The sequence below is a fragment of the Diabrotica undecimpunctata genome, chromosome 4 (genome assembly GCF_040954645.1).
Source record: "Diabrotica undecimpunctata isolate CICGRU chromosome 4, icDiaUnde3, whole genome shotgun sequence".
Taxonomy (NCBI): domain Eukaryota; kingdom Metazoa; phylum Arthropoda; class Insecta; order Coleoptera; family Chrysomelidae; genus Diabrotica; species Diabrotica undecimpunctata.
The window spans coordinates 130,934,742-130,993,291 of NC_092806.1; the positions used below are offsets into that span (position 1 = coordinate 130,934,742).

General features: G+C 32.4%; 3 protein-coding genes across 3 annotated transcripts in view; 1 reads left to right on the plus strand and 2 right to left on the minus strand.

The window, feature by feature from the left end:
- Window positions 1-1,428: 1,428 nt before the first annotated feature.
- Rep (Rab escort protein) lies at window positions 1,429-5,255 on the minus strand. The gene has a single exon (XM_072530266.1). It carries the CDS (start codon window positions 5,024-5,026, stop codon window positions 3,407-3,409), a length of 1,620 nt encoding a protein of 539 aa, XP_072386367.1. The 5' UTR covers window positions 5,027-5,255; the 3' UTR covers window positions 1,429-3,406.
- Window positions 5,256-5,398: 143 nt separating this feature from the next.
- Window positions 5,399-48,344, plus strand: LOC140440026 (ankyrin repeat domain-containing protein 13D). The gene is made up of 11 exons (XM_072530265.1): window positions 5,399-5,634; window positions 5,692-5,827; window positions 8,819-8,989; window positions 17,976-18,119; window positions 33,077-33,254; window positions 33,448-33,673; window positions 34,412-34,697; window positions 35,400-35,561; window positions 37,251-37,351; window positions 37,612-37,703; window positions 40,183-48,344. The coding sequence occupies exons 1-11, from the start codon at window positions 5,536-5,538 to the stop codon at window positions 40,397-40,399; spliced, it is 1,812 nt and encodes a 603-aa protein (XP_072386366.1). The 5' UTR covers window positions 5,399-5,535; the 3' UTR covers window positions 40,400-48,344.
- A 6,316-nt stretch (window positions 48,345-54,660) lies between these two features.
- The window catches only part of mip40 (Myb-interacting protein 40), an 11,571-nt gene continuing 7,681 nt past the window's right edge, over window positions 54,661-58,550 (minus strand). The window contains exons 3-4 of the mRNA XM_072530267.1: window positions 58,270-58,426; window positions 54,661-55,031 (exon numbers count right to left, since the gene is read on the minus strand). Coding sequence (XP_072386368.1) covers window positions 54,879-55,031; window positions 58,270-58,426 — 310 coding nt within the window. The 3' untranslated portion in view covers window positions 54,661-54,878. The remainder of the gene's footprint in view (window positions 55,032-58,269; window positions 58,427-58,550) is intronic.

A 58,550-nucleotide genomic window follows, 5' to 3' on the forward strand; every position in this document is an offset into this window, starting at 1 on the left:
GTCAAATCTCTGATTTACTATACTGGACTGGACTATATTTCGAAATACCTCTAATTTTCAATAAATTAATATATGAGAATATTAAATATTTCACAGCGAAATATTACGTAGGACTCAACATTATCGGTCGCTACACTACTAGGCGTAGGCAAATGATCAAAAAACCTTGCAAGGATAAAAAAACCTGCAAGGCTTTTTGCGCCGTTTTTCTTTACTTGTAAATTCTGGATTTATTCCATAATTGCTGACAACTAATTTAAATTCTTCAATAATAACAGACCATTTTCTGATTTGAATTTCTGATTTTTTGTAAATATTTTAGAAACCCTGATATATTTTTAATCTCTATATCCATAGTTATCTGACTGCACTATAGTATGTGACCCCTGTGATTTATTGCAGTTAAACTTTTAAACCAAATCGATGACATTAGTACACATTCAAATTTGTTAATGTATTTTTTATTTGGTTTGAATTTGTTTTAATTCCGCTGTTATATTTAAATTTAGAACTTATTCTACAGCTTTATTAATTACAGGTAATTTCTGTTAATTACTATTTAAATGGGAATAAGCCACAATTAAAGGTTAAAATACGTTTATTGACGTTTCAATTTCCACTTCAGAAATCTTTCTCAAAATACAAACATTAGTAAATTGTGTTTTAACTTTTAATTGTGGCTTATTCCCATTTAAATAGTAATTAATTTAAAATGTCACAAGAAAATAGCTTCAGAACAATAATAGGTAATTTCTGTGTTCAGTAAAAATTAGTTCTTTGGTCTGGTCGACAGCAGGCCCCGGTAAAATGTACCGTCTGTACCGCCCTCTCGGCGGGCCTGCATATGTTAAACATTATATTCATTAACTGAAACTTTTGTGCCCCTATACATGCCAGCATTCTAGATTCACAACTATTTCTATATTTCAGACATGCTCAAAGTCTTTACAAGTTTTATTTTTTAAAAATTGATCTAATCTAAAAGCATTAAGGAATCAAAGGGGATACATATTGACAGGATCTGACATAGTTTTTCATCGCAACCCCAAGATTACAATGATTTTATTTATTAAAGAAACTACGAAGACTCAACTTCTACATTATGAACGTAATTGTTGAAATAATTTGATGTTTATTAATGTGAGCAATTCACGTTTTGTTTTTATCTCCTTCAAGGTAACTAAAACATCAAAATTGGATAAAAATCAAAACATATGTGCCATATATTAGTTGCAAGTCACATCCGCTAACATGCCTTTGTATCTGCTTCCTGTAGGGACTGCAGTTGCTGATTGTTTTTCATGACGTTCCTAAAGGTGATTTGGTAATATTTCTATATTACGTTTCTATAAAAATATTTGTTTATACGACTTGGTCTTGGACTTCAGGTTAGACAGGTTTTAATTAAAAAATAAAAAAAAGTCAATATTAATAAATAATATGTATATTTCACGAAGAAAAAAACGGCTTTTAAGACAGTAAACATTGTTTAAAAATTTCTTTATAGTGACTTAGATAAGTTAAACACCCTTTTTAAACATGATTCTAAAAAGCACCAGAATTTAAATTGGCTTTTTACAAGAACTACAGACAACAATTTTAATATTATAAAAATTGGTATATTACGGATTAGACGTTATGACAATATAACAAAAAAGGTATAATAAAACATAAACATAACAGTATTTTTTAATTTCCACATAATATCATCAATCTGACATTTTTCGCAGTACAGCAGCTTTGGCAGAAGAGAAATTTTGAACTAAAGCTCGCGGCATATAATCTTGCACGTATAGTTTCCGGCACGTAGCGTTTCCACTCCAGCAATCGGACTGCGCGTTCACATTTTCATACATAGAACGTTTCAGTTTGGTTCAGTGAAGATATGATCTCGCTTTTCTCGACAAAAATTATGTGCAATTGCCCTTCTACTTAACGATGAAGAATGAAAAGCTGTGTTAAAAAGAAGGTTTGAAGTACATCCAATGCTAAGAGAAAGGAAGAAGGAAGGTGAATACTGGACTTAATACAGAGAATTAATTGATGATGATAAGAAATATTATGGATATTTTAGAATGAATAGGATTCAGTTTAAATGTTTTAAATTTAATTACACCTTCAGTTAAAAAACAAAATACTACATTTAACGAAGCCATACATATCAAACCAAAAAGTATTTTTAAAAAGAAGAGGTATCACTTCCGTACAAAAGTCCTAATTGTTTATCACTTCCGTGATTAATTGTCACAAAGCAATAAAAACACATGCATAAATGACAAAATAGCCTCGAAAATTATTTTTTTAAATACTCTGTATCAAAATCAAACAAATACCTAAATAAACAACGGGGGGAAAACGACGGACATCTAATTCACATTATCCTTACCAACCGGTTACAACTCGTTATGTAGCCGTCAGCATCAGTAAAATATTGTTTTCAAATATACTGAACGGAAACGTTAAGTGTCTGAAACGCTATGTTCCGGAAACTGTGCGTTGTTCATATTTAAAACCATTTAAATTATATTTTTCGGAAACTAAACGCTATGTGCTGGAAACGCAACATGCATGGTATTAAGCCACAATCTTAAGAGATACAATGGACATTTTAAAGAAGTTAGATAGTGAAGGAAACATGTGTGAATTGGCAAAATATTATGGAGTTGGGCATGCTACTTTACATGATCTACAGGAAAAAAAATAAAAGATAGTGGACCATGTGAAGACAGTGGAACCTAGACCACGAAAGCATAAAACATTAATAGTTGAATATTCAAAGATGGAAAACACTCTCTATATGTGGTGCATGCAGTTTATAATGAAACTGGTGTCTGTTGAAGTCATTTTAACAGGTTGTTTATGGAAGCCCCAAAGAACAACCTATTAAAATGTACACTTCAAATCTTAAGGCTAGAATAGTGAGTTTTTTATTTATGAAATAAATCTGAATTTAGATCTGATGGTATTTGTTACCAATGTCAAAAATGTTTGCTTAATATTAGAACATGAAGAATGGTTATATAAATTAAAATTTTACTATTACAATTTGTTTTACTTACTTATGTTTTACCTATACAACTACTGTTTGAATATTTAAACATAATTTTTTACCATTAAAACAGCATATTTTCATTGTTATCAAAAGGGAGATGTAAGTATATAACTATATCAATAAAAAGTTGCAGATGATATTACTCTTTTCCAATAACGAAACTTGTGTAATAAAGTTTCTTATCAAACGAATGAAACTTTACTACATAATTTGGCTGTCATATTTAAAATAATATATGTAATTAGTAAATTATACTTTAAATATGATAGCCATAAATTATTAGTATTTATTTGTTTAAATAAACATTCTGCTCCAATCATCCATTGAAAAAAATCTATAGTAGTATTAAGTTAACTATGGACTAGTATCACCTTCAGCAGTTTCTTGGTTTTCTTCTTCTTCACCTATCACTATTTCCTCTGGATCTGGAGCTCTAGGAAGAAAATCTAAATCTGGATATATTTGTCTAAACATCTCTTCTGCCTTTTTTACTGAATAATCGTAATCCAAGTCAGTATCAGGACCAGGACATACAAACACATTGTCTGGAAGACCTTCTGTTAAATCTGCGTTATTGGTATCTGGCAGTGAAAAGTACATAGACCAAAGAATTAAAGGCTTTCGCTCATTTTCCATGTTGGTTTCTTCATTTTGATCAAACAAACTATCTATAACACTGCTGAAATCTTCTTGTGGAGTAGTGCCTTGTTTGGCTAACAAATGCACTACATATAAAGGTTTTGGGCAAGTACCTGTAAGACATCCTAGCTCAATTATCTTCACAAATGGTTTTCCATTTTCTGGAGGATAAAATGCTAGAGTCAAGTGTTCTTTTTCACTATCTAATATGGATTTATCAGTTATTAATACACATCTGGAAATATACTGTTGATTGTTTGACTTAAGGAATTGTTTTGGTACTTTTTCCATACTCATGACAAGATGTTCTGCTTGAATATTTTGAGACCTAACCGTTATTGATTTAAATTTATTATTGGATACAGTAAAACCTTGTATGCTTTGTCCCAGAGCAAATACACCACCAAACACAGCACTCAGTCTACAAAAAGCTTGTGGTATTTCTCCACTACCATACATTGAATATAAAAATGGAGTGTGCCCAAAACGTCCTAAACTATCTAAAAATCTTTTTACATTTACAACACCTACATTACAAGGTGTTTCATCAGAGCTCATTGAAATACCATACAGTAGGTAATGAATCAAATTTGGAGTTAGTTTTTGATCTGCAAGATATTGTTTGAATGTTTTATTTTCATACTCATTCAGTTTATCTAAAGTATTTAAAGCTGTTAAAACCTTCATTAGCATTCTTTTTTCTACCACAGATACTTTATTGTTTGCAAAAACATCAGAACGTGAGCAAGGTAAGAAGTCCAATTTTTTATTAAACCACGTCAGTATTCTACTAACACTTCTATATTCTGAATACCTTGCTATATTTGATGATATTAATAATTCTACAAAATGACCTCTGGCATACTGAAGTTTTGGTGTAAGATCAATATTAAATCTTCTGGATAATTTTAATAAAGCTTCCTTGTCCCAAACGTCAGTATCAGGTTTTTCTTTTTCTATCACTTCTTTATTTTCGCCTTTATCTTTACTTTCAGTCACTTGTTCTTGATTTTCACTATCTTCTTGTTTCTCTACTTGGATTTTTTCTTTTGGTATCACATGAAATTTGTAATCAACATTCTTAAGATCGTATACCTGATTTCCAAACACATACAAGTCTAGATTTCCCACATTTGCAACTGGATTTTCTTTGGACTTCTTTAATTCCATTACAGCTTCCAAGCTGAAAGAAGCCCAATGCCCACCATAATATTCCTTTTCATCAACGTGTAAAACTCGTTTTCCTACACGACTTGCAGCCGCCGATATTATAGATTCTATTATACCTGTTCCCACTATTACTATATCAAATTCTGTAGGAAATTCGTAATCCATTGTAACAATATAATTTATCAAGTTTTACCCACTATAATAACATGACATAAATACATAAAACACAGTCTGTGATATAAAATAGAACAGCTGATTTTTGTCATTCTGACAATTGGTATTCAGTATGACCATCTTACCACATCTTACTACAAGCACAGAATTACAAGTGTGGCATATGTGAAATGTAAAAAACGGATTGGCTAATTATCACTTTTTCAAATTCTAGTAACAACGTTTTAAAAGTTTAAATTGTCTTAATTTGTTGTTTATTAACGTTATTTTATTATTATCCTAGATTTTCAAACAGATGTCATATGTCATTTTTCAGGATGGGCAATAAAACGTCAATCAATTTTGACGTTTAATTTGATAAAAGTAAACATGTCTGTAAATATGACTAATAAAAGTTTTAGTTAGTAGAGGCGGATTCATCAAAAGTAATGTTAATTATTGTAAAAAATCAAAGTTGACGAACTTGGAAGTTTAAAAGTCGCCGAATAATTAATACTAAAATGGTTACAGGAGCGTTTATAGAAGCCGAATTTCCTTTGCACTGGTGTGTCTGGAATAATGACTATAAAAGTTTGGGGAGTCTTCTCTCATCCAAAGAGGTAATTTGAATATTTTTCATATCATAAGTTTATCATATATATTAAGAATATTTTTAGCATGATAAAGAAAAGCAGGATGTTAGGGGTAGGACTCCTCTAATGCTGGCTGTAACATTAGGTCATTTGGAATCTACTAGAACCTTGCTAAATCATGAAGCCAATGTTAATTGCGAGAATTTGAATGGATGGACAGGTTAGTGTGTTAATTTGATTAATTGAATTAAGACTAAACTTTCTACTTATAACCTTAATGTTTATTGGATCAGTTATTTTTGGCTTCTTGTCTAACTTTGAGTTATCTTAATTATCTAAATTATCTCACACTTTTTATTGATTTTCAAATTTTATATTACATCTAATTAATTTATATAGTCTGCATATATGTCTATAGTCCGTTAATTAAATCCAGTTAATTTTAATTTTTATTCCTTATATGACTATGAGACAGTAAATTTTAATTAAAAAAGGATGAAAGGTTTGTTTAATATTTAAAATGATTTGATGATTAGTTCTTTTCCCATTATATCATTTTCATACTGATTGGTATGCAACATATTTGGAAAAATTAAATTTGTCAGAAAGTTTTTCTAATTTTTTTATTTTTGTTTAAGAATTGCATCATGTGGTTTTTATAATCATTCTTTTATATAATTTATTCGTTATGTGTTTATTTGTACAACGAGAATTTAAACCAGCAAACATTTGTGTCCTAGATCTTGTTTCTCTCTCTTATACACGCTGCAGCCCGAGCGCCAGTCCTTCATAAGCACTTCATTAATGATTAAAAAATAATGTTTTAAAATAAAATAGGCTCAAAATATTTATCAGGAAATAATACAACAATCTTTGAACTCGAATATAGGTTCTTGGTGAATTGGAAAATAATGTTATTTAATTACTATTTAAATGGGAACAAGCGACAATTAAAGGTTAAAGTAAGTTTATTGAAGTTTCAATTTCCACTTCGGAAATTGTTCTCGCTCTTCTTCGGAAAGTGTGGCTCCGCTGGCTTAAACAACAAGTGGACGAGCATAATTAACAATTAAAAAACAACCGTCTAAATTGAAATAAACTGCGATTGCTCTTCAGAATCTTGAAACTGAATGTTTAAACTTCAATCTAAGCACCTGGCCACCTCAAAAATAATAATTCACACATGAGTTTTAAGCCTCGAAAATGCACCGAAAACAAAAAAAATTTAAAAAATGTTTTGCGGAGTAAAAAAACTTGATTTTTGGAAGTAAAAAAATTGTTTAAACAATTTATCACTCAAACATTTCACCCGGCGCCCTTCAGATTTGTTTAAAGGATACATTTTTAACAAGAATCTGCAAAGAAACCGAATCAGAAACATTTTTTCTACGGGAGCAGCCTCACAACATAAACTAATTATTCACTTTTATTTCTCTTATCAACATTTTTGAAATTTCCACTTGCTTCTGTTTGAAATTCTCCCTGTTTTTTTTTAAATTTATTATTTATATATTTCTTCTCACTTGTCTAGTTTAGGATTGATAGAGGCCCTGGTTTTATTCTTATGGTTTATTTAATATAACATTAACTCAAGTCTAGTGAAGTCATATTGGCCATATAAGAGCAACGTAATAACTTTAATATATCCTTTTGCAGTTTAAGGTTGTATGACAAGAATTTTTACAGAGGATTTTGTTAGTGAAGTGTCCTGTGAAAAGACGATGCAGCTAATTAATTAATAATTTAAACAAAACAGCAACACAGCTGTAACTAATTCCTCTTTCGAAATCTTTTTCTTTTAGTGGTGTGACCTCCCACAACTCTTTTACTAAAATAGTGTGGCATCTAATGAAGTAATTTTTACATTTTATAGAGTGATTAATAAAGGATGGTTATTATTTTACATTTTAAAGATTCCATTATGAAAAATATTTATTTTTTATTTAATAACTCCATAGAATAAGTCCATAAAAATAATTCAGTTTCAGTTTTCAGTATTTGAGTTCTATTTTCCATATAAAATAAAACTAAATGGAGTTAATACTGATTTTGTTTGAAGTTACATGAAATTCTTTCAGTTCAGTCAAAATTAATAAATGTATAGAGTTGTGGAAAAGCATTCAGAGCAATCTGATAAATTGACTCTCACTCCTTTTACTTTCAAAAATATTGTTTTAGTACCCAAAGTTTGTATTGAAGTATATAATCATATTTGGACAATCAAAGTCATTTGAGTTGGTATAAAATTGTGCCATAATTAACAAATATTGAAATCAATCATTGCACATTGAAGGGATACTGTTGGATAAACTCTATATTCTAGGAATTCTGGGACTGAATTCTATACTCTAGAAATCTAGGTAGAATTAAATTGCTCATTGGTCTAATTGACCAAATGTTGCTTGAATTGATTAACAGGTATTTTTGTAAAAAAATATTTAATAGATATGGCAGCCAGTGTCATATGGTAGACATTGTCACAGGATAACTCAGATACTACTATACTCTTACAATCTAGTAATATTTGCCTATTTCCTAAGTTACTGATCTCATTTTGAATGAACATCAACCTTTCAAAATTTTTTAAAATACCTGTTATTATTTATTAATTTTGTTTTTGTCTTTAATGTTTAGGATTGGCTGTAGTAAGATTTTTGTAGAAATGTCTACTGAACCTTATATACAACTAGAATTTGAATATGAACCATCTAAAAAGTTGTAGGAAATTTTTTTTGTACAGGTGCCTCCTGGATTATAGCACCAAACTACATTCATTTTACATATTCCCAATTGCTAACAGAAGCACATGAAAGCCAAACAGGGTCGTACTGATGTGTATCATATGATTTTTAAAAATATTTACTTTTGAAACTATTAGTGTAAGAACTTCTTGAAATTTAATCATTAAATCACAATTAAACTAAACTCTAAAAAATAACATGACCAGTAAATAACCTAACAATAACTATAACATAAATATAACACAATATATTAACTTAAAAATCAACACGATACAATTTGAATTTAAACATGCTGGCAAGTTTTGATCTGTAACATGAGAATCTGTCTGGCTTAAGGCAATAAATTATGTTTAATAGCCTCTTGACGAATGAGACGGCAAATATCAACACATGCGTTTGTTGTCAGATGGGAATTTGCTAAACAAATGAACTTTAATACTGAAATTATACTCTTTTTTATATCTTTTCAGTCGTACAAGAAGCGGTAGCTACAGGAGATCCGGAACTGCTGCAGATAGTTTTGGAAAGCAGAGATTTCCAGAGGTATACCAGTAGAATGGCAGGTATTCCTCAGTTACTGCACCGATTGAAAGAAGCTCCAGATTTTTATGTAGAAATGAAGTGGGAGTTTACCAGTTGGGGTAAGTATGCAATACTCATATAAAAGTTTTGAAATTTGAACTAAATAGTAGAATCTAGAAGACAACAATTATGGGTTGAGTCAGCCTTATCTGAGGTTACTTGTGAAAACTATACTAAAATGACTAACATATAGCTTATGTGACATTTATTTTCCAAGTAATTATTTTCGACCTTGACAACATATTCACACACTTTCTTCCAGTTATCGACAGTTACTTTGGCAAATTTCTGTTCCATAACACGTTTATAGCTCCTAATGTATAATTAACATTTTGTTTTGCAATTCCAATTTTTATTTGCACCCAAATAATTTCTGTAGGGTTCAAGTCTGGATGATATGGTGGAAGTTTTATGAAAATATGTCCATGTCTGCAGTCACTTGTCAAATTTATATTGAATATGATCTTGCTTGTGTCGTTTGATGATTTCATATAGTTGTGATTTTAACATTGATATTACAAATGGTATATTTTTTTCTGTCAACCAACATAACATTTTTTATAATTAGTGGTAGGTGCTCTTTTAATTTGAATATTATGGTAGGGAGCATTGCAAGTGACAACAAGAGATCCTACTGGCAAATTAGGGATTAACTGTTGTTTCAACAATTTTTCGTAATTTTCTGCATTCATATCATCATGATAATCTCCTAACTTGACACCTGATGTAAAAATCGCAAGGGCATTCAACCTACTTCCTTTAAAGAGGAGTGTAAACATTGCTCCAGTATCAATGACCACTACATGTCGATAAACTTAAATTTAGGTAAACAAAACCTCATTCTTAATTGAATCGCTTATTGTATAAAGGGTATAAGTCCACATTACTTAGTTTTGACAAAAACGAAAAAAACTATCTAGTTTAGGAACTTGATGACCTATCATATTTTGTTCTACATATGAAATGTAGCAGGAAACTAGTAGAGTGGCATGTGATACAGCAAATTTGGCTTTGAAAACTATTAAGGCCAAAAGGACGTTTTTAAGGTCTGGGACTTGTTTCCTTTATAAAATCAATGAATAAAAGACGTAATAATGTGCTGCTCTACAGGTAAAAATTATTAATTTATTTATAAAAATATGTTTATTTTTACAAACAAGACCTAAAGTACATCCTAAGACTTAGAACTTAAAAAAACTAATCACTATCATATTCTTCATTGGTCATCCAAGATCACCCAGTTTTTTGGCCTTGATTGGCACTTTTCCTTCGTAAGCCTTTTTATTTGGACACCAAGTAGCAGCAACATTTTTTTTGACAAATTAAATTTGGATGAAACAAATCCATCTATGAACTCTAATGCTATTATAACTCCGGGGGTCTCACTTGAATAAGTTAAGTAATTATATTTTGATATGGCAAAATGTTCTTTAATTTTATTTGTACCCATAACGAGTTCCTTTGTATTTTTTTTAATAGGCTAGCCACCACATTTTAAAGTCTAGAATTTCATGCGTGTCTACGATTTTAACAGTAAAATGTGCTCTCGATGATTTCGCGTTTACTATTATTGTCATGTACTGCATTGGAGTATAAACCCGGTGATGGCACCTGAGAACCCTTTTTATAAGTCCAAAATCTCTGTCACACGGTAGAAATGAATGCCCACGAACCAGAAAATATTAATGAATTATTTTAAATCTTTGATTCATGATACGATTTAAGAAAAATCGAACGAGGGTATGATTTCTATTTTGGCCCCCACACACAAGCATCACTAAATACATGTAATTCAGTAATAGTTTCTGGGATTTGTTTTATATAGTCCTGCAGGAAGCTAGCTACCTCATTGGCTCCGCGTTTAGTAGTGCCCTCATGGTACATATAAGATGTTGCAGCATTCGTTTTTATGTCGTGTGTCCCAAAAACATATTGCCATACTTTTCTTAGGTAAAACATATCATTCACTAACATAAATGGCAATGCCAAATTTTGCATAAAATCATAAACGATGGCTGCTACATTATCGTTTTTATTACACATATCTTTTGCCTATTTAATTTTTTTGTAAAACTTAGCTTCCCTCATCTTATGCACAAGTAATTCTGCAGATGCTACTCGTTTTGCGGTATCATTTAGTACCGATGATTTTAATTACCGTCGGGCATACGTTTACTTGCGATCTACCAAACCTATATCCAAAATTTTCATTGAAATGTTTCAAGTAGTACTCATATTTAACAAGCTTCGTCAAATCTATATTTTCAGAGCAAAAAATTTTGTACATCTTTTTTACGGTTAAAGAGGACTCAGTACTGGTGCACACATGTGTTAGAGATAACCGAAATAATAAAATAAACGACTCTGTAGACAAAATGACAGAAACGATGGTGGCGCCACAAGAATTATTGTATAAAGGTAACTAGTCCCGGACTAGTTTCCTTTATACGCTCAACAATAATTTTATCTTGCGATATTTCGCGTATGGTGAGAGATACAAATTTCCCTTATAGACTCATTGATCCGTCGACGTTGGTTTAACAAAATGTATATCTCACTTTAAATTCGTACTGATGTGGACTTATTCCCTTTATAAAATAAGCGATTCAATTTATCTTGCATTTTTTATCAGAATTTAGTATATTTTATGTTTTACCAATCAAAAACCTAATTTTGTCGTTTATTTGTTAATCATCATTTTAATTTCATTATTCCTTGTAGACATTATAATTACATCGTCATTGTTGTTTGGTTTGTGGTGGTTGGAAGTTTTTCGTTGGTAGATTTTTTGGGAGTCCTGTTTTAGGTGACTTTGTTGCCTCTTCAGGACGCGTTGTATGTTTTTGGATGGTGGCACTGGTTTGTCGTTGGTAACTGGTGGTATTCAGTGGTGTTTGTTGGTGTCCTGCGGAGAAGGTTACCTTTAGAGGGTGGTCAGAGGAGATAGGGCTTGGATGCTAAAATGTTTTTTTCATAATTATTATTTTTTGTTTAATTGTGAATCAGTTGGGAGAATACAACATAGAGGAGGTAAAAAACTTTATATACTTGGGATCACTAGTCACGTCTGATAATAACGTTACGGAGGAAGTGAAGAGGCGAATATTTATTGCAAATAAATGTTACCATGGCTTAATTAGACACCTAAGATCAGATAACGCCACAAGAAAGACAAAATGCCAAATATATAAAACCCTAATAAGACCGGTACTCACATACGGCTCAGAAACCTGGACACTCACTAAAAGAGAGGAAACGTTGTTAGCCACCTCCGAAAGAAAAATCTTGCGACACTTATATAAGGGCACAAAAGAAAACGGAATATGGCGAAGACGATACAACTCTGAACTATACAAAATATACCAGGGTCCGGATATTATAACATTCATCAAAATAGGACGGCTGCGTTGGATAGGACATGTAGAAAGAATGGAAGAAGGCGAAATACCAAACAAAATATTCAAACAGATGCCAGTAGGAAAAAGAACAAGAGGAAGACCGAAACTGAGATACTTAGAACAAATAGAAAATGATATAACAACCTTAAAAATAAAAAACTGGAGAAAAAAAGCACGAAACAGATCGGAATGGAGAAGAATCCTAGAACAGGCCAAGACCCAAAAAGGGTTGTCGAGCCAGTGATGATGATGATGTGAATCAGTTGAGTGTGAATGAAATTTTAAATGATTGATTATTTATGAAATTTTGACTGTATTTTGTGTTGGTAGAAGTTCTGGCTGTATCCTCCCTATGGACAGGTATAATTGTATTAATACATATAACCGAACTAACCAAAATGTGATATGTAACGGGTCACCAGCGACACCACATTGCCGTTGGTGTTGCATTTACGTCATGTTGTGGATTTAGAGTTAAAAGAAAAAGTGTAATGTTTTCTTTAAAAGACAGATAAAAATTAAAGCAGGCAAAATCAAACCATAAGAAGAATTTTTCTATGTAGAAAAAAGTGAATAATTTTCTAGTGAATCCTAGAATAAATAGGAATGTATATTTTTAAAAAAATTTTCAAGTAGGCCGGAAATTGTTATTAACAAATAACTTTTAACAAAAAAACAATTTACCGGATTGCTTCGCGTAAGTTTTTTTAGGCCTATCTCATCGAAATAAATACTTTTTCTATCTTGGTAATTTTTCGAAAAATACTTTTCCTTTTTGAGTTATTTGCAATTTTTTTATTGAAAAAATGCCTTAACCCATTAACGCCCAAAATTAAATTTTTATCAAAACGAAATCAAAACTTCTAAATGAAATAAAGAGAGGTTGTTTTTAATAGTAATGTACAAAATTTACGTTTTTTTTCTTTGTTACTGTCTCCTTTTTGACGTATGATATATCATGCATCGATATTTGGTACACATGCCACATTTGCCGCTCCTTTGTTGTTTTTCAATTTTGTCCACCAGATCATTCACATTATCCAAACGAATTTCGTCAGCAACATGTTTTGGGGATTTTGGACGTACTCCACGTGGCGTTGGAATATCTGGAGCTGTCAACAGGGCCTCCACAATTCGCCTGTAAAATTCTAATAAGGAAATTGCCTCAATGTTGCGGTAAAGAAGTCACATGTTGACTATTGCCCCATTCAAGCATAATTTAAATATCGCCCATATACTATTTTTTAGATCGAATTCGAATCCTATATAAACCTCTTAACTTATCGAATAAGTCTACATCACCCATTCCCTTTGAGGGAGCGCTATAATTTTTCTGTCTTTTCGGGACCACCTGTTACAGTTTCCTATAGTAAATATTTCTGGAGTTGAAATATTAGTTGCTATAGTAACTTCATTAATGTCATTCCAGCGAACAAGAGTGAGCTAATGTTCTTCGCTATGTAGAACGTGGGAAGTTCTACGAATTTGTTTTTTTATTTCTTTGAGAGGGGCTCTTTCAATCCTGTCTTTTTTAATTGTGTACAAACAGTGTTTCTTTTGATCTCTCAACCTTGTCAGTAAAGGTAAAGATGTAAAAAAATGATTAATATAGATAACAGATTCTTGTGGTAAAAACCATGTACACAGCTTTTCGGTTACGGAACTTCCTAACGAATTACCCTGTAATTTCCAGTATAGGGATTAAATTTTGCAAGGTAACCTTTATTGGTCGCAACGCACCAGAATTTATATGCGTAACGGATGGGTTTTCCTCGAATAAACTGCTTTATTCAATTATGTCCATAGTATGGCTCCATGGCTTTGTCCACTGTGAAACTTCCGTTCACTGGCTGGAGGTAATGATGAAAACGTTCATTTAGATGGTCAATTAGGGGTTGAACTTTGAACGCTTTATTGGTTTGTTGGTAAAACGGATTATCGTTAAAGTGTAAAAATCTATGAATCTGTTCAAATCTGTTTTGACTCATAGTATTACTAACTAGATGTAAGTGAAAAGATAGTCCATGAATTTTTTATTAAAAAATAATTTAAATACATCGATTGGCTTCAAATTTTGTTGCTTCTATTCATTTAGTATATGGGGTTTCATATTGTTTATGAAAATATCATGTATGGTTCTTTTTACAGTTTTTTTTTCTTCCCACTTACGATCGATTCTTTTCAGATTTTTTTTTCTCTTTTCAGAATCTTGTGAAATTTCTGCAACCTCCCTTTTTCTTTTGTTACCTGGTTCGTGAGTTTCAGTCACAGTTGCATTTGACAGCACTGTTTTAATAACAGCTGTAATATCCATGCTTTGAGATAGTGTACCTCGGCCAACACTTTGAAAAGTGTAATTGAACTTCCGGCATTATCTCTGTCAGAATCATTTCCGTCATTTGGATAATGCAACGTGAGTTGAACTTCGTTGCACTGATCAATTTTCTGAGCCAAAGTATCGCCATCTTCTAAACTCTCATATTTTTTAAACAATTCCTCCGCATCTTTGGGATTATTAGGATCATATTTTTTCGTCATTTTTTCTAAAACAGAAACAATATTGATTAGTTACCACGATTGCCCAGGGTATTATATATATCATACGCAAGAATCAAAGGCCTTCAAAATACTCACCAGTATAAATTTCAATACTATTTATATCACTATTTGATATTTAGTAGTTTTACTAGTTGAACACTACAAAATATTTTTCAAAATAAGTCGAAAGAGTCCTACAAACTCTCCTAAAATGCAACCGGTAATCTATAATATAACCTAAGAAAACTTAGCACAAAACTAATCACCCTTTACCGCCAAGCGGTTATACATTTCTAATGTTATAATAAACAGTTGTTCTAACATCTACTCTTTAACCTATATTGGGAAAACAACTAATGTTTACTTTTTTTTTGACTAGTAGATGGCGAAATATGTAGCAGTGTCTTGCATATTACATAAAATACGGTGGGCATTCATGGGCTAATTAGTGATTTGTTAGGATTTTTTTTCTAAAAACTACTAAATGAATTGCAATTCTATAAAAAGCTTTATAATATTTAAACATTTAAGTACAAGTAAGAATATTTTGACAAGGATAAGTGGTTTATATTTTGCTGAAAACATGGAACCAAATATTTCGAATATGCATTTTGAGCAATCTATCGCTAAGCGTGTAGGGTTGCAGCGACACAATCGCATGGCGCGTAGAAGTCTTTGTTTAAATTTAAAACTATGTTTTTAGCAAGATATAAACCACTTATCCTTGTCAAAATATTCTTACTCGTACGTGAAGGTTTAAAGACTATAAAGCTTTTTGTATAATTGCAATTCATTTAGTAGTTTCTTAAAAAAAAATCCCAAAAATCACTAATTACGGCATTTTTTCAACAAAAATTGCAAATAACTCAAAAAGGATGCATTTTTCGGAAAAATGCGTCATATTTATTTCATTGAGATACGCCTAAAGAAATTTTACTCGAAGCAATTCGGGAAATTGTTTTTTTGACGTGACAACGTCTTAAATTAGGTTGTGGCTCGGAGTCACTCATGAAAAAGTGTAACGCCCGTTCACGTCTGTTACGATGAGTCACCGAACGAGAGAGAGGCCCGCCGGACCGGCGAATGCCTTGCGTCTCTCTCCCACTCAAACATGATCGGTCCGCTGCGCACGCAGCACTAGAGAATTAGGCGCGTTGAATCGGAATAGAAATTAGTTAAGTTTAAGTTTACATGTACAATGTTTTAGTAAACAAAATATATTTCTATAGTTAAAATTTGTGCAATTCTTATTTTCATTCAATTCCTTGTTCCTATTGTGCAATTTAATAATATTCATATCAATAAATATTCTACCGAGAAAAAGACGTTGTCACGTAAAATCTTCGCCCGTAAAACCGACTTTACAGGCAACCGATTTTTTTAAGTTATTTGTTATTAAAAATTTCCGGACCACTTGGAAAAATTAAAAAAAATACATTTGAACTTGAAAAAATATATAGAATGGAAAAAAAGGTTTGATGCGATATAAATGTGCGATGGTTTCTAAGCGTATTTGTAGGGATAATTATATAAATACATTAATTTTTCCCATATAAACTCCTGGACAAAATTAACGCACCACTCATATTTTTCTCAATAATGTTTATTTATTGATAATTTACTGTACGACAAGTTGCCTATGGACCTTGTTTGACCGTGACAGTTGTTATGTAAGCTAATAATAGTCTTGTTTTAACAATAATTTGTATCAAACTTCGTTTTAGACTAAAAGTGAGTTAAACTTTTCATAAAAAGTGCCGATTAAAGCAAAGTGCTTGTGAGAAACAAGCTTTTTATTGTGATATTTTTCATCACATGCATGTTTGGAAGTTCATTTGTATAAAAATCAAATAAAAAAATGAACTGCCAAAGAAATTTGTCAATGGAGGAGGCAGTACGAGCATCGACTCTCCTAGATGAAGGATATTCAATGCGATACGTTGCAGGTTTGTTAGGAAGAAAACGTTGCACTAATCAAATTGATGATCGATTTTTGTGACAACGGGCTCTCAGAGATAGGAGAGTCACCAGCAATTTGCTAAAAAATGAACTAGCAGATGTTCGAAATGTCGCGATATCGTCTCGAACAGTTAAAAGACGTTTACATGAAGCAGAATTGAGCAACAGGAAACCGGCCAAAAAACCCTTGCTTACCAGAGAACACAGGGTTCAGAGATTGAATTTTGCAAGATTGCATCAAAATTGGACCATCGATGATTGGAAACGAGTTCTTTTTTCCGGTGAGACTAGAGTAAGCCTAAAAGCTCCATATGGTCGTTAGCGTGTCTGACGAAGGCGAGGATAAAGGTTTGCCAGCTGCAATATATCTCCAAAAGTACCTTTTGGTGGTGGCTCTAAAATGTTTTGGGGGGAATTTGTTTTGAAGCTCGTACGGAGTTGGTCCCCATACGTACGAGGTATATGAATGCCCATTATTACTTAGAACTTAGACAACATAATTGTCGAACATGTAATGACTTTTGCTCCGTTTCTTGGACCTAATTTTTTATTCATGCTCGTCCTCATGTGGCTCGACAGGTTATTGACTACCTAAATGATGTTGATATTCCATTATTAGAGTGGTCACCTAACAGTCCAGACATGAATCCTATAGAGCATCTATAGGACTATCTCAAAAAAAAAAAGATTCGAAGTCGTATACCCCATATTGCCAATCACAACCAACTCATTGAGGCCGTTATTGAAGAATGGGAGAATATTCCGCAATCTTTTGTTGAACATTTGATATCAAGCATGCCTCGACTCATAAATGCAGTCATAAGAAGTAGAAATGGGCCTACACGGTATTAGTGTTGACCCAGATGCATTTTATTGTGTTACTTTACTGATTTTTTTCTTTTTGCAATTTGGAGTTATGTTAGCTTATTTACGTATTCCGGCAAAAACAATTTTTTAAAGAAACAATAAGGCAAATTATGTCATGTTGGACTTATTTGTAGGTGTTTATTACTATTTCAATGTAACTTAGTTTTATTTTGTGTTCATATTGTATATATTTAGATTAATTAAAGTGGTGCGTTAATTTTGTCCAGTTTATATCAAATTGTTTTTATTTTATACTCATTTACTTTTCTACATTTACTTTTAGTTCCATTGGTATCTAGGATGTGCCCAAGTGATGTTTACAAGGTTTATAAGCAAGGATCTAGTGTTAGGATAGACACAACACTTTTAGGATTTGATCATACCAGTTGGCAAAGAGGAAATAGAAGCTATGTTTTTCAGGGACACAGTAAGTATTCAATTAATTTACATCTTTAAAACATTAAAAAATGATACATTGTCGTCTTACGTTTCTGTTATCAGTTCGTTGACTGACAGTTGGGAATAAAGATTGTAACTTATTTGAAAGTTGTATATAAGCATAATCAAAAAATAATAGATTTTCAATTTTTCACTTATGAAATATGTAATGTTGCAAAACCGTCATGAACCTTATACGACATACGCATGCCCGAAAAAAATTAACCCTAAAAACATTAACTATTGTAATTTCATACTGAATTGTGAGACAGGGCGGATCTGTACATAGTGTATAGTACAGCTCACATGATGTCAAGTATTTCCAACAAACTTTAATATTACGTTTATCTTAGCTTGAAAATTCCTCAATCAGTGCGATCCATTTATTTTATCTCTCACGCCGAAAGATGTTATACTGATGGCGAAAAAAATCCAACAGTTTGTATGCGGTTATTTATTTGGATCAAAAGGATTTCTATGTAAGTCTTATCTAAAAATATATATGTGATAATGTTTTTATCTCGCTATCTTTTCTTCAACTGAAGTTTTTTAATTTTTTTTTTTTCGAAAAAACCAAAAAAGAAAAGAAAGTTTATTTTTCTGTAATTTAATATAAATCTGTAATTCTTTTTATTTGTAATTAATTTTTAGTCATGTTGGATTGTTTTGATTTACCCAGGCATTTCACGAAGGGTTGAAGCTAATCCATAAGTGGTGTTAAAGAGTTTGGAGGAGGTGGTCCAATGATAAGACTTATTTAGATTTACGCCATCTTAGACTTCTTGCTCTCAAAAACAGACGGGGAGTGTACATCAAATAAGAGATGATTTAGTTGCAGCTACACGAAGAACAATTAATCAAATATTACTTGGAATGGAACTGAGAGCTTTTGGTGTTACTTTTGATACCATAGCAACTAAGGCTCGACGCTCAGAATACTGCAGAACTCGACACAATAGTCCTGGAATGGAAAATGGAATTTTGTCTGCTTCAGTGATGCATCTAGGTTTTGTTTGGGTTGTAGCAATGGACGCATAAGGGGTTTTCGAGGTGAGAGGCTAAATATAAACTTGTCTGTTGAACGTCATACAGCAAGACAACCAAGCATAATGGTATGGAGTGCTATATTTTGGGAAACAGATCACCTCTAGTTCTTATTAACGGCACTCTGACAGCTCGACGATATATTCTATAGCTCCCACGTCGCATAGGATTAGCCTAGGCAGCGTTTGGTAAATTAAACTATGTATTTAAATCCGATACACCCATGTGCCTCAAAAAGAAAATCTTAACAGCGGAAACATTAACACTTACAAAAAAGATAGTTAATGAGATTCGCGTGACTCAGATGGCTATGGAGCGCCAGATGTTGGGTCTCTCTGAGAGACCGAATCCCAAACGAAGAAATGCGTCGTAGAACAAAAACAACAGACGCCATCGAAAAAATCGCGTCGTTAAAATGGAATTGGGCAGGACACGTCGCCAGATTATCAGACAACCGATGGACAAAACGTATTTTAGAGTGGAAACCAAGACAAGAAGCAATACGGAGCAGAGAACGTCCACCAACTAGATGGGCTGACGACCTGAAGCGTGTTAGTAATAACTGGATGCAAGCCGCACAAAACAGAGACAGATGGAAAGAGCTGAGGAAGACCTATGTCCAGCAGTGGACGCATACAGGTTGATGATGATGATGACTACAACCGGTTTTACTACATCCCTACCTACAAACCATTTTAAATGTGATCTTTCAACAGGATAACGCAAGACCCCATATTGCTTGTGAAACCATGGAGGTCATACAAGAATCTAGTATAAAGACTTTGTTGTGGTCATCAAGATCAGCTGATTTTGTCACCCATCGAACATGTGTGGGATATGGTAGATTGAAACCTAAATCGATTGCCACGTCCTCCAGCAAACTTAAAGGACCTGTGGCATGCTATAAGAAGAATCTGGATGAGTAATCTGTAGTATGATATAGACCACTTAATTCGCTCAATCACTCATATATTAACTAAGTGTATAGAAAATCAAGGAGGAGCCACTCATTGTTAATTTTTTGAGGAAAATGACGTTGCAAGTTTGTTTATAATGTTATCAAATAATAAGAATATTATAATGTATACTTCCACAAACAAATATTTAAAAAAATATGTGTTCTGTGTACGTGACAACGTAATTGACCCTTTTTTCATTGTGGGCACTTTGTGTCGTCGTAAATACCTAGATCTCCTGAGAAATCACATAATTCCAGCATTACGTAATATTTTTTAAACATTACGTTTCCAGATAGAGTTATTAGTACAAAAGGTACCATAAAAATGCCACCTCGCTCTCCTGATCTTGCACCTTTGGACTTTTTCGTATGGGGTTATGTGAAGCAACAAATTTACCGATATGAGCATGAACGTGCCAGAAATTTAGACGAATTGCGTATATATATATATATATATATATATATATATATATATATATATATATATATATATATATATATATATATATATATATATATATAAAGTAGTTAGGTATTATTGACTGACACGTTATGTAAAATAAAGTTTTATTTTGAGGTTGCAGTCATTAATAGGGCAGGAAAGTAAAACTCTTTGTTCTTTAATCAAGCTTTCGCAAAATTTATTTGCTTCTTCAGGATATGCTAAAATATGGTATCAGTAAATACAACGAAATTAGAACTAAATAGCATTGTATAAAACTAGTAAAAAAACTTACAACATGAGGTTAATCCATTAAATTTTCAAATTTGCAAAACATTAAAACTTAACTTATTTTAAAAATTATACAGTTATGTAAGTACAATATTCCAATTTAATTTAATTTTGTAAAAATTCATTTTGACATTGATTATGTTGATGTTTGATTTATGTCAGAAAGACACTCGTTTCTGTTTATTATATTTTTTGTTGTTGATAACTAGTTCTTGATTGTTATTATGGTTACGTACAAAGTGGCGCCAAATATGAATATTTAAATTTTTTGAAATTCTAATATTTATAGTCAGAAAATCTAATATTGGAAAATTATAGTATTAATTTTCGTAAGACAGAATGTAATTATAGATATTGCTTAGTTTATCAATATCAGTTTTTTTATTAACGCATTGATATTTATTTATGCATACCATTTCTAAGAATTCTCTTTTATTTAATTGGTTTTCGCGTCTTAATATATTAGTTTCATTGAAATTAAATGAATGATTTTTATTAATTGCATGATCTATTAATGCACACGTATTTTTATTATTTCTAAGGTCACTTTTATGTGATGTTAGTCTGCCTATTAGATTTCTAGATGTGTGTCCGATGTATGACTTATCACAATTTTCACATGGTATTATATAAACTACATTTGAGCTTTCCATAATGCTAATAGGTGATTTAGTTTTTGTATACAATGATGCTAATGTTTTAACATTTTTAGTTGCAATTTTAATATCAGAATAGTTAGCAAAGACTTTAGTTAGTTTGGGTGTTAATGTTGGTATGTAAGGTAGTGATGTGAAAGTAAATTGAGATTGCACAATTTGTTGATTTGGTTCTCTTGTTTGATTCATGTGAATCATTCTATTATTAGGATTATTAAATAAAAATTTGTTAATTATTTTAATTGGGTACGAATTCTCTAATAAAATGTCTTTAAGTTCTAATAACCCTTTGTTGATGTTATTGATGTGTGATAATTTGACTATTCTGTTTTTTAAAGCCAATATCAAATTTATTTTCATATGAGGTGGATGTTGTGAATGATAATTAATAAATCTGTTACTAAATATAGGTTTTCTGTACCATTCAGTGCTTAATACATTTTGTGCATTACGTTTGATTTTTATGTCAAGATATGGGATGCTATTTTCTATCTCTTTTTCACATGTAAATTGTAAATGTTCACTATAATTATTAAAAGTTTGTAAAGTTTCATTTATTTTGTCTGCAGGTAAAGCAAGTATTAAGTCATCTACAAATCGTTTGATAAATGGGATATGAAAAGGCAACTTTTTTAAAGAATCTCTTATTAAATCGTCTAGTACATAATTACATAATATACACGATATACTTGAGCCCATAGGTGTGCCAAAAATTTGTTTATAGAATGCATTATCAAAAATCAATACATTAGAATCAAAAATGAATTCTAAAGTGCTTAAGAACGTTTTTTTGTTAATTTTGCAATTTATTTTGATTTTATCCCAATGTCTGTTTATACTATCATTAATAATATGTAGTGGTAAATTAGTAAATAAAGATATAACGTCAAAGCTTACTATTATATAATTATTTGGTAGTTGATAGTTATTGATAAAATTACTTAGTTCAAAGGAATCTTGTATAGAGAAACTATTATCTAAGTTATATGACCTTGTAAGAATATCATTCAAAAATTTTGCTAATTTACTGTTTGGTGAATTAATTGAACATACAATTGGTCTCATTGTTAAGTTAGGTTTATGTACTTTTGGTTGTGCATAAAAGCGTGGTGTGACAGAGTTATATATAGTGAGAGTTATGGCTTCTTCTTTAGTGATCATTTTTTTATTTTTCAATTCGGTAACTATTTTGTTAGCTTTCTGTTGCAAGGTACTTGTGAGATTGTTCTGTAATTTTTTATAATATTTAGGATCATTTAAAAGTTCATAACTTTTATTATAGTAATCATCTTTGTACATTACAACAGTCACATTTCCTTTATCACTTCTCACGATGTATATCTCATATATATATATATATATATATATATATATATATATATATTAAAATTGCAACTAAAAATGTTAAAACATTAGCATCATTGTATACAAAAACTAAATCACCTATTAGCATTATGGAAAGCTCAAATGTAGTTTATATAATACCATGTGAAAATTGTGATAAGTCATACATCGGACACACATCTAGAAATCTAATAGGCAGACTAACATCACATAAAAGTGACCTTAGAAATAATAAAAATACGTGTGCATTAATAGATCATGCAATTAATAAAAATCATTCATTTAATTTCAATGAAACTAATATATTAAGACGCGAAAACCAATTAAATAAAAGAGAATTCTTAGAAATGGTATGCATAAATAAATATCAATGCGTTAATAAAAAAACTGATATTGATACTATAATTACATTCTGTCTTACGAAAATTAATACTATAATTTTCCAATATTAGATTTTCTGACTATAAATATTAGAATTTCAAAAAATTTAAATATTCATATTTGGCGCCACTTTGTACGTAACCATAATAACAATCAAGAACTAGTTATCAACAACAAAAAATATAATAAACAGAAACGAGTGTCTTTCTGACATAAATCAAACATCAACATAATCAATGTCAAAATGAATTTTTACAAAATTAAATTAAATTGGAATATTGTACTTACATAACTGTATAATTTTTAAAATAAGTTAAGTTTTAATGTTTTGCAAATTTGAAAATTTAATGGATTAACCTCATGTTGTAAGTTTTTTTACTAGTTTTATACAATGCTATTTAGTTCTAATTTCGTTGTATTTACTGATACCATATTTTAGCATATCCTGAAGAAGCAAATAAATTTTGCGAAAGCTTGATTAAAGAACAAAGAGTTTTACTTTCCTGCCCTATTAATGACTGCAACCTCAAAATAAAACTTTATTTTATATATATATATATATATATATATATATATATATATATATATATATATATATATATATATATATATATAGAGAGAGAGAGAGAGAGAGAGAGAGAGAGAGAGAGAGAGAGAGAGAGAGGATGTTCCGATAGTCGCGCAAGATTTGAATTTGCCGCCATTTGTATAGTAAAGTGTTAAAAACAAAAAAGAAAAAAAGTTGCCAGCTGACAGTTTTAGGGGTTATTAAAAATAGAGCGTTAAACGAGAGAACAATGCGTTTTCATTGTTGAACAATATTTTAAAAATTATAAAAGTTTGGAAGCCACAGTTCAAACATTTCGTACAAAATATGGTCGGAATATTGATTTCGTCAACTTCTTTAACAAACTTGTGTGAAGTTTTTCGTCAACTGTGTGAAGAAATTAATTTGAAAATTCAGGGGGCTCGATCAATTGGTGATTCTAACCCACTGGTCGTCCCAAAACAAGCAGCGCAAATGTCAAGTGCTGGTGAAAGTCCAGGGACTTCAATTCGGTCTTGTGAACAATTTCAAATTTCAAGAAGCTTGGACAATTTCAAGACGCCTTCTACAGCATGTATTCACTGAAGATCTTCATTTCTATGCTTACAATGTTCAATTTACATAAGAACCGAAGCCTACACAGCACAGAAGAGTTTGTTGAATGGATTATTGAACATCAACAATTGAATGCTGATTTTTCGAACAAAATTATCCTAAGCGATGAAGCACATTTTTACCTTGATGGCTTTGTTAATCGTCAAAATTGCCGCATTTAGGGTTCTGAAAACCCACATGTGACAAAAAAAAGATGCATTCACAAGTTGTCACTGTTTGGTGCGGATTTTGGGCTGGAGGCATCATTGGACTATACTTTTTTGAAAATGAGACTGATCAAGCTAGTGAATGTTACTGGTGCTCAATATTGGAACATGATAACAGAGTTCTTTCAAATAGACGGTGCTCACATACCGTAGAGTAATGTTATCAGAAACTCTAGAATTAAAGGGCAAACATATATTAGCTACAAAAATAAGGCCATGGAAGCAAAGCAAATAGGATTTTTGAGTGTGTAAAATACATTTTTACGTGTCTCCTCAAATGTTTTGAAAAAGTGAACGGAGATCGAAGGAACATTATTTTTGGTAACTTTTACGGATAAACAAAAAACGAACAGGATATATATCTATAAGGATTAATAGAAGTAATGGAGGTGTCTAGAAGAAGAAAACGTAGTGAAGGAGGTAAAGATAGGATAAGAAGTTACAAGCTTTTTGTTAATGTTAATCAGACTAAAAGAAGATATGCGATGGTGCTTTTTTAAGTATTCACGCCATTGAAAGAGAAAGGCTAAAGAGAATTAAAAGACTTGTGGTATGTGGTGTGATACCTACAGTTAAAAGGGGAAAAATATAACTACATTTCCAGTCAAAGAGTCTCATTACTCTGGTAAGGAATTTATGTACGGAATTTAGATGCGAAACTTAATATAAAAATAATGCACGAATTATTTATGGAAAAGTATCCTGAGAGTACAGTAAAATACAGTTACTACAATAAATTTTTTCATGAAAATTTTAACCTGCATTTTGGTAGGCCACAAATTGACACATCCAATGTCTGTGAGGAGCTTAATTTAAAAATTAAAAGCCCTAGTCTTGGTGAAGCAGCAAAACAAGTAGCGGTTGCCGAAAAAGTCCTACACTGCCGCCGAAGAAAAAAAATTACACTGCCCTACATGTTCAAGTTGAGGAATGCATTCAACGATATGATGTATACACGGTTCACAATTTGTTGATAGCTCACTACAAGTTTAACCCTAATTAGAAAACTGAAATACAGAGAGGATAGGTAATACGATATAATAGTAAAAACCAACCAAAAACTGACGGTTTAAGACGTTTTCGACTAACCCACCTTATATCTGAAGGAATACAATACCTTATAATCCTATTACGGGCGTATTTTGAATGGTTAGAAATGAACGACCAGTGTCGTAGAGTATATGATTGAAACGTTTATTTGAACTAAATAAATATATTTTTTAAATTGTACTTATGTAAATTGTATTTTTTAATAAAACTTATTTATTTTATTCAAAAATAAAAAGTTTCTTGCCATTTGTAAAAGATACCTTTATTTAATTAAGGAAAAAGGCGCCAAATGTCGCCTGGCAAAATTTCCAATGTGTTTTAAATGTATCCATTATTTTCGAATCCGGAGAAAACTAATAAATATTTTTGAAAAATTTAAACGCAGAATGAAAGATAACATTATTACTCAGGGCAGAAAGTCCCTGAAAACTTCTACAATGTTTATTTTAATATGTTATGTAACAGGGGTGAAAATAAAAGAGAAAATATAGTATAATTTTTAATTGAAAATATTGCATGCAAAAGAAACTTTTTATTTATTCTAAAAAATATTTCATTCTGCCTTTAAATTTTTCAAAAATGCTTTTTAGTTTTCTCAGGATTTGAAAAAAAAATGGATACATTTAAAACACATTGAACATTTTGACAGGCGACATTTTGCGCCTTTCCCCTTTAATACCTTACGATTACAACTACTATTACTTACCTTATATAATTACGATTAGAAAACTATTCAAATTCAAAATAAATAGGATCAACTTCGGAATCCGAGTCGTCTTGAGGGTTAATAATTAGGTTAATAATCTCTACGGTCGTATCAATTATGTTATCAAGATCCCACATTTTTTGTTCTTCTTCTATTACATGTCTTACTGCATCTTTCCAGTTTTGTTTTGTAATATGTTATAAAGACTCGTATAACAATTCACGTACAGCTTGTATTTTATATGACGTATTTTTTCTAGCCACATAACTTTTCATTTGTGCCCAAATTAGTTCAATTGGATTTATTTCGCAGTGGTAGGGTGGAAGTCTAAAGACTGTGATGTTTCGCCTTTCCGCCATTTTGTCAACTACGTATTTCTTGAACTTAGATTTGTGTTGCCGGGCAATTTTTAAAAGTTCTGCTTTTAACATTCCATCTTCGTAAGGCAGATACTTATTCCGCAGCCAGTCAAGAATATCCTGTTTCTTCCACGCATTCGTTAGAAGTCTTTCTACTAGTCGTGAATGATAAGGTGCATTATCTAATACTATAATTGAATTTGGTGGTATGCGTTTAATCATTTGCTCAAAATACTCTTCGAAAACATCAGCTGTCATCTCCTCGTGATAGTCTTTTGTGCTTTTGGAATGAAATTCCAACAAACCATGCTTAACAAATCCTTTTTCACTGCCAATGTGAGAAATTATTAATCTACTGCCTTTACCAGAAGGTGGGGAGATACCAGTAGACCAACCTTCCATAAAGGCTTGCCTGGAGCTTAATATATTTTTATCTGACCAAATTTTTTTTATTGTATGACCTGAGTTTACCCACGTTTCATCCTGGTAGAAGATGGGCCTTTCTTCAGCCCGGAATTTTCGTATGAATCTTAGATAATTTCTTCTCCAACATCATCTTCTCCTCCCGGTCAATCAAAAGTGATTTTCGGTCTGATTTCTTCCACCGGAAATTTAATTCTTTTAAAACTTGCCACAATTTAGTTCGTCCGATATGAGGCAAATCCGGGTCGTCTCTAACTTCTTGTAAAATTTTGTTTAGGTTTGGTATTTCTTTTTTGAAAAAAAATCCATGAATTTTCCTTCGAATACCATTTTTGGCAAATTCATCAATTTCAATAGGCTTTTTCCCTGTCTTTAAGTGTTCGTTTGTGTTTGGGTTAGCTATACCGTGTTTTTTTCTTTCTGATAGGAACCTATATATAGTTGACTCTCCTACGCCAGTCATGTTGGCACAACTTTCGACTATGTTGCGAACAGTGTTTGTGGGATTCTGAGAAACCAGAGCATCGTGAACATTCAGGACAATAGTCTTCTCTCTTGGTGAATAGACAGACTTACTGACTGTACGCAACAATACCGGTGTAAAACTTGATGATGAAGCCATCACAAACAATCCAACAAAACGAGCACGAGCGAAAGGTACGTATATGTTCGTAGGTATATGGAATAAAAAATCACTCACGCACTGCATATAATTCGCAAAATAAATATTCGAGACGCTAATTACTGCCGTAGACGCGCCAACACCGACGAGCCGTAAATTACATGCGATCAAAAACGTACTAAACAAAAAAATTGTTTTCGTTCGTAATAACTTCACCCTTTCAAGTTAAGTTTCGAATATAATTATATTATTAAAAATCTGGGGAATTCCATCTTAATTATCTTGCAACGAATAGTACATTCGGATATAAATTCCAGGTTTTCTAGTAAAGTGATTAAACGCGAAGATTAGTATTGAAATATCCAAAGAGATAAGGTATTCTTATTTACAAAATTGTTAAAGGTTAAATTCTTATTTTTATTAATATAATATAATAACCAACATTAGTCGTGAAAGTTTTAATTGTTTTTTTGCTAAATATATTAGTATTAAAATATTATCAATATTATATATAACAGTATTAAAACATTATATTATTATTTAATGAATAAACACCTTAGGAACGCCTATGATTTACGACCGTTTTATGAGTTTGAGGCATATTTCGTGCTCTCAACAATTTGTGAACAGAATATAGAAGCAATCGCCTTCGATTTTATGCTGAACTTTCAACTTCCTACAATTTCTGTACAAGACCTATTTTATCTGTCGTAGCTTACGGGACTTGTGTTTTCGTGAAAAGGAGGACATTTTGAACATTTACTCCGATTGAATTTTATTTTATGTTTTTAGTCTTTATTTTAATTTTCTTGTGATTTTTTTTTAATTACTAAACTTTATTATTACTTTATACTAGCATGGGTTATTACTTCATAATTTTCAAATCAAAATATTCCGAAAACGGTCCACAGTATCGAGTTTTACCAAGAGTACATGTTTGGTGTAAAATTGTATGATTTTAGGTTCACTTGGAATTTTGATGAATATTTCTACCCTTAAAAAAGTTATGTTGAATAAAACTTGGTACGAACCTTGTAACTAGCGCCCTCAATTAGAATCAGATATAAAAACAAATTCATGGCATGTATCAGCTTCCAAAACATATTCGTATAAAATGTCATTAGAATGTTGCCAATAGTTTCGGCAAAATCGTAAAAAATAATTTTTTTTTTCTTCAAATCCCTTTATCTAGAAAACGGATGGCGTTACAAAATTTTTTTTTATTAAGCAAACCCCAATTATTTTTCAGTTTTTTACCTCTCCTAGAGACTGTGTTAGCTTTCATTGAAACATCCTGTATAGTTGTTAGGGCTCGTATTTATCGCTGATATAACTATTTTACTGTTAACATTAGTAAACATTTATATCAGACACAAATTTCATGCAATAACTGTCAGATCTAAACTTACCTTTAGATGGTAACGATATATTCTCGGTGATTGAGATATTTGTGTATCGCGGTGTATCAATAAAATACACGCTCAAACTACCAATCGACCACGATTCTAAAAACTCTTTCAGGAAGAAACGGAGGAGGAAGTCGAATTGCACCTTTATTGCAGTGTTCAATGGCTGTTCAATTGCGAATGCACTGGCAAGGTTTTCAAATTTGAAGAAATGTTTTACAATTTTTGGAGGAGAAGAACGAAGTACGAAAAGTGAAGTCTGGCTGTGAAATTTAGATTTCCTAACTGAAGTAACGAGACAAAAATACTCCCGACCGAGTATATATTTAATAAGAAAATAAAATAAATCTAAAAACCTAACCAGGCGCTAAAGAATTTCCGAAGCAAAGTTTTATATGGTTACCATTTAACCTATTTTGTGATGGCGATATATTCATATACATGATCAATATTTATATTACTATTTGTAATTTACTAATATTAAATTTAAATTCTCAAAGCAATTCAGATGTGTACACCGATAAGGGGAGAGAGGAGTTACATTTTTCAACTAAAATCTTTTAAAGAATGCGGTAATTTGGATTTTAATATTATGTGGTTTATCATATATGCTTCCTAAGGCATTTTATGTTAGATATAACGTGCTATTTGCTTTTTAAGCTAGATGCAGTTGCCATTTGTTTTTCAAATTAACCTTTAAATGCATCAAGAAATAATCAAACAATTTTGTTGTCCAATGTTTGAGTGGTTTTATATAAGATGAAAATTTCTTAGCAGAAATGGTTTTAGGTACGTAAAAGCAAACCAATGTTGAATAGTAATTATACAATTTTGAATGTAACTTGGAATAGCTCTGTAGTTACATCATATTTAAAGATTATTAGTTAAACTCTTCAGGGTGGTGTAGGTACTGTACCAAATAATCTGTGCAGTGAACAGATATGATCAAGAAACCATTACGGTTTTTATGTTATAATGTAATAATTATTCGATATTCTGAATTAATGTAGTTTCTCCATCTTGAACACATATATTCTGCTTTTTTTTCTGTGTAGGCATATTTGCCTCTTTTCCCTTCGGAATATTCAACGGTTTCACAGATTGTCTGACCATTGCTTATTTGGCCTTACAGTTAAGTTCCTGTAGCTGGGTGATTCATCTCTGTTATTTTTATTACCGTGTTTTTTTATGTGGTTTGTTTTAATTCCATTTATTTTGTGTATATTCTGACTGAATCGTGGTCTGTTCATTAAGTCGTCCCTTGCTCTTTATATCTTATCTCTCTTAGATCGATTTGCTTCTACGTTTTATTCGGTAATGATTTTTGTTGTTTCAGATTGTTTCATGGGCACGCACGGCCCATCCGCCTGTTTTCCAGGCTTAATCAGCTTTACTACATTAGGGTACGTCCAAGATGATCGCTGGTCAAAGGTAGTGAGATTCAGATTCTCTGACTCCTAGCGGCGGGTAGGATATGTCCATTATGAACGCTGGTTTTCCTCGCCGTCAGTGTAGAGCGTTGACTGATCAGTGTAGCATAGTACTTACAATAGATAAGTATGCAACTCTTTGCTGCTAACAAAGTTAAAACCAATCAGAAGGGAAACACATCCAATTAATAAATAGACATATTTAAGGGGGGATATTTAACACATTTTTCCGCAATTATTTGTCGACGAAAACCAATTTTTCTAATATTTAAGAATGAGTCTGTACACCTTTTATTTTATAAAAGGAAAGACAGTTAAGATTTGATTTCACGTACAGTGCGGTTGTGTATCCGCTTATACGTATTTCATCCTAAAGGGAATCTTCGGAGCGGCTATTATCAACCGCTCTGAACGTGAAATAAATATTTCCTGTCGTAGTAGAAGCAACACTAAAATGGCTTCGATATGGACGCAATAGCGACATCTGATGATAAATCACGAAACGAAATCCGAAGATTTCTAATTGTCGAAACCAAATTCAGATTTCTGATTTACTCTGTGCCTTTTAAAAATTGCAAGGCAAAACAGACGTTGATAAAGATGTAATTAGAGACATGGGAATCTAAAATTGCATTCCACAACATATCTCCTCAACTAAGCAAAAATCGTTGGGGAATTTGGTTTCTAGTACTCGTACAGAGTGTATCGGAATAAAAGTAAAAAGACAGTTAAGATTTGATTTTACGTACAGTGCGCTTGCGCATCCGCTTATACGTATTTCATCTTAAAAGGAATCTTCGGAGCGGTTATTCACAACCGCTCTTTTATTTTATATTGAAAATTTGTTTACAAAGAACTGGGCGAATTACCACAAAACCAGTTTGTTATTAATTCCTCGATATTCATCCTGAATCACACTTTAAACGAATAAAAATTGGCGTCAGGTGCCTGAAACCAGTATGAAATGTTCATTCCGGTAAACGTCTGAGTTATATTACCAGCACACAGGTTGTCAGCGCGCTGGTGCATTTTGGCCAGGCCCGCCTAAACACGAAGGATTACTTGCAAACCGACTCGGCGAGGCTTACAGTCATTTGAAATGTGGTGTTACAGAAGCATGCTTACAATAGCATGGACACACAAGCAAACAAACACAGAAGTATTGTGAAAAATAAGCAAAGAATACGAAATAATAAACACAATAAAAATAAGAAAGTTACAATATCTGGGACACGTAATGAGGAGACAACGATATGAAATGCCAAGATTGATAATACAGGGAAAGATAAGAGGAGGAAGGAGTATAGGAGGGAAGGGGATTGTCATGGTTGAAAAATTTATCGGTAGAGAGTAAAGATAGTAATGATGAAATCCAACCTCCTATTGGGAGACTGCACTTAAAATAAGAAGAAGCTACCAATGATAATTTTTTGATACCTCTTATAATGTATTCTTTGATTAGTTTGAATAAGATACATGATAGAGCGTCTTGTCCAACGCGGTTGGTCGCCCAGAAAGAGTCTGTCAAATTCCTTGGTCTTTCATCCTCCATTCTAGTTTTTTGTGATGTCTTTGATTAGTTCTATTAATTTACTTGGTATGTTAAAGCTTATTATTGCTTTCTACATCATATGGCGGATTATGTTGCCTTGCGCACTGCGGAGATATTCAAGGAATTGTTGTATCTCAACACTGAATTCATAGCATGTCCCTAAGATTTCAACAAAAATATAAAAGAAAACTTGAATTAAAACGCCGTGGTCACACTTTGCTATTTCTATGTAACTTTTTGGGTCGGTGGGGGTTGGCGCTTACCTATATTTTTTCTACTGTTTTTTTATGTCTACTGGTCGGCTTTTGCCGATTTATTATATACAAGTTTCATCTCCATATTGGTTTTTGTTGACCATAAAAGTCCTTTTTTATTTGTATTATTACTTCTTGGGTTTTGGTTCTTTCACTTGTATTCCTCGTAAGCTTCTGTGGTTCATAGTGCCTTGTACTTCATGTATGCCATAACTATATTGTGTTATACATAAAATACGGATGGCACAGCTTTTGTAAACCAAAAGTATGTATGTTCGTCCACACAATATCTAAAAATGAACCAATAAATTAAACCAGTAATGGAACATCACATTGAATGAGACAAGTCAATGCATATAAACTTCAGTAACAGAAAACTAAGTAGTCCAGCACCATTAATTAAAACTGTATAGTAAAATCATCATCATCATCATTCAATCTTCGCTTATCCACTGCTGGACATAGATCTCCCACATAATTTTCCATCTATTTCGATCTTGTGCCTCTTGCATCCAATTCCTATGACAACGTTTTAGATCGTCGTATAGTAAAATATGTTCATATAATTTTCTTTTTCATTTGCTAGTTTGCTAGACACTAACTGCATTATACTTTTACTACTATCATTAATCTTGTATTGTTATAAAAATACCTTTTTAGATGATGGTGCTATTATGATGGAGATTGATCACGATCTTCAACAAGTTTACTGTGAACAAATGAAGACTACAGAAGATTCTTTAAGTATATTAATGCCAAACGAAGAATCCGTTTCCCAGCGACTGACAACACCGATCGTTACCACATATATCGATACAGAAAAAATTAGTTTTGAAAGGTAATATGTTTTTTAGTTTTTTACAATAGTATTACCTACAATCAGCATTATTTTTCGCACGGATCAGCAAGATAACTTGCTGTTTCGTGTAACGACTTTCCTGGAAACACCAGGAATGTGAATTTGAAATATATCTTTTACTTGAGCTTATTTTCACTTATCCGTGTAAAAGATTAATTTATTTCCATTTTAGAAATAAGGCTGGTATGTGGGGATGGAGATCCGACAAGACTGAAGTTGTGAATGGGTACGAATGCAAAGTATTCGGCGCATCCAATGTAGAATTAGTGACCAAAACGAGAACCGAACACCTCACGGAAACCGACAAAGCTCGGAGTAAAAACAATAAAAACCCTCTACAGAATTTCTTAGGAATTGCAGAAGTTTCCGAGCCGCAAGCTTTGGCTTTACCTCAAAATGTAAGTAAAAATGTATCAGTTGGGTGGCATTATTAATTTTTGTTATAGTTACAGGACAGGTAAATGGAAGCGTCCGAAACAATAATTTTCTTTGCCACATGTAACAAGTTTGTTTAAGTTTATTATATAAGTAACCTAGGTGGTATAAATTTTTAGAATGTATATATTTTATATTTGTGTTATTAATGTTGAGTGTCATAGTTTATTTTAAATAATCTCAACGACTATGTCTTGGAAAAGGAATAAAACCATTCCGAAAGCTCGACAAAAAATCAAAAGAGTGTTTCTCTAACATCTCGGCCATCAGGTTTGGCCGGGATGTTATAGAAACACTATTTTGACTTTTGGTCGAGCTTTCGGAATTCTTTTATTCCTTCTTCAAGACACTGTAATTAGAAGACTGTGTAAATATTTACAACATATCACAAATTGTCATTGCAACTTACTAGTCGTTGAGATTATTTATGTAAAGCTATGACACTCAACATTAAAAACACACATATAAAATATAACATGTAAAATAATGGACAAAATACATTTTAAAATTTAGTTGGATAGTTAAAATTTTGTTAGTGACATCTTTTAATGGTGTCACTAACACGGTCCCGCGGACCCGAACAGAGGATCCATTTCCATTCCCACGCAATGCTAGTCATATACGTCAGAATCAAATCAGTCAGTTTGGAAGTAACACTTTGTTCTTTTGTAGAAATTTTGTAATGCTTTTTTTCATTTTAGAAAGAATACGTTAATTCTAGCAACCCTTGTAATATTACACCGGAGGAATACTTCGACAAAGACATTGATCTCAGCTCTCAGGGACGTGATATCGGTAGACCAAAAGAGATTCAAGTAAAAGTTCAAAAATTCAAAGCTAACTTGTGGCTGTGCGAAAACTATCCGCTTTCTTTGCCAGAACAGATACTTCCTATAGTCGATTTGATGGCGATATCGAGCTCACATTTTGCTAAGCTGAAAGATTTTATTCAGATGCAGCTTCCTTCTGGATTCCCTGTCAAAATTGGTAAGTAAAATTTGGGTTTCAAACGGAAATCATATATAATCTATTATCAATAAGTCCTATAAAATCTTTTACAAATTTTAGCTATCAATGAAAAATGAAATTAATGAGTAATTTTCTTGTTACATCAAATTCTTAGCTTATTTAAGTGTCTCCCATTCAATAGTTATTATTGAAATAGTCCACTTGTATCCATTCTAATACACTGTTTAATTTTTCTTATCTCCTATAATCAAGAAATACCATATCGGTTAACAAATTTGTGGAATTGAACTACGAACTGCTGCCCCATCCACCGTATTCTCCATATTTGACCCCGTGCGACTTCTTTTTATTTCCAAACCTAAGAAAGTTACTCACCGGGCAGAAATTTGAGTCGAATGACTATGTCATCATTTCGTTTTTCTTTTGCAAGCTAAGTATTGATCGGACCACCCTCGTATTTAATACATCTTGCGCTGATTATTATTCCTTTGGCTCATTTCTTGACCTCTTCCTTATAATTTTGCCAAGTTTTTTTAAACATACATTAATTATTAGTTTATAATATTCCCTGAAGTACATTTAAGTGAGCTTTAACAATTGAATTTTTAACAAAATTTGCAAATTTTAAGACCAGTACCACAAAAATGATTGTTGCCTACATCTAGAGATCACTATTTATTCCACTTCTTGATGTGTATGCATTTTAAATTTTTCTTTCAGAAATACCGCTATTTCACATTCTAAACGCAAGAATAACATTCGGAAACATCTTCGCTATGGATTCTGAGGTACCACATGTATCTCAACTTCAAGAAGAAGGTCGACTGACTTGTGTATTAGATGAAAGCTTATTCAAATGCCCATCTGGATATGCTCACATTGGTAAGAATATATTTATAAATATAAAAATTTAGCTTTGCTTTCAAAAAGGAGTATGAGATACTCTTACTAAATATTACAATTACTCAATAGAAGCATGTTTTATAAGGGCGTCAGTGATTTCGATGCGTTGACAAGGGAAATGTATTTCAGTGATTTTTATTTGGATGGTAATGACATATATAAGTTATATTGATGCACAAAATGAATTTTGCATAAACGCTAGAGTTTATTGTATCCTCTCCGAACTCCCCATTACCCTGTCGTTTTCTCTTCTACCTCTTGTTTTACTTTCCTTCTTAAGTCTTCTCCAATAGCGAATATCGTCGTCTATATTCTACATCCCGTTATATTTTATTATCCGTTTAGTGATATTATTTTTTTGACGTTCTTTGATGACCTCTGCAGCTTTTGTATTTCATCTCTGTATGTTCCCTGTTCCAATTGCAAATCTGCGTTTCCAATTGCAAATCAGTTGTGCTGTGTAAGTTAGTGACGTATTGTAAATGAATGCACAGGAACAACATTTATAGCTGATTTGGTCTGTTCAATATGCTTTAACAACCTATAGTTGTGATATCTTCTTCTTCTTATTGCGCCGTCTCCTTTCGAAGTTTGGCGATCCAAATGGCAATTGTAGTTTTGGAAACTGCTGCGCGAAAGATCTCTGCGGATGAGCGGTCGAACCATCTCCACAGGTCTTTCAGCCACGAGTTCTGGTGTCTTCCTACTGATCTTTTGCCCTGTACTTTTCCTTCCAGTATAACTTGAAGTAATTCATATCTTTCGCCTCTCAACACATGACCCAAGTATTGCATTTTCCTCTCTTTGATTATTCTTAGTAATTCTTTTTGTTTACACATGCGACGAAGTACCTCAACATTAGTAACTCTTTGTACCCATGGAATCCTCAACATCCGTCTGTATATATACATCTCAAAGGCATCTATTCTTTTTTCTATTTCAGAGTCCATTGTCCAACTTTCACAGCCATACAGTAAGACAGAAAAAACGTAACGTCTGATCATTCGGATTCTAAGCTGTAGACTAAGGTCTGATCTTGTAAAAAATGTTTTCATGCTCATGAATGTTTTCCTTGCTTGTTCGATTCTTGATATAACATCTTAGTTGTGATATAATATCAGAAATATATTATGGCGTCCACAATTATTCCAAAGGGGAATCTTTTAAAGATATAGAGATTAAGAATTAAAGCATCCATATTTTTTTCCATATTAATGGAAATCCTCTATGTTATATCATTTTGCAGAATTTCAATATGCTTCAAAACTTTTGCACATATTTAACATAAATCACACACAGCAAATGGTACAACTTTGAACGACCTTGTTTTTGTATTTTATTACACCACTGTCAAATAAATCTCTAGTACAAAAATTACCAAAGGACCTTAAACGGTTTTAGATTATCATATTTTCTTTAAAATTGTGTTTTAAAGGAACTAAAATATTGTGAACAACAAATTAGTTTATCATATATTTGCGTTTGAATTATTGTATTATAATAATTAACCTAGTAACCAAAGGAATGTTTATTGTATAGCCAACCCTAATTAATTTTTTTTTTCGATGGCTTGATAGTAAGTTTAAATATATTATAAAACATTATAATTAACGCAAAAGTTGCTGTAGTATTCTGTTAATTGTTATCATATTCTAAATGTAATTGTAGGTTTAGATGGTCGTCGACAGTTTAGTATGGAAGAAGAAGATGATTTGCTTCAATTCGCAATACAACAAAGTTTGGTCGAAGCTGGTACGGAGAGAGAAGAGGTAAGACCTATCTCTTTTTATATTCAGTTTCCTAGATCTTTTCACTAATTTTTTTTTTGAAACGGGTTATATTTTTAAATCATATCCGCTTTTATTATGTTTGTTATTATTTTGTACATTTAATGGTAATCATGAAGTAACCTTTGATAGAATATGATAGTTTAAAAGACCTACCAAGTCGAAGTAGGTAGAGATCTGAAGTGTATTGTTCAGTTTCAGCACAGGCCTCGACACTTTTAACCATGATTTTTGTTTTTTAGGTGGATATTTGGGAAGCCCTTAAAGCCCAGAAACCATCCCGACCAGAAACACCTAATTATGTAGGAGGAGAGGAGGAACGGCAATTACAAAGGTATGTATATTATTATAACTATCCCATCGTGTTCTCAGTTGTGAGTAAATTATTTTTCTATTTTTTTTTCTTTCAAGAAAACGTATAACATTAACCCCAGAACCTCGGTCTCTGAACAAAGAACGTATAAGAAAACAATCGCTTTAAAAGTAATTAATGTAGTTCATGCTTTATACAGTAGCCTGTTCATTTCATACATATTTTAAAAGATCATTTCCTCTTGTCTTTATATCCCATCCTCATCATCATTTCTCATTTTCTTTGATGTTTTTTCGTCAATTAATCTTTTTTTGGGTCTTCCTCTTCTTCTCTGCCCAATGTTTCTATCAAGAAGTGTTTGTTTTCCGTACTGGATCATTTTGCTCCATCCGCATTAAATGACAACTAATCTAGACGCCCTATTTTGATGGGTTTGACGATATCTGTTTGATAGTATATTCTGTACAGTTTTTTTTTGCAGTTCATCATACACCAGTATGGAATCATGTACTAGCATTTACAGGTCTAGTGGATCAGTACCATATGTTTTGGAATCACTTGGTAGTCTCCAAAGTGTTTGCCGTCTAAGATTTAATGCCGCGCAGTTATATACAAGACATGGTTGACTGTTTCAGTTTCCTTTTACAGTGGGAGCTATGTTGTGTTAGGATTCAGACTCTTTTCCAGTCGCAGACAGTGCTTTTTGGAACTTCTAACGTCGGCTCTAGGCCGAAGTATTTTATAGCTGTTCGTCTTTTAGCACATTCACCAGCTGTTTCATTTCCGTATATTTCACGACGACGTAGAATCTGTACCAGTGTGACACTGTTATATTCCGTCAGTCTATCAATTTCTCACGACATTCCCACGCTAGTCTAGAGACTACCTTAGAACTCCTGAGAGCCTTCATTGCACAAATCTCTGCCTGGAACTCTGTACAGTTTGAAATTGTGTCGTTTTTTTAATACACCATTGTCATTCACCGCTCCGTAAATTCCCCTCAGTACTTTTCTCCTAATGTTTTCATTACTTTTGTGTTACTGTTTTTTAGAGCTTCACCTTTGTATTTCTCGATATATTTGAGGATTTAAAAGAGGTATACAAATTCGTTCATTATTTCAATGGCGTCAATGGCATCAATGCTTAAACTCACATGTTGGCTACGATATGTTGACGATACATTCATCATTTGGCACCGCGCCCACGGCCGGATCCTTTGTTGTCATTTCAAGGCCATCTAAATGGTATACATCCTAGTATCTAGTTCACGATGAAGATGGAAACTGATTCATCGCTACCATTTCTCGACGTTCTAATAAAGAAAAACCAATCCCAAGGTTTTCATCACTCTATCGAGAAACCATCCATACCAACAGATACTTGCAGTTACTTGAGGTCTCACATGCAAATGTTGGCTTCATTGTAGTAGCAGCTATGGTATTGGGGATGTAGCTTGCTACATTTTGTGGATCACGTGGTTGTTTAGATTGTCCCATCAAAAAGGGGGACAAGAGAGATTCAAATATATAAGAAAAACTACAACAAGAGATCTTGTATTAGCGACAGTATAAATTTAAATATTGCCTTGCCATTATGTTGTAGATAAACAAATTTTTAAAAAGAAAATAGCAGTTGGCAAGAATAATTAAAATATATTTTATACAAATATGTATGAATTTAATTATTATTAAAACAAATTATGAAAGTTAAATGAATTAAATAAAAGATCCTATCTACATGTACCTATTAAGATTTTAAAATAACACATGGCTTACAGGTTAGTTAGATTATAAAATAAGTCAAAAGAGATTATAAAAAATTAACTGCAAATTGCAGCTTAATATTTGTAATACTCACCCCAAGAGAGATTAAAGAACAAAAATGGTTTTATAAACTAAAATTACACTTTAAATAGACGAAGATAAAAAACATTCCCACTTCTGTATCTTGAAGTGAAACTGACAGACGGAAGTTTAGAATTACCAACAAACGGATAAACTTTGTCGTTAGTTAAGCTAGCTACGGGGTTATACAAAAAGTAAATGGGAATATAACTGAAATAAATGAAAATTGAAAAATAATGATTAAAGAGAATACGTAGTTGGTAGAAAAGTTGATCTTCAACTCATTTTATAAGAAAAATAATAAAACAAAACAAAGTTAACAAATGAATGAGATCAACAGAAAGTAATAAACATGTGACGTTTCTAACGTTACAATACTACTTGCAGTATATTAGAGGAAAGTAAATGATTGCATTGATAGGTTATCAATATATTTTGAATGAAATTTTTTAAAATATCCAAATAACATGATTTATATAAATAAAGAATAATTTAGATTCTTTTAATTACTTCCTACTTCCACGTTTCTTGCATATCTTCTTTCTCCATTTAAGTGGTATATGATTTATAACAACATGAATTGTTTGTAATGTATTCTGCTAGTAGTAATGCGCTCCTTTATCTATTCGCTAGACATTGTTACTATTTATTTGTAGAGCTATTCAAGCCAGTTTAGAGCTTTATCAGCAAAACGCATCACCCAACACTCTGTCCACTTCCAACGCGAGTCCCGAAGCAGACTCAGATTTCCACTTAGCCCTGATGCTCTCTCAACAAGAGGAAGAAAAGAAGAGACAACGGGAAGAAAAGGAACGGCTAGATGAACAGAAACTGCTGGCGGAGATTTTGGAATTGTCGCTAAAAGAAAAATAAGATTTTGTCCAACTAGAAACGGTTGTATTTGGATGTTACCCAGGTACACTGATTTTGAGGAATGGTGGTATGTTCTGAAATTGTAGATATTTCTTTATTTTCTTCCAACAATAATTATGTTTATTATAACAATTTTTACATCGTGTTTGATGTAGAGTTTAATGGATATGATAATACGATCGTTTCTAATGACACAAGAATTAAAAAAGCAATAAATATTCTTATATTTACTCTTAAATTAAGAATTATAAACAATTTCTTAAGCATATCACGTGGATTAAACCAAATATCATCATAAATGTACCTTTAAAATGTACTATTTCTATTAAAAAGTATCAAATATCTCCAATTTATCCATATTTTACCAAATTCTCAATTTCGAACAATTTTGATTAACCTATCCAATACCTCATGTAACATGCCCATGGGATAATAAACTCATTCTTCACAACAGAACTACAATAGGTATTACTTATTTCATATTAGTCTGATCGGAGCACAACTATTGTTTGGCATACAAAATTATCTAAAACTCGACATAATGGAAAAGTTCTACTTGTAAGATAACTGCTACATGTGGAACTAATAATTCAAGCTACTAATGAGTCGTTGAGACAAAATTGCATCTTATTCGATATTATTGGTGCAGGGCAATGTTAATTGTTGTAAATGTTGTAAATGTTTTTTTTATAAACAAATGTTATTGCTTTTTTAATTCCAATAAACCATAAATTACCTCCAAAATAGGTAAGATAATAACGGCACATTAACATTATATCAGCCAAAATTCTAATCATAAATATGTAGATATATCAAAAGGTTTAGCTAGTCTACCGGATTAAAAAAATAAACCGAAGAGGCAATCAAATATCTATAGTTAATCTATAATCTTAATGAAGGGAATAGTCCCTGTTGGGAATAATGAAGTATTTGATTGTTAATGTAGGTTTATTTAAAAAAACTCGCCAGTTTTCTAAAGATTTTCGATAAATTGATTTCTAGTGTAATACGATACTGTGGTAAATTTAGTCAATCGAATGTGACTGAAATTAAAATGTATATACTATGTAAGATAATACATTTGGGATTAAATATTGTGTTAGATTTACTATTTCTGCTTACAAATTTATTTGAAACAATATTACAATTATTGTTATCAATAACTATCGTTGTAGCTCGGTTCTGTTAATATATAATAAATATAGTTCTGTCATTCCATGCTGATAGATAAGACATTTGCAAATGCAATGCCAAATTCAGTAATTAGATTGTTGTACAATATTTATTAGTTTTTTATTACAATTTAGACGAAGGTTCCTGTACAGAAGGACGAACTTAAAATAGAGGAGACCTGATAGCTACTACGTTTACTTCATTAATTGAGGGGTCCGGCAGTAAAAAATGGTAAGGGACGATAAAGAAGATTTGGGTTTTGAAGAGTTGAATTTTGAAAAATATTCTTATATTTTTTATTAAAATGCTAAATTAGCTAATTTTATGCTAAAATTAGCTGATTATGTTGTTAATCAGTAAGCAAAATATGAAATACCAAATATTTTTTTACAATGTTTATTGAGGAAAATATGAAAATATTGACTACAACTTAACATTATTTACCTAAAATATTTGAAAAAATTTAACGTAACGTGTTAAGTGGTGTTGACTTCACATAATTTGGTAGGTACTAGTTTATTTTAAATTTATATACCATTCGTGATAAACACTGGAATTCGTTCCAAGAATGATTTTACATCTTTCAGTTTTTCTGGATGAATACCAAGGGGATAAATATATTTTTGCATTATTTTATTTTATTTTTCTTCTTCAGCTATTGGTCTTCCTCTTTTATTCAAGGACATGGAATTAAATAATTCATTGTATGATGCTAAATATCTTTTTTTTATTTTATATAGTATATTTTTGGGAATTTCTGAAGGTAGGCATAATTTCACACTACTTTGTAAAATACCTATCGGTTGATTAAAATAGCTTTTCAGTACTCAACAATCGTATATAACCTCTTGCTGGACCCTAGTTACTAGAAAAGGTTTCTTTTTCTGACACTTCTTCAAAATATCATGGCGCCGTCTCCTTTCGAAGGTTGATGATCCAAATAGCAATTGTAGTTTTGGAAACTGCTGCGCGAAAGATTTCTGCGGATCAGTGGTCGAACCGTCTTCTCAGGTCTTTCAGCCACGAGTTCTGGCGTCTTCCTATTGATCTTTTGCCCTGTACTTTTCCTTCCAGTATAACTTGAAGTAATTCATATCTTTCGCCTATCAACACATGACCCAAGTATTGCATTTTCCTTTCTTTGATTATTCTTAGTAATTCTTTTTGTTTACACATGTGACGTAGTATATATATATAAATATATATATATATATATATATATATATATATATATATATACTTCGTCTATACTGTATATATACATCTCAAGGAAGGCATCTATTATTTTTTCTACTTCAGAGTCGATTGTCCAACTTTCACAGCCATACAGTAAGACAGAAAAAACGTAACATCTGATCATTCGGATTTTAAGCTGTAGACTAAGGTGTAATCTTGTAAAATATGTTTTCATGCTCATGAATGTTTTCCTTTCTTGTTCATCGATTCTTGATAGGATTTCTTTTTTTGGATTACACTGACTATTGATATTTGCTCCCAAATATTTTATGGAATTTACCTGTTCTATTATTTGACCCTTGGCATACACCTGTACGTTTATTGGTGTCTTTGAAAATACTAAAGTTTTAGTTTTGGAAACGTTTAGATTTAACCCTGTCTCACTCCTCGTCGGATTTGTATGTCTTCGGATGTTGTGTGCTCCATTTCAATTGTTGCCGTTTGGAGCCAGTATAGTTCTGAGATAATTCGCAAGTTTTGTTCGTCAACTCCAGTTGTTCTCAGAATTTCGATCATCTTTTGATGGTTAACGCAGTCAAATGCTTTTCGATAGTCAATAAAACATGCATATACATCTACATTCATGTCTCTGCATCGTTGCGTTAACACATTTAAAGCAAAAAGAGCCTCTCGTGTTCCCAATCTGTTTCGAAATCCGGTTGAGTGTCACTCATGTGGAACTCGCACTTCTTGTAAATTCGTGTATGGATAATTATGAGAAAAGTTTTAAGGACATGAGACATCAAGCTTAATATTCAATAATCATCGCATTGTGAGGAATTCGATTTTTTTGGTAATGTTACGAATGTTGATTTTAGCCAGTCTGTTGGCATTTTACCTGTGTCATATATCTTATTGAATAGTGCTGTTATTAAGTCTAGTCTTTTACTTTCGTTATCTGCAATTAGTTTTAGTATTTCGACATTGATATTGTCTGGACCGGTGGCTTTTCCATCTTTCTGAGATTTTACTGCGTGGATCACTTCTTCTTTGGTTATTTGTGGGCCTTTTTCTTTATTCGATTATCTGTGGATGGTGGAGAACAAGGTCTATCGTCGTCAAAAAGAGTTTGTATGTATTCTTTCCATCTCTCTAGTTTGTCTCTAGTAGAATATTGACCGAGTTTCAAATATTTACTTGATATCCGCAAAATTCATATTACTTCTCACATTTGTTTTACTTTCACATTTTCTTCAGAGTTAACTATTGTAGTTGACAAAAATATTAAGTTAGTATACACAAAATTTAACTACTAAACATAAATCAAATACCACAAATTTACAATGCATATAAGAATCATTAAAGTGTATCGGATATGTCACAAAGTTGACACCAGAGGATGAAGAGCATATCTGTAAGACCTGTCTTTTAACTTAACTTGTCAGAATATATAAATATTAATATCAATTTTCCAAAACAAAGAAAAAGTGCAATCTGAACTAATAATCCTTACTAAAAAATTTAAATATAAGATTTGTAAAACGGAAAGTACACGTTCCATATGTAAGTGCTATATGAAAATAGAATTATATGATATTCCATCTTTCCCTTTGTTTAAATCTGTACTGACTTTTAGGGATCTATAGAATCTAACCTGACTTGTTAGCGTTATTACCATCAAAACGTTGTGGATATCAAAAATATCTACTCACTTTTAATTAACTTTAATAGAAATTTAGAACTATATAAAACAAACTATTAAGCATATTCAACGATTGGTATTCAGATTTACAAATAAAAAAATCAACTTATTTATTTATACTCTAACACAGTATTTGATCACGATTGTACTTTCAATCTATTTCGGTAATAAAAAATAATGTTCTTATATTATAAATACAAAAAAATCTACAATATGTTTTAATACTAGGACGAATAAGAGAAATCAAATCGCTTAATTTAAAAACCTCAAACCTTTGAAGAAACTTGGCTTTGGATTGTTTTATTAGAATGTTTTCTTGGCCCTTTCTTACTTTTTTTATTTTCCTGTAATACTAGGTGTCGAAAGAGACATACTGAGAAGAGCTCTAAAATATCCGAAATATTTCAATCTTTTTATCAGATCTGCTGTGTTTTTTTTTCAAAGAAATATCTTAACCTAAAGCAATATCTTAAAAAAAATTGTGGATTTTTCCACCAAAATGGGATCTCTCTTAAGTAGTGGTACTTTTTAAAACTTAACCACAGCTTTGAAGATGGCTTTGCCAGCCGAAGGTGCTCAGCTAGGAAATAAATGTTTACAACCTTCAAACTTTTCCATTCTTTGATTTGTCATAAGTGTGTACAAAAAGATATCAGTCTTTTTATTTAATAAAACAGTTTTTTCAATCTATTTGTTAAGCAAACCTCTGTTAAAGTCAAAGATTTGACGGCTCCTAGGACCGTAAATCTTTATCACTCTTCTGCTGATAAATTTTTAAATTTATACCTCCACATTGAGTATGTTTCTATCCCGCACGTATACCGAGTCTAATGACACATTTTCTTTAATGCCCACGATAAAAAGGTTGAAGAATAATGTCGTCAAGATAAATGAATTTACCTAAAATTGGTAACACTGGCACAATAAAGACACATCCTACAAGCAACACATAAAAGCAAGTTTGGTATCCCAGAAAGAATCCTGCGCTTACAATAAGCTAAACAATCAATCTCGTAACACACAACCGATTGTTGGAAATTATGTTAAGTAGGCAGAAAGCAGACAAGCTAAAAAGTATACTTCTCTCTGATAATACTATGAAATGCAGAATAGTCGATATGGTCGGTGACATTCGAGACAAATAGTCAAAAACTTAAAGAAGAGCCCACATTTTTGTATTTGTGCGAATACACTTTTTGCGAACACTTTATAGTAAGTTTGTGAGTACGATCTGTTTTTAAAAAGCATTTGCGACAAGAGATAGAATAGATAAAATGTATCGCCGTTTGTAATAATGGCATCTAAGGTTTTAGCTTGTGATTTAAATGACTTACTTAAGGAGGTGATCAAAATTATGAAATAAATTAAAGATAGAGCCACTATTTAGAATCATTTGTAAAGACATGATTTCACTGCTTCAAAATCTTTATAATACATGTATACATGTCAGGTGACCATTCAAAGGAAAGTATTAGCACGAGTACTGGAATTACAAGGTAAGCTGTTAATAAGGTGTATAGAAACTGTATAAATTTGTGTTATTTGCTATTCTAGAAGTGGCTAAAATTCCAAACACGTCACATTTTTATTGCACAGACTACTCAGATAGCTTTTTTGGCGCTATATAAAGACAAAACAGAAAATGTGAATTAGAAAGGTTACAATAATTTAATCATTGTCCAAAGCTATACGGTTGCTGTAAATTATATGGTTTTAAGAATGGGAGATCTCTTTCTCCCTCATACTTCTGCCTGCCCTAGTACTACTCCCTCCACATGATATAAAGTCCCATTAAAAGTTTTGTCTTTTTGAAAAGTGTTTTTTATAAATCATCATCATTGGTGTTACGGCCTGAGTTGAGCCTCGTCATTCCTAAGCTTTATTGAGAACACCGATCTTTCTGACATTCTCATCTACCCCATTCCTCCATCTCAACCTTGGCCTATTTTTATATGTGTTAGAAAGCACCCATGTCTCTCAACCGTACATTAGAACTGAAAGTATTAAGTATATTAATTATATATATCCATGATCTTTGCCTTGCTTGTTATGCCGTCACTTCTAAATTATTTGAATTATTACTTTATTATTTATCTCTTCCAATATTATGTTGCTGGTGTTTACTATGCTTCCCAGATAAGAGAATATTGTTGAAGAACATCAAAATTATAATCATCGACGTTAAAGTTATGTCTCATGTTTCTAACTCTGTGACTTGTCCCTCATGCCATAAGCTTAGTTTTATTTTCTTTGATAACCAGATCTATCCCTCCTGCCGTGTTGGAAAGTGCAGCGTGTTTTATTAATATTCTATTCAAATCTCAACGTTCCACAAATATATATTTCAAAATTAACAAAAAAATATTTTCGTCCCTATAAATTAATCTGGATTGTTTCATTTTAAATTGTCATAAATTTAGGGCCGGTTGTTCGAACGCTAATCAAAACTTGATTGTAATCAAATATTTAATTACAAGCAAATACGTCACAGCAGCTGGCAAAATTATTAAAAAATGCTTAATATTATTATTGATTTGTAAATAAAAACATAAAATTAACATTAGAAAGAGTTTAATTATGGTTTATTTTAAATTAAAACGCAAAATAATAAAATTGAATAAAATAAATCAGTTAATGTAACCTCAAAATATGACGTATTTGATTTTAATTAAATATTTGAGTTCTGATTAGCGTTCGAACAACCGGCCCTTAAAATATTACAGACTAACCTAATTGATTGCTGATATAGCAAGCTCTAACTACCATTTAAAAGGATATTATACGATTCCAATGTTAAATCCTATATGTCCAGTTCTGTGTCTTCTATGCATGTATATAGATTATATTAGAGTGTGATCAGAAGGATATTGTTGATTACTCTGAGGTTATTAAACTGGCCACAGATGAAAACTTAAATTTACAGGAAGAATTCATCTACAACTAATGTGACTTAACGTGACCACAGATGAAACATGAATCGATTATGCTGTCCATATATCTAATCTTTGATTAATGTCCTTTCTCATCGGTTGGTTCAAAATGAAATAGAGTTAAGATTTTATACCAAATTTGTGTCTTATGAATTAGTGAATATTTCTGGAATATAACAGTTTGTAAAAGACATCAGTTTTCTCAGTATACCACGACCACTTTTGGCAGTCGTCTGATAGACAACGTTGAAACAAAAGACCATATTTAACGCCTTTTTTTATTGACCACATACGCGTCTTGTTTTGGACAAAAAATTATAACAAATACGTAAAGACGTATATTTTACTACTTTATATATCTTTACACTCAATATGATTTTTGCTTTTTTAACTACGTTTCTCAATTTACACCTTTAAATTGCTCATAGTTCTAGTTCTAGTATTTCATCCTAGATTAACTCAATTAATAAATAAGTTGCAAAAGCCAATACATTTGTCGCATTTTCTTTTGATTTTAAACGAAAAAAGTGATAAACGACAAATGATTAATACATATTTGTAGATAAATTTGGTAATTACTAATCCTAAATAAAATTGATAAAAAAATTTGTTGTACTATTTATTTATGTTATTAATTAATATTTATTTTATGTATTTAATTGTTTTAAATGTAAATCACATTTTCCATAAATTACAATTATGTCTGAATAAAACATTCTTATTAAAAAGTTAGTCTTTTTTATTTTATCTAACCTGGTTCATCTACGGCTCTGAAAACAGAAAAGGATATCTACTAATACAACAGTTGTTAATGCTGAACAATTCATTAAGAAAGGGTAATAAATTGCTGTCAAGTTGCCATTCCTTAGCCGTACTGGGTGACAACAGACAGAAAATCAACAATAACATAAAATCAAAATGATGACAAAAGTTTCAAAGCCAGGAATCTGGGGATATTTCAGAAATTACCCAAGATGAGATACAATATGCACTCAAAAAATGAAAAATACAGCTCCGGAAGATTAGGGAATAGATAAAGAAGCTATAAAGTTTGGGGGTAACATTTTTTCTGAAGAAAATATAAGATGTCTTCAATATCGGCTTGTATAGTCAAACTGTACACTAGAATAATAACCAATCGATTGGAAACAAAATTTTAACTGTATCAGCCAAGAGAACAGGCTGGTTTTCGCCCCAACTACGGTACAAATGACATATAGAGTGCATAGAAGTCTTGGTTGACTACACTAGACTTTGTAGACTTCCAGGAAGCGTTTGAAACTATCGAACTACCCGTACTTCTAAAGGCACTAGATGAGTGTCGAATTGATCATAGGTAAACCAACATTATAGAAAATATATATATATATATATATATATATATATATATATATATATATATATATATATATATATATATATATAATATATATATATATATATATATATATATATATATATATATATATATATATATATATATATATATATATATATATATATATATAAACTCCTGGACAAAATTAACGCACCACTCATATTTTTCTCAATAATTTTTATTTATTGATAATTTACTGTACGACAAGTTGCCTATGGACCTTGTTTGATGGTGACAGTTGTTATGTAAGCTAATAATAGTCTTGTTTTAACAATAATTTGTATTAAACTTCGTTTTAGACTAAAAGTGAGTTAAATTTTTCATTAAAAGTGCCGATTAAAGCAAAGTGCTTGTGACAAACAAGCTTTTTATTGTGATATTTTTCATCATATGCATGTTTGGAAGTTCATTTGCATAAAAATCAAATAAAAAAATGAACCGCCAAAGAAATTTGTCAATGGAGGATGCAGTGCGAGCATCGACTGGCCTAGATGAAGGATATTCAATGCGATACGTTACAGGTTTGTTAGGAAGACATCATTCCAGCATCAGTCGCAAGGTAAGGCGATATAATGAAACAGGGTCGTACCATCGAAGACCAGAGCAAGGGCGAAAACGTTGCACTAATCAAATTGATGATCGTTTTTTGAGACAACGTGCTCTAAGAGATAGGAGAATCACCAGCAATTTGCTAAAAAATGAACTAGCACATGTTCGAAATGTCACGATATCATCTCGAACAGTTAGAAGACGTTTACATGAAGCAGAATTGAGCAACAGGAAACCGGCCAAAAAACCCTTGCTTGCCAGAGAACACAGGGTTCAGAGATTGAATTTTGCAAGATTGCATCAAAATTGGACCATCGATGATTGGAAACGAGTTCTTTTCTCCGATGAGACTAGAGTAAGCCTAAAAGCTCCAGATGGTCGTGAGCGTGTCTGGCTAAAGCGAGGAGAAAGGTTTGCCAGCTGCAATATCTCTCCTAAAGTACCTTTTGGTGGTGGCTCTAAAATGTTTTGGGGGGGAATTTGCTTTGAAGCTCGTACGGAGTTGGTCCCCATACGTACGAGGTCTATGAATGTCCATTATTACTTAGACAACATTTTTATCGAACATGTAATGCCTTTTGCTCCGTTTCTTGAACCTAATTTTTAATTCATGCAAGACAACGCTCGTCCTCATGTGGCTCGACAGGTTATTGGCTACCTAAATGATGTTGATATTCCATTATAAGAGTGGCCACCTAACAGTTCGGACATGAATCCTGTAGAGCATCTATGGGACTATTTAAACAAAAAGATTCGAAGTCGTAGACCCCCTATTGCCAACCACAACCAACTCATTGAGGCCGTTATTGAAGAATGGGAGAATATTCCGCAAGCTTTTGTTGAACATTTGATATTAAGCATACCTCGACGCATAAATGCAGTCATAAGAAGTAGAGGAGGGCCTACACGGTATTAGTGTTAACCCAGATGCATTTTATTGTGTTACTTTACTGATTTTTTTCCTTTTTCTAATTTGGAGGTATGCTAGCTTATTTACGCATTTCCGGCAAAAACTAATTTTTAAAGAAACAATAAGGCAAATTAAGGTCATGATGGACTTATTTAAGTCATGTTGGACCTATTTGTAAAAGTTTATTATTATTTCAATGTAACTTAGTTCTATTTTGTGTTCATATTGTAAATATTTAGATTAATTAAAGTGGTGCGTTAATTTTGTCCAGGAGTTTATATATATATAGCAATGCTACAACTATAAATCTGCACCGTCCTACCAATAAGATACATATCAGGAGAGGTGTTCGACAGGAAGATACTATGTCACCAAAGTTGTTCATCACTATACTCGAACATGCTTTGAAGTCACTGGAATGGAAAAATAAAGGAATAAATGTCGATGGCGAGATGCTTAGTCATCTACGACTCGCAGACGACATTGACCTTACTTCAGGTGACCTAAAAATTGTCAGTGATATGTTAAATGAACTCAGCGATGCAGGTCTGAATATCAATTAACAAAAGCCAAAATTGGAGTTTTCGAGCTCCGAGCCATCCCTTGAAGGTAGAAGACGTTGAAATTAAATTTGTTGACAGCTACATATACCGTGGAAATATGGCAGAGATAATCAAAGTTAATAAGGGTTAGTGTATAAATAGTAACTAGGTTAGTAATAAAGCGGTCCTTTTAGGTTTGGTATTTTTACTTACATCCAGAACTTCATTTCGCGCTTGTACAACCAGAACATCAATTCGTGATCAAAGATTCTGTACATGATTACAAACATTGTTCTACAGACAACAATGAGGAAGTATTAACTATATCTAATACAATAATAGAAAAAGTAGGACACTGTAAATATTTTAGCGCATGGATAACGGAAGCAGAAGAACAAGCAAAAGATAAGATGCCATATAAGAATAGCAAGAGCCACCTTCTTGAAAATGAAAAAGCTATTAACCAATAGAGACATAACATTAAAATTAAGAACGAGGTTATTACGATGGTATATATTCTCCGCATTGCTGTATGGCGGTAAAGCATGGACGTTAAAAAAATCAGACCTACATAAATTAGAAGCATTCGAAAGATGATCTTCTCTTTTTATTCTTTTTATATAGACATGAACATAAACACTCTGTCTGTTTTTCAATGTGCCTCCAGTAAGTTGTCGTTCCATCGTTTTCGTGGTCTTCCTATTGGGGAACCGTCTCTTGTCGTCCTTACTACTCTATTTGTTGTTATTCGGATTATATGATCGTTCCATTCTACTCTTCTATTTCTTACACAGTTCTTAATGTTCTCCACCTTGAATCTACGTCATATATATGTACTTCTAGCTCTGTCCCATAGTGTCTTACCATAAATTTTTCTAAGTGTTTTCTCCATATTGTTTCATTCAGGCAACCTGCGGCTCCGTTTGCTCTATTCACTTGATTTTCCACTTCAGCTCTGAGTTTTCCGTAGCTAGATAATGTGTTTTCATCTCTGCTGTCTCTAACATTCTTTTTGTCCTCTCTGTGTCAGGTCTTGTTTCTACCGCGTATGTCATTATTGGTCTGATGACTGTTTTGTAAATTCTGACTTTCGTTTCTTTTCCGATATTTTTATTTCTCCATATTAGGCAGCCTGCGGGTCTGTTTGCTCTATTCACTTGTGCTTCCACTTCAGTTTCGAGCTTTCCGTAGCTATAAGATATGTATCTCACATTATAGATAATATGATGCCTAAATATTTAAACTCCATTACTTGTTCTATTATCTGACCTTCCAGCTCCAATTTACATCTTAGTAAATTTGCTGTTGTAACCATGCACTGTCTTTTTTGAGAAAATTAACATGTTAATTTTCTGGCGGTTATATTAAGTTGGTACAGCATACGTTGTAAATCAACTTCACTTTGAGAGAGTAGTATTGCGTCGTCTGCATAGCAGATTATTTTAAGTTGTTTTTCTCCCATTTGGTATCATTTTTAGTTCTTACTTTTTATATTATTTCATCCAAAATCAGGTTGAACAATAGAGGACTCAGGGAATCTCCCTGTCTTATCCCACTGCCAGCTTCAATCGGGTCGGTTAGTTCTTCTTCTACTTTTCCCTTTCTTGTGTTGTTTTGGTAGATATTTTCGATCGTTTTGATTATTCCTAGAGGTATCTCTCTTGCGTACAGTAAGTGGATAACGTCTTTTAATTTGACCCGGTCAAATGCCTTCGTAAGGTTCACGAAACACAGATATGCCGGTTTGTTGTATTCAAATGATTTCTCTTGCACTTGCCTCATTATAAATATAGCGTCGGTGCATGATCTTCCCGACCTAAAACCTTATTGTTCTTCTGCTAGTGTTATAATTTTATTCAGTTTATTTGTTATCACTTTGGTTGTTAATTTTAGTGTTGTGTTTAATAAATTAATTCCTCTGTAATTTTCCGGGTCCGATCTGTCTCCCTTTTTGAAGAGAGGTATTAGGATGCTTGATCTCCATTCTTGAGGAATTCTGTTCAATTCTATTATTTTTTGGATTAGTTTTAATAGTTGTTTGGTCAGATCTGGTCCTCTGTACTTTAGAAGTTCGTTCGGTATTCTATCCTCTCTTGGTGATTTTATATTTTTAATTTCCTTAACATCTTCCTCCTCAATATTTATTTCTTCGTTTATCGCGTCCTCCGTTGTTGGTGGTTCATTATCGTCACCTTTAGCAAATAGGGATTGAAAGTAGTATACCCATGTTTCCTTCTGAATGTGTTTCGCTTTTGTTAGTTCGCTCATCTCTTTTCTTTGTCCTCTGATCATTCTCCATATTTCTTTTTGTGTTCCGTAGAAGTCGTGTTCCATCTGTTTTGGGAAACTCTGCCAGTGTTCCTTTTTTATTTGTCTAACTAAAGTATGTTTATAGTGGTTGTATGCCTGTTGTGTTTGTTGTGTTCTGTATTGTAAAAATGCTTTCTTCTTTTCTTCACTTCCTCTCTAAACCATGGTGTTTTCTTTTTTTGATATGTTAGTGTTCGTTACTTTCCTCTCTCCAAGTGATTCTGTTGCTGCGTTAATTATGTTATTTTTGAGTTTTCCCAGCTTTCATCAATGTTAACGTTTTCTAATATTTCATTCCCAGCGATCTTCACTGATATTCTTTTCCTGTATAAGTATTCCGTGGATTCCGTATTTAGTCCTTCGAGTTTGATTTTTGTTTGTGTTGGCGCCGCTCTCTTGGGTGGGAAGTATTTCAGGATGATTCTTATTTTACATAATACTAAGCTATGGTTGTTACCTACATCTGCTGAGTTGAAGCATCTTACGTCGATTATTTTCGATGGATGTATATCTCTGTTGGTTATAACATAATCTATCATAGATCTTTGTCCACGGGTGTTATTAAATGTATATTTGTGTTGGTCTTTGTGGTCAAAAAATGTATTGTTTATTCTTAGTTCGTTATTCGTGCAGAAGTTGATCATCAGTTCTCCATTTTCGTTTTTAACATTCTCGTTATGTTTTTGTTAATTCCGGGTATTACTTGATTGCCTATTCGAGCGTTAAAATCCCCCAATATTATCATCTTCCCTCTGTCTTGATCTACTACTTGTTGTAATTGCTCATACAACACTTCGCTTGTTGTTTGAGGCTTGTTATTTTCTGGGCCGTGTACTCCAATGATGTTTAGGTCTTCCTTCTCTATTCTTATCTTTGCTGTTACTATTCTTTCTGATATGTATTGACACTCTTTGATGTGATTTTGGTACCTTTGGTGTATTAGTAAGGCTACACCTTCTTTGGCCCTGTTTTCTTTTGCTACTTCACTGTAGATTATTATGTATTCACCTAATTGTGACTGACCATTTCCTTTTTTTTGATTCTTGTAGAGCACAAATGTCTATTTCTTTCTCTTTCAGCACTTGGGTTATTTCTTAGTCCCTTGAGTTGAGCGATCTGATATTCCAAGTAGTAATTCTCATCTGGGTTTTGGATGTTTTTCGCTTGTCCGTATTTCTTGCTGTAGTCGTCTTCATAGTATCAAACCGGTTCCGCGGCTGTACATTGTTTCTTTGAGCAGTATTTATTTTTACGATTGGTAGGTTGCTAACCTTGCCAATCACCTTTCTCATCTTACATTTTTGAGCATGTTGTAAACAAATTGTATTATCATCCTCGTATTCATCGACGGCTTTGTGGGAATGGGAGGCCATATTCTTTGACCATCCTTTAAAGATTTTAAACAATATCTTTTCACAAAAGCTGTTTTATGCCTCCTTATGCCTTTAGATGCTTGGGACAAGTAGTCCGAAGGGATGCATCGTGTAGACGAGTCATAAGAGTTATAAAAAATACTAGTTCTTGTAAAGGATGTAAAGCGGAAGAAGAAACTATTTTCTATAGAGGGAAAAGGAAAAAAATAACTCACAGGTTTTATCAACCAAGCTAAAATTATATTTATACCCACAATGTCACTTTAATCCTATTCAAGTCTATTGCCTATTACATTTTTAACAGGTGATAATAAAATAAAGAATGATAAAAGTTGAGTGTTTAGTACCCAATTCTAATAGACGTAAAAAAGAAGGGTGCTACCTCCAGAACAAAAGTACATACTCTGGATGAAAGGAAAAGACCAGAAAAACACCCTCACCTATTATAAATAGCAGTGAGAATGTGTGTACTTTGTTCATATCTGGCTTCGTTATTTACAGCTGTCTGAATCCATTTTTTCTTAACTTTGGACCATCTTTTCAAATGCATTTGCATTAATGATTGTCTGCTAGGTGGAGGACATTCTTCCTAAAATAAGAAAAGTCAATAAAATTTTTATAACAAAATATCAAATCTTTTATATACTTGAAAACAAAGCTGATATACACATATAAGGCAGAGGAGCGAGATCCTATTATGCTCAAAACAAAAAAAAAATATAAAAATATAAGTGTAAAACTAATAACAATTGAGGAGCTTGCGTTCAAAAGGGGCTATATCCATTTGGAAAAAATGTCCAGGAAACGAAAAAAACTTCTTATCGGTTGCCCTTAGTACTTCGGTATAACAAGATAAGGTTTATTTGTAGTGTTTTAGGAAAGTAGTTTGATGCAATTTGATTTTTATTTTTTGAGTTAACGTTTTTTGAAAAAAAATGATTATTAATCTGGATATGGATAGTTTTGATTGCAAAATTTTAAAAATTCTAAAAAAGAACTAATTAAAACGCCAGAAAACACATTTTTATTATAAAATTGGAACACAAAAGTCAAAAGGAACCAAGAGAAACAAAAAATATTTATATGTGAAGAGCAGGTTCTTCATCCAAACAGTCAAATTCCTCGCTCTCATCTACTTCTTTGTCAGTAGATTCTGTGTCTGCATTAACGGAAACAAGTAAATCCTTATACCATTTTAGATCTGCTCGCAACATCCAATTTTCACCAAACAGCTGTTTCAGAAGCTTAGTAAGACTGTGTTTCTTCTTATCTGGTAACGACTTTCTGGGCTCTATGAGATTTGGATTCCACACCGGCCCGGCAAACTCAAGAATAGGTCTGTCGTGTATACAAACAGCGGTTATAGAGGTACGTGTAAAACATTTAATGACCAGAAACAGTTTCGAGTTTGCACATTTACACATCGACACTATGTGATCCGACCAATTTTTCACCATTAATTATCACTCCGAGATCATTGTGGGAGGTTACCGAGTTTAAGGGATGTCCATTAATAAAGTAGATAGTGGTGATGGGTTATTTTAGCTGATGTGTGATACTATGCATTTCTCAATGTTAAGAAGAAGTAACCATTCTGAGGACCATTTGAATATTGCGGCAAGATTGTGTTGAAGAACATGTTGGTTAATAATGGGATTCACATACAATTTGGTATTATCAGCTTACATGGAAACTTTACTGGATACAATGAGCGAAAGATCGCTGGCGTAGACACAAAAGATTGGTAGTCCAAGTACTGATTCTTGTGGGACTACGCTCTTCACTGGTTTATTTAGTGAATAGACTTCCCCAACATGAAAACGGAAGTACTTGTCGGATAAAAAATTTTGAATCCAAAGGTTTAACTTTCCTGGGATACCATAGTGATCCAACTTAGGTAGCAATCGACGCTTGGTAACACGATCGAATGCTTTAGAGAAGTTTAAATAGACTACACCAACAGGATGCCGATTGTTTAAAGTAAGTTGAACAGCTCTGCCGATAAAGCCGTGCTGTTGGTGAGGGATGTTTTCTTGAAGAAGAAACTCAGACATAGTTTCAAAAATAATGAAGTTTATTGTCTTTCTTGAAAATCTGAGTATTTGAATTATATTTCCATAATGAGGTGAGATAGCTCTGATTAAAAGAGGCATTCATTATAGGGGTTACAGGAGTGGCAACAGATTCTGCACATTGTTTAAGGAAAAAGGAGGTTCGTCCAATTCAGATTATGAATTATTGCGTAGTTTTTGTATATGTTGTTTAATTGCCTCCGGTGTGAAGTATATGTTATCAAGAGTTGCCTACAGAAGTGGACACTTTATTCGAGGAACACTTATTCTCCATTTTTTATGAGTTTCAAGCTCAGTATGAAGCTCCTTTAAGTGAAGTTGCTGCATAGCTGTCTTCTCATCAATTACCGAATAAGTTTCAGACTCGTTTTCCAAAAGTTTGTTTTTGTTACAAAGAATATTCCTAGTATGGTGTTCACACTTTTATCATCCGAGGATAACGTTGAATTTGATTCAGTTTACCGACTCTATAAAATGTTACATCTGACATTTACTTTCTTGACATCTGATAACTTCCAGGGCTACATTAATTTTATTCTTGTCATGATCCTTTTTATTTTGTGCGTCCTCTGTTTTGTGCTCAGGGACGCCCAGGTCAAAATATTTTTGGAACGCGATATGCGGTCAGAGGCCTCATTAGCAATGCTGTCAGTAGATTCTGTTGTTGTAATGGAATCAAGTTGATTTAATTTATTGCTGAGTTCAGATAGTTTAATATCAAAGTCTTCAATTTTATTCTTAACCCGTTTTAAATTCCACTAAAATATTCTTGAGATCATTGATATTTGCGATGTTTGAACTTTATACATTGCAAAGTATACATATAGCAAGTGTTTTTTGCCTTGTAACACACCTATCATACATCCTTCTGATCCGACTACCATCATACAGTCGAACGATTGAATGACAAGGGAGTTGACTGTCTTGTCAATGCCGCAGGCCACACCTGTCCGTCACGTGACCAATCCTACTTTGTGTATAGAAACAGAGGTACAGAGAGAAGAAGGATATCATAGCTGAACGAATTAAAAAATAGGTAAACTAAACTACTACAGGACTTTTCATGGCAGAAATCAAGAATTCAGAATAGCGATGAGAATGTTAAAGCCGGAATTCGAATTAACGGAGAATGTATCAATAACATCAGATATGCGGACGACACGGTTGTATTCGATGACAGTTATGAAGCCCTCCATGAGATCTACATTTCAAAAAATGGCTAAGCTATTCAAATGTCATAATTTATCAGTACCCATAAAAATCAGGTTACTACAATGTCATATCTTTCCTACACTGATGTACAGAGTTCAGTCCTGGACTCTCACAGACGCTACCAGTAAAAAAATCGAGGCTGAAGATATCTTATACCGACTACGTTACTAATCAGGACGTTTTATTAATAATACAAAATGAAAAATAGCTTTTTACCACAATAAAAACAGCCAGAATCGAATACCTCGGTCATATTATGAGGAAGAGCGAAATATATGGGTTGCTGCAATTAATTTTATAGGGAAAAGTATAAGGAAAACGAGGCCCAGAAAGGCAAAGGATTTCCAGGCTGAAAAATCTACGTGCGTGGTTCAACCCAACAACCACAAATCTTTCCAGCAACAGTATGCAAAATACGGATTGCCATGATCGTCGCCAACATCCGAAACGGATAGGCACTCCAAAAAGAAGAAAATGTTGTACTGTGTATACGTAAAGTATATACAAAAATAGTATTTTAAAAAATGTGTTAATGGTACTTACATAATCTAAATTCACGTTATTTTTATTTTGCTTTTGCTCAGGCAGAGGTGAAGGAACTCTGCTAATAAACGGGGTAATGGCTGCCGGCAATCTATGTACTTCAGAGGCATTGTCAATCCATGAATTATTCACGGGTTCTGGAGAAGATAATCTTCGTCTGTAATGTTAAAATATATTAAAACTTTTAGCACCGTCTATACACATACACCAGAAATAGCAGGCCTAACCTTTGAAAATAGTAACAAGTGAACAAAAATAGTAACAGGATGCACCCATTGGAA

Coding starts and splice junctions, on each gene's coding strand:
- LOC140440026 (XM_072530265.1), top strand. CDS start 5,536: ATGGTTACAGGAGCGTTTATAGAAGCCGAATTTCCTTTGCACTGGTGT. Junction 34,698..35,399: donor TGGATTCCCTGTCAAAATTG/GTAAGTAAAATT, acceptor TTTTTCTTTCAG/AAATACCGCTATTTCACATT. Junction 37,352..37,611: donor CTGGTACGGAGAGAGAAGAG/GTAAGACCTATC, acceptor TTTGTTTTTTAG/GTGGATATTTGGGAAGCCCT.
- Rep (XM_072530266.1), bottom strand. CDS start 5,026: ATGGATTACGAATTTCCTACAGAATTTGATATAGTAATAGTGGGAACA.